At 42.9% G+C, this 72,089-nt stretch overlaps 1 pseudogene; it reads left to right on the top strand.

Annotated features, from left to right (window-relative positions):
• Positions 1-24,065: 24,065 nt before the first annotated feature.
• Positions 24,066-47,849, top strand: LOC149284410 (cytochrome P450 2D15-like; annotated as a pseudogene).
• Positions 47,850-72,089: the final 24,240 nt, after the last annotated feature.

Raw genomic sequence — 72,089 nt, 5'->3', positions numbered from 1 at the left:
TCCGGTTACATGCTTGTCTTTTTTAGGAATCGAAATTGATTCTTCCACCATGGTATTCCGTCTTCCTCAGGCTAAGTTGATGTCTTTGTCTCAGCAGCTTGATAGGGTTCGGTGTTCCAAGAAGGTTCAGCTCAAGCAGGTTCAGTCTTTGTTAGGGCTGTTGGCTTTTGCTTGTCGGGTTATGCCGATGGGGCGTGCTTTCTCTAGAAGATTGTCTTTAGCTACGGCTGGCGTTCGAGTTCCCTCTCATTTTGTTAGAATCACGAGATCCATTCGCGCTGATCTTGAAGTCTGGGTGACCTTTCTCAAAAGTACAATGGTCATACCTGCTGGCAGCAGGCCGAATGTTCTAATGTTGACCTTGAGTTGTTTACAGATTCGTCTGGCTCGGTAGGGATGGGTGCATATTTTCATGGTGAATGGTGTTCTCAGCCCTGGCCTGTTGATTGGTTGGGGTCTGACTTGTGTCGCAATCTAGTATTCCTGGAGCTCTTCCCAATCGTTGTTTCAGTGGAGCTATGGGGTCCAATACTGACTGGTAAGCGGGTTGTCTTTCGTACCGACAATATGGGTGTTGTTCATGTCATTAATCGTTCAACCTCTCATTCCCCTCCTGTCTTGGCCTTGTTGAGGCACTTAGTCCTGCGTTGCTTGGAGTTTAACATCTGGGTTCGGGCACGACATGTTCCCGGGGAGGCAAATGTCATTGCTGACGCATTATCTCGCCTACAGTTTCAGCGCTTCAGGGAGGCCGCGCCGGAGGCTGCAGCTACGGGTCTGCCTTTTCCACACTCTTTATGGAGCCTCGCATCGCCAACCTAGTGTCGTTGCTCCGGAATTCGTTATCATCGAGTACATGGAGAGCCTACATTCGGGTGTGGAGGGCCTGGCTTTCTCTGGCTGAAGTCGAGGGTGATCTTAGGTCTGAGGATTTCCGGAGTCGGGTAACATTGTTGTATTTGTCAGGCTTAAGGGATAGTGGTGCTTCTGGGTCCACAGCGGAGCGGAATATGACAGCCCTGTCCTTTCTGTTTAAGTTGATGGGCTGGCAGGAGCTGGGTTCTAAATTTGTTGCTTCCAAAATTGTTAAGGGTTGGAAGAAGCATATGGTACCTGATAGGAGGCGCCCGGTTTCCTTTGCTCTGTTGCATCGCATTCTGGATGTCCTGTCTCAAATCTGTTTTGACAGGTATGAAACACTTCTGTTTCGCGTGGCTTTCTCCTTATCCTTTTATGGTGCATTTCGTGTTGGTGAGGTTGTGGCTCCTAGGGCCGGTTCCGTTTCCCCTCTTACTGCTCAGGATATTGTTTTTCAGCCCGGGTTGGTTCAGGTGTTTATCCGGCGGTCCAAGACTGACCAGGTTGGTCGTGGTGCTACGGTCAGTATTCGTGCTACCGATTTGGACTGGTGCCCTGTTAGACTTATTCGTTCTTTTTCTTCTGTTCGTCCGTCTGGATGGGTCTCCTTTCTAATTCATGCATCTGGCTCGTCCTTGACGAGATTTCAGTTTTCTAAAGTTTTTCGTTCCTGCTTACTTCGTTGTGGTGTGTGCCCACTTGACTTCTCCCCTCACTCTTTTAGGATTGGGGCCGCCACTGAGGCCGCTAGGGCCGGGGTCCCTGCATCTGACATTCAACGCTTGGGTCGTTGGAAATCCAAGAGGTTTCGCTTATACATTCGTCCTCAGCTATTATAATTGTTCTTTCAGGGTCATCGCCTCCACTGGTCTGGATACTGGGTCACTCCTTTATCTACTGGGCGTCTCGTCGGGCGGAGCGGCGGGTATATGGCAGGAACTTGGGTTTTCCGTACGACAAGGTCAGAATTCGTTGGCGTGGTATTCGTGGCCTGCGCTGGTTTCAGATGTATCCGGAGTTTTGTTCATTAAGTAGGTTTGTCCCATCTTCTATTATTTTGGTCATACACGCGGGGGGCAATGATTTAGGCTCAGTTCGTACTATCGATCTCATTTACCGTATCAAAGGGGATCTTTCACGCTGTTTTGCCCTTTTTAAACGTGTTATTTTAATCTGGTCAGAAGTTGTTCCTCGACCGGTTTGGTCACTTGGTGCGGGTGCTAGATCCTTGGAAAAATGTCGCAGAAAACTGAATGTTGCCGTGTCTCGCTTTGTTACCTCCCTGGGCGGTGTGGCTATATGTCATCGTGAGTTAGAGGGCGATAACAAGGATTTAGTTCGGCATGATGGGGTACATTTAAATGACATTGGCCTCGATATTTTTAATCTGGGTTTGCAGTCCGGAATCGAAAAGGCGCTGGCCTTGGTGGGGGCGCAGCCATAGCTCAGGCAAGCCTGAGTTGGCTGCGGTGGCGGGAAGTCTCGGCCAGCACCTTTTATGTGGAATATCCAGTGGATGGAGAAGGCTTGGGGAGACGAGTTCTGTGGAGGCTGACGGTACCCAGAACGAGAGCTCTTGGTAAAGTGTTGGGTTATCTGCCTGTCGGTAACACGACAGCTGGCAGGATGGTTATGTTTATGTATGGTTATGATGTGCTGGTTCATGACGTTAATAAAGCTGTGGCAACGCCCTTACCCACAATTGTTGTGTTGTGTAATTTTGGGTGGGATGGGGGTTGTTTTGTGCCATATTAGGCCCTGTGGTCTTGGTTTAAGCAGTCAAGATTAGACTTTGCTCCAACATAAAAGAGAAAATGTTCTCTTGGGGGAGGGAAGAGGCAAGCCAGCCCAGAGTTTCTCCATCCCAACAAATTTGCCCTTTTAAGTGAGCACGTTGGGGAGGCAGACTCAGAGGTAGGCTATCTGGAAAAGGCTGTTCTCTCTAACAGCCGGGAGAGCAGCTCATCCAATGTGCAGGGGATCCGAAAGGAAGGAAAGCCCAGGCAGGTTGTGGTGGTAGGTGTTTCAATAATTAGGAAAACAGACAGGGTAATCTGTAGCTCTGATCGCATCAACCGAATGGTTTGCTGTGCCCGGGTTCGGCATGTTGCGGAATTGCATAGATTATTGGGAGGGGCTGGTGAGGATCCAGCTGTCTTGGTGCACATTAGCACCAATGACATAGTAAGAGGAAGATGGAGTGTTCTTAAAGGTAATTTTAGGGATTTAGGGAGTAAGATTAAAAAAAGGACCTCCAAGGTAGTATTCTCGGAGATACTACCTGTGCCATGCGCTACACCAGAAAGGCAGCGGGAGATTAGGCAGCTAAATGCATGGCTGAAGTCTTGGTGGAAGAAGGAGGGCTTTGGGTTTTTAGAGCACTTGGCTGATTTTGCTTTGGGGTACAATCTCTATAGTCGTGATGGATTGCACCTAAATGCTTGGGGAGAGAATGGCTAGACGGTTGGAGGAGATTTTAAACTAGGAATGGGGGGGGGGAGGGAATAAATACCGGGCTAGACAATATAGAAAGGGAAGGGATTTACTTAGTAACCAGGTGGGTGGATAATAGTGAGAAGCATATATTTTGCCCCCCAAAGCAAGGACAGAAAGCGATTGCAGCATCAGTGTTAAATGACAAACTAAAGGTCATGTCTACAAATGCTCGCAGTTTAGGGAATAAGATCCATGAACTTGTAACAGTTGTGGCAACTGAGAATGTTGATATAGTGGCTGTTACTGAAACATGGTATAATGAGAAAAATTACTGGGACATATCAATACCGGGGTACTCCTTATATAGAAAAGACAGAAAGGGCAAGAAAGGGGGAGGGGTGGCCCTATATGTGAAAAATAACATAAAATCTAACTTAATACAAGTTGGTGAGGAGAACTTAGAGTCGGTTTGGTTTACAGTACAATTTGGCAAAAGTAAAGTAACTCGCGTAGGTGTGATTTATAGACCCGCAGGACAAGTAGAAGAACTAGATAATCTACTAGTGGAGGAAATAGCTAAAATGACAGTGAAGGGGGATGTTATAATCATGGGTGACTTCAATCTCCCTGATGTGAACTGGAAAACGAAAGTAGCTTGTTGTACCCGGAGTGCGGATATTCTGAACTCCCTACTGGGATTATCTTTAAAACAAGTAGTTGAGGAACCAACTCGTAACGAGGCCATATTGGATATAGTGTTCACAAATGGAGATTTGTTAACAGATATTTCTGTAGGTGAAAGTTTGGGATCTAGTGACCATCACTCTGTGTAGTTTAATATACGAACAGTGACTGAGTCACATCACACAAAAACGAAAGTTTTAGATTTTAGAAAAGCGGACTTTTCTAAAATGAGAATATGTATAAAGGAGTCATTATCAGACTGGGACAATCTAAATGGCGTTCAGGAGAAATGGGATTATGTAAAAGCAGTATTATTGAAGATAACAGAAAATTGTATAAGGCTGGTCAGTAAGAGTAAAAAATTAAAGAAACCGCTGTGGTACTCTGCAGAAGTGTCCAAAATCGTAAAAGACAAGAAGTTAGCCTTTAGTAGATACAAAAATACCCAAAGTGAGGAAGATAGACAGATCTATAAAATTAGGCAGAAAGAGGCAAAGAAAGTTATAAGATCTGCGAAATCACATGCAGAAGAGCGAATTGCCCTGTCAGTAAAAGATGGAGATAAAACATTTTTTAGATATATAAATGAGAAAAGGAAAGTTAAACAAGGATTAGTTAGACTAAAAACAAAGGGAATGTGTGTAGAAGAGGATAAAGGTGTAGCTGGCTGCCTCAATTAATATTTCTGTTCAGTTTTTACAAATGAAAATGAGGGAATGGGACCTCAGTTGGGAAAAAAGACTGAATCATTTGAAATATGTGAGTTTATCGAGGCGGAGGTTCTACTTCAGTTGTCTAAGGTAAAGACAAATACGTTGATGGGGCGTGATGGGATACACCCCAAGTTATTAAAAGAGCTTGGGGGTGTACTAGCAAAACCGTTAACTGATATATTTAACGAATCATTGGTAACGGGAGTCGTCCCTGGGGATTGGAAAGTAGTGAATGTTGTGCCCATTCACAAAAAAGGCAGTAGGGAGGAGTCGGGCAACTACAGGCCAGTAAGTCTTACATCTATAGTGGGTAAATTAATGGAAACTATGTTAAAGGAAAGGATTGTTGAACATCTGAAGTCACATGGGTTTCAAGATCAAAAACAACATGGGTTTTCCTCAGGAAGATCTTGCCAAACTAATCTTATTGATTTTTTTGATTGGGTGACTAAAGTAATTGATCAAGGTGGTGCAGTAGACATTGCATATCTGGATTTCAGTAAGGCCTTTGACACTGTCCCACATAGAAGACTTATAAATAAACTGCAATCTCTGGGTTTAGATCCCAATGTTGTTGAATGGATTAGGGAGTGGCTGAGTGACAGACAACAGAGGGTTGTAGTCAATGGCGTATATTCAGAACAGGGTCTTGTTACCAGTGGGATACCTCAGGGGTCTGTACTTGGACCCATTCGCTTTAATATTTTTATTAGTGATATAGCAGATGGTCTTGATGGAAAGGTATGTTTATTTGCTGACGACACAAAAATTTGCAACAGGGTTGATGTTCCTGGAGGAAGAAGCAAACGATCTAGGTAAACTGGAAAAATGGTCAGAGCTGTGGCAATTGGCATTTAATGTGGATAAATGCAAAGTAATGCACCTGGGGCATAAAAACTCAAGGGCAGAGTATAGAATATTTCATACTGTCCTAACCTCAACGTGTGAGGAAAGTGATTTAGGGGTAATTATTTCTGAGGATTTAAAGGTAGGTAGACAATGCAGTAGAGCAGCAGGTAATGCGAGCAGAATGCTTGGTTGTATAGCGAGAGGTATTAGCAGTAGAAAGAGGGAAGTGCTCATGCCGTTGCACAGATCACTGGTGAGACCTCACTTGGAGTATTGTGTACAGTACTGTAGACCGTATCTCCAGAAGGATATAGATATGTTGGAGCAAGTTCAGAGAAGGGCTACTTAAATGGTTTATGGCTTACAAGATAAACCTTACCAGGACAGGTTAAAGGATCTTAACCTATATAGCCTGGAAGAAAGACGTTGTCACGGTCTGCCCAGGCTGCGGAGCTGCATATCTGTCCTGCTTTAGTTTCTCTGCTTTGTTTTGATCCATTCCTGGATTTCCTTTTGCTTTGTTCTATTTTCCATTCCTTGCTTCTGCTCCGACTATTTGCTTCAGCTCTGCTTCCTTTATTAGGTTTGCCCCACCTGTGTTCTGTTTGTCTCAGTCTGCAGTCTGCAGTCTAAGGTATGTCTCTGTGCTGTGTTTGGTTTACATGTGTGGTTTGTTTTGTATCTTGTCAGCAGGGATTAGCGTTAGGACCCACCGTCATTGGAGTACTTTGGCGTAGTGGTGGGCTAAGCATACTATGGCCATATCATGTGACGAAATCTCCAATAGTTATCTTGTAGTCCTAGGCTAGTTTCTGTAGTCATGTTTGTGTGTCTTTATGTACCTTTGCCCTTCTTCCTTGAATCATCTGAGGATTCCGGTTCCTCTCTCCTCTCCCCATGTCCCTGTTAATATGTCCTATCCTTGCTTATAGGAGAAGCGTCCGAGGGTTCCGGCTCCTCACTCCTTCCCCTGTGTTCCTTGCCTTCTTCCCTGTCCTTTGTTGTGCCCTGTACTATGTATGTCTTGTCTAGTTATGTTTATTCCTCGTCTAGTGCCTGTTTATATTTTGCTCTATTCATATCTTGTTTCTAGCCACTTCTCATGTATATTCTATATCATGTTTCTTGCCTGGTCTCCCTTTCCTTTGCTGTGTTATGTGTCTGCTACATTAACCCTTTGCTTAGCCTTCATTCTCCCAGCCTGCAGCATCCTGCTCGTGATCAGTGTGATATGCTTCATGCCTGCTCCTGGGTGCCTGCAGGATTCGTTTTATTCTGGACTACATCTGCTGCCATATCAGGGCGCTGGTGTTTGGCTGCACTTCCTAGGTGCTCAACGCCTGGGTGAGTGTGGTCACCCTGCCCCAGACTCCACTGCTGCATCGAGACTCTTGCAAACAACCATCGGGCGCGCTGGGTCCTTCTGCCATCAGCTTGGACCCAGTCCGTGACACATGACCGCAGGTAAATGGTCAGGAGTTCGCGGAGTGGAGTTTGCAGCGTCAGCCCTTCCAGTGGGCCTCCGTATCCGTCTGCCCTTCCAGTGGGCCTCCGTGCCTGTCTGCAGCATTCCAGCCCGGCCAGAGGGCTATCTATCAAACACCCCACCAAACGGGGTTTTCTGTAGTGTGCACCCCATCAAAAGGGGCTTCCTGCTAAGCTTGCCCCTTCCGGTGGGCTTCCTGATGTGTGAGCCCTTTCCATAGGGCTTCCTACCGAGCGTGCCCTTTCCGTAGGGTTTCCTGATGTGTGAGCCCTTTCCATAGGGCTTCCTACCGAGCGTGCCCTTTCCGTAGGGTTTCCTGATGTGTGAGCCCTTTCCATAGGGCTTCCTACCGAGCGTGCCCTTTCCGTAGGGTTTCCTGATGTGTGAGCCCTTTCCGTAGGGCTTCCTACCGAGCGTGCCCTTTCCAGAGGGTTTCCTGCCAAGCTTGCCCCTTCCGGTGGGCTTCCTGTCATGTTCCTGAGTTGCGGCCAGCGACCCACTATGGACTCCCAGTATGAGTGCCTGCATCCGGGCTACCCTGGTTGAGTATTCTCCAAGTGGGCAACCTGCCGTGTACCCTGAAAGAGGGTTTCCTGAGTTGCGGCCAGCGACCCACTATGGACTCCCAGTATGAGTGCCTGCATCTGGGCTACCCTGGTTGAGTATTCTCCAAGTGGGCAACCTGCCGTGTACCCTGAAAGAGGGTTTCCTGAGTTGCGGCCAGCGACCCACTATGGACTCCCAGTATGAATGCCTGTATCCGGGCTACCCTGGTTGAGTATTCTCCAAGTGGGCAACCTGCCGTGTGCCCTGCAAGTGGGTAACCTGTTGTCTGAACCTGAACCCGTGCCTGAACCGTGCCTGTGCTTGAACCTGTACCAGTCGTGTCTGCCCAGCAAGTGGGTTACCTGCTGTCTGCCCAGCAAGTGGGTTTCCTGCCGTGTCTGCCTTGTCAAGTGGCTTATCTACCTTGCCTTCGTCTGGCCCTAAATGTCAGCTAGAGACTACTTCCTCAATCTCGTACAGTCATTCTGATTCCTGTTTTTGGAGGAGATTTGTCTACTAGCGGCAGTGCTGGTCATCGAAGGACTCCTACGTTTTTCGGACTTTGTATGCTGGTTCCTGGGTTGACTTGTTTCCTCCGTTCTCCCGTCAGAGGGCGGGCCTTCCTTCTATTGCTGTTTCTGTTCGCGTCCGGAGGCCGCTCTTTTCGGAGGGGGATACTGTCACGGTCTGCCCAGGCTGCGGAGCTGCATATCTGTCCTGCTTTAGTTTCTCTGCTTTGTTTTGATCCATTCCTGGATTTCCTTTTGCTTTGTTCTATTTTCCATTCCTTGCTTCTGCTCCGACTCTTTGCTTCAGCTCTGCTTCCTTTATTAGGTTTGCCCCACCTGTGTTCTGTTTGTCTCAGTCTGCAGTCTGCAGTCTAAGGTATGTCTCTGTGCTGTGTTTGGTTTACATGTGTGGTTTGTTTTGTATCTTGTCAGCAGGGATTAGCGTTAGGACCCACCGTCATTGGAGTACTTTGGCGTAGTGGTGGGCTAAGCATACTATGGCCATATCATGTGACGAAATCTCCAATAGTTATCTTGTAGTCCTAGGCTAGTTTCTGTAGTCATGTTTGTGTGTCTTTATGTACCTTTGCCCTTCTTCCTTGAATCATCTGAGGATTCCGGTTCCTCTCTCCTCTCCCCATGTCCCTGTTAATATGTCCTATCCTTGCTTATAGGAGAAGCGTCCGAGGGTTCCGGCTCCTCACTCCTTCCCCTGTGTTCCTTGCCTTCTTCCCTGTCCTTTGTTGTGCCCTGTACTATGTATGTCTTGTCTAGTTATGTTTATTCCTCGTCTAGTGCCTGTTTATATTTTGCTCTATTCATATCTTGTTTCTAGCCACTTCTCATGTATATTCTATATCATGTTTCTTGCCTGGTCTCCCTTTCCTTTGCTGTGTTATGTGTCTGCTACATTAACCCTTTGCTTAGCCTTCATTCTCCCAGCCTGCAGCATCCTGCTCGTGATCAGTGTGATATGCTTCATGCCTGCTCCTGGGTGCCTGCAGGATTCGTTTTATTCTGGACTACATCTGCTGCCATATCAGGGCACTGGTGTTTGGCTGCACTTCCTAGGTGCTCAACGCCTGGGTGAGTGTGGTCACCCTGCACCAGGCCCTGCCCCAGACTCCACTGCTGCATCGAGACTCTTGCAAACAACCATCGGGCGCGCTGGGTCCTTCTGCCATCAGCTTGGACCCAGTCCGTGACAGACGTGACAGGGGGGATATGATAGAAAAATTAAAATACTTTAATACTTAAAGGGAATCAACAAGGTAAAGGAAGATAGTTTATTTAAAAGGAAAAATACTACCACAACAAGAGGACATAGCCATAAGCTAGAGGGGCAAAGGTTTAATGGTAACATCAGAAAATATTACTTTACGGAAAGGGTAGTGGACGCATGGAATAGCCTTCTAGCAGATGGTAGATATAAATACAGTAAAGGCATTTAAGCAAGCATGGGATAAGCATAAGGCCAAGCTAAATATAGGATAAGGGCAGGTACTAAAGGAAAGTACTCAGAGGTTGGGCAGACTGGATGGGCCTACTGGTTCTTATCTGCCGTCACTTTCTATGTTTCTATGTTCAGGAAATATTTCATGGTCTAAATTGCTTGCCGGGCCATGATATAGACCCATACCTGTCCTAGTACCACCAGGAAAATATGGAATTCCTATTGCACAATGAGTGGTGGGCATCAGTGGGCGGTCCCGGAGACTACAATGGCATTCCCACTGATGCTGGGGGTGTAATTCCTGCTGACGCCGGGGGCGTTCCAGCTGCTGTAAGTGGGCCTTCCCACTGACATCAGAGGGTGTTCCTGCTGACATTGCGTGTTAGGGCCACGCTCCTGCGACCCAGACAATTCGGGTGTCCACCTGGAGAACAAGAGTTTCTCCAGGAGTTCTCCAGGTGAAACCTGGAGACTTCCCAGAAGCTGCCTGCAGCTGTATTTGTGTGGCCGAATGCTAATTTTCTATGCTCACGTAGCGTGCGGTCCGGCATATCTGAGTGTTCTGTTGGTGCTCTTGGGCAGTGGCCCATCATGCATTTTCCCATTATGGCAGACGGCCAGTCCAGACCTGCAAGTAAATGTAAGCTTGTAAGGGATCTAACAACTAGGCCTCAAGTCACAATCCTTGAACCTTTGTTGCTCTTTTAAGCTTGAGCAAGGCCCTCTTTACCTTTTGCTTCTGCATACCTCCCAACATTTCAAAATGTAAAAAAAAGGGACACTTTTTTTTTCTGTTGCAGGAACTCACCAATACAAGAAATTGCACTTTACAATGTGGCGCTTGCATCGCCTCTTAAAACAGTCCTGCATATTAAAAATAACCAACACATTGAATAGAATTCCCATGAGGTTCAGCCAGACATACTACTTTTATGATGCTGGCTGAGCATCATAGGAAGTGCAGTTAACAGTAGATAAAGCTTTAGATGTTAGCTGTGAATTACAATTCCCATGATCCTAAGCTAGCCAGATGTCCACCATGACTAGGTATCGTAGGAGTTGTAATTCACTAACTAACACATGTCACATCATCATGTACACTTCACATGAGGCTCAGCCAGACATACTGCTTCCATGATGCTGGCTGAGCAACATGAGAAGTGCAGTCAACAGTAAAGCTGCAGATGCTAGCTGTGAACTACAATTCCCATGATTCTCAGCCAGCTAATTGTCCACCATAATGCAGGCTGAGTATCATTGGAAGAGTAGTCAACAGCAGCAGAGATTTTTTTTTAGTTAAAAAAGGCTAATGTTAGCCTCCCTCCCAGGAGCCTTACACACTGCCTTTACACACACCTGCCCATAAACACACATATACACATACACTGCCTTTACACACACCTGCCCATAAACACACATATACACATACACTGCCTTTACACACACCTGCCCTTACACAAACATATGCACATACACTGCCCTTACACACACCTGCTCGTAAGCACACATATGCTGCCCTTACACACACCTGCCTTTACACACACATATACCGTATTTGCTCGATTATAAGAAGACCCTGATTTTAAAATCAGTTTTTATTAAATATGAAAAAATAGTTTACGTGTGAATTAAAATTTACTAGTAAAACTTTTTTAGATAATAAAATCTAGTTTGAGAAATATTATGTTTGGGGTTTTTGTACCTTTAAAATAAAGCTTTTTATTATGTCAGTAAAATAGGAAGGTGTTTAGAGAAATGCCATTGTTATAATGAGATACAATGACACACATTAATGTAAAATTTAAGTTTTTTATTCTGCTGTTTGTTTTTAACACCTAGTTTGTTCATTAAATTATTTTAAATAAACAAAACATTTGCATATTTTTTTTTTATCCAATTAATCGAAAAAATAATTGGCCAACTAATCGATTATGAAAATAATTGTTCGTTGCAGCCCTAGTCAGGTGTCCCAATACTTCCTGTACTTACGAGCCTTTGGCACTTATTGGGGAATCCTGAGCCTCTGCAATAAATTGAGGGATTGCGGTATCTGAGCCTTTGCATTGCTCCCATCTGCCTAGAAACCTACAATGCATGTTATGTTCTCTAATTAGGACCTTGCTCTACCACACAATAACAACAATTGAACTTACAGTGCAACAAGGGAATTGTACCCTCATGCATACCTCCCAGATTTCTCAATCCTGTCACGAATGCATCCTACTCCAAGCATGCGCGTGACTTGGTTCTGGTGGTAAGAGGGTTAAAATTTATATTGTATATGGCAGCATTTTCAAAATAAAGCCTTAAATTGTTGTCTCCCCCCCTCCCAAAGATTAGACAAGGAGGTGGCCATTTCTTCATTCGCTTTCTAACGTTCTGTAGCAGAACACAAATTCAATTTTGCACGTCACACATACAAAAACAACACTCTAGCATCGAAGAACTTGGAGAGGGTCCCACACTTACAAATGGCAGTTTTGCACTGCTGCACTGAAGGGGTTATACAATTACCATTGGGTAGCCAGCCGCACCTGCATGCTTTTCCTCTCCCACGAAAAGGGATTTGTCACATGACATCACAGTCCTCCATAGATCTGTTTGCCTTTCCCTCTCCTGTGGGGCCCCATCTTGACTATCGCACACACACAATGCTGAAGTTAGCTTCTTATTCAGTGATAGAAGTTAGCTCCATCCCATGTACCAAAGTGGCCCCAGCAATGCAGCTGATCAGACACACATCTCATGACTGAGATATTACATACAGGTGACTTATATAGCTACTGAAGAATGAAATGAATTCTGCACAAACATCACATGGATGTTTCAAAAGTCTTAGGCTTGTGAAGTACAAGCAATTCTCGCAGAACATTAAGCAACTTTTAACTCAGAACTTGTTAAAACCTACAAATCTGGGTCATGAACCTCGAAAAAATAGGGAAAAGGTGTTGCGCTTGTATCTAAAGACAAAGAGTCGTGTCTGAACATGTCTATGATTGGTAGATATGTATGGTATCAGAAGCCAAGCATATGCAGCTGTACAATGTTTTCATGGGAATATTGTGATTATTGTGCAGTGTCGTGTCATATGATGGTGCTACATAAAACAATAAATAATAATAATATTTTACAAAGCATTTGGATCTGGATGTATGAGAAACCTGGAAATAAATCCATGAAATAAATAAATGGATCATCTGATGCTTATGTACACATTGAGCTATTGTTTTTTGCTTATTTCATATTCAATGCATATAAGCGTTACTATTTCAGAGTTATGAAGTGGTGCTTAGGGGACATACTAAAACGAATGACAAAATGGAATGCCCATAGACTTTAATGGGGAGGAATGCCCATAGACTATAATGGGGAGGAATGCCCATAGACTATAATGGGGAGGAATGCCCATAGACTATAATGGAAGGGAAAAGAATAATTGATTTTGAAATAAAAGCTTAAGAAATAGCATTTAGATCTTTGGCACACATACTCCCCTAGCACACACATGTGATCTAAAACTCAGATTACGTTGGATTATAGCTGTTTTCTATGGAACGACAGGTGAATGACAGTATTGATGGAATGCCCATAGGATATAATGGGAGAAAAATCAAACCTTTTTTTCAGACAAAACCCTCTGAAAAATCATATAGATCTTTGGCACATATACTCTCCTAGTACAGATACATGATCTAAAACTCATATTAAGTGGGATTATAGCTGCTTTCTATGGAATGACAGCTGAATGACAGTATTGATGAAATGCCCATAGGATATAATGGGAGAAAAATCAAACCTGTTTTTCCGACAAAACCCTCTGAAATATCATATAGATCTTTGGCACATATACTCCCCTAGTACAGAGACAGGATCTAAAACTCATTTTATGTGGGATTATATCTGTTTTCTATGGAATGACAGGTGAATGACAGTTTTGAGTGAATGCCCATAGGATATAATGGGAGAAAAATCAAACCTGTTTTTCAGACAAAACCCTCTGAAATATCATATAGATCTTTGTCATGTATACTCCCCTAGTACAGTTATAGGTTCCAAACCTCATATTAAGTGGAATTATAGCTGTATTCTATGGAATGACAGGTGAATGACGGTATTGATGGAATGCCCATAGGATATAATGGGAGAAAAATCAAACCTGTTTTTCAGACAAAACCCTCTGAAATATCATATAGATCTTTGGCACACATACTCCTCTAGCACAGGTATAGGTTCTAAACCTCATATTAAGTGGAATTATAGCTGTGTTCTATGGAATGACAGGTGAATGACAGTTTTGAGGGAATGCCCATAGGATATAATGGGAGAAAAATCAAACCTGTTTTTCAGACAAAACCCTCTGAAATATCATATAGATCTTTGGCACACATACTCTCCTAGTACAGAGACAGGATCCAAAACTCATATTATGTGGGATTACAGCTGTTTTCTATGGAATGACAGGTGAATGACAGTTTTGAGTGAATGCCCATAGGATATAATGGGAGAAAAATCAAACTTGTTTTTTAGAGAAAACCCTCTGACATATCATATAGATCTTTGGCACATATACTCCCCTAGTACAGAGACAGGATCTAAAACTCATATTATGTGGGATTATAGCTGTTCTCCGTGGAATGACAGGTGAATGACGGTATTGATGGAATGCCCATATGATATAATGGGAGAAAAATCAAACCTGTTTTTCAGACAAAACCCTCAGACATATCATATAGATCTTTGTCATGTATACTCCCCTAGTACAGTTATATGTTCTAAACCTCATATTAAGTGGAATTATAGCTGTGTTCTATGGAATGACAGGTGAATGGCAGTATTGATGGAATGCCCATAGGATATAATGGGAGAAAAATCAAACCTGTTTTTCAGACAAAACCCTCTGAAATATCATATAGATCTTTGGCACATATACTCTCCTAGTACAGAGACAGGATCTAAAACTCATATTATGTGGGATTATAGCTGTTCTCCGTGGAATGACAGGTGAATGACGGTATTGATGGAATGCCCATAGGATATAATGGGAGAAAAATCAAACCTGTTTTTCAGACAAAACCCTCAGACATATCATATAGATCTTTGTCATGTATACTCCCCTAGTATAGTTATAGGTTCTAAACCTCATATTAAGTGGAATTATAGCTGTTTTCTATGGAATGACAGGTGAATGACAGTATTGATGGAATGCCCATAGGATATAATGGGAGAAAAATCAAACCTTTTTTTCAGACAAAACCCTCTAAAAATCATATAGATCTTTGGCACATATACTCTCCTAGTACAGATACATGATCTAAAACTCATATTAAGTGGAATTATAGCTGTTTTCTATGGAATGACAGCTGAATGACAGTATTGATGGAATGCCCATAGGATATAATGGGAGAAAAATCAAACCTGTTTTTCCGACAAAACCCTCTGAAATATCATATAGATCTTTGGCACATATACTCCCCTAGTACAGAGACAGGATCTAAAACTCATTTTATGTGGGATTATATCAGTTTTCTATGGAATGACAGGTGAATGACAGTTTTGAGTGAATGCCCATAGGATATAATGGGAGAAAAATCAAACCTGTTTTTCAGACAAAACCCTCTGAAATATCATATAGATCTTTGTCATGTATACTCCCCTAGTACAGTTATAGGTTCCAAACCTCATATTAAGTGGAATTATAGCTGTATTCTATGGAATGACAGGTGAATGACGGTATTGATGGAATGCCCATAGGATATAATCGGAGAAAAATCAAACCTGTTTTTCAGACAAAACCCTCTGAAATATCATATAGATCTTTGGCACACATACTCCTCTAGCACAGGTATAGGTTCTAAACCTCATATTAAGTGGAATTATAGCTGTGTTCTATGGAATGACAGGTGAATGACAGTTTTGAGGGAATGCCCGTAGGATATAATGGGAGAAAAATCAAACCTGTTTTTCAGACAAAACCCTCTGAAATATCATATAGATCTTTGGCACATATACTCCCCTAGTACAGAGACAGGATCTAAAACTCATATTATGTGGGATTACAGCTGTTTTCTATGGAATGACAGGTGAATGACAGTTTTGAGTGAATGCCCATAAGATATAATGGGAGAAAAATCAAACTTGTTTTTTAGAGAAAACCCTCTGACATATCATATAGATCTTTGGCACATATACTCCCCTAGTACAGAGACAGGATCTAAAACTCATATTATGTGGGATTATAGCTGTTCTCCGTGGAATGACAGGTGAATGACGGTATTGATGGAATGCCCTTAGGATATAATGGGAGAAAAATCAAACCTGTTTTTCAGACAAAACCCTCAGACATATCATATAGATCTTTGTCATGTATACTCCCCTAGTATAGTTGTAGGTCCTAAACCTCATATTAAGTGGAATTATAGCTGTGTTCTATGGAATGACAGGTGAATGACAGTATTGATGGAATGCCCATAGGATATAATGGGAGAAAAATCAAACCTGTTTTTCAGACAAAACCCTCTGAAATATCATATAGATCTTTGGCACACATACTCCTCTAGTACAGGTATAGGTTCTAAACCTCATATTAAGTGGAATTATAGCTGTGTTCTATGGAATGACAGGTGAATGGCAGTATTGATGGAATGCCCATAGGATATAATGGGAGAAAAATCAAACCTGTTTTTCAGACAAAACCCTCTGAAATATCATATAGATCTTTGGCACATATACTCTCCTAGTACAGAGACAGGATCTAAAACTCATATTATGTGGGATTACAGCTGTTTTCTATGGAATGACAGGTGAATGACAGTTTTGAGTGAATGCCCATAGGATATAATAGGAGAAAAATCAAACTTGTTTTTTAGAGAAAACCCTCTGACATATCATATAGATCTTTGGCACATATACTCCCCTAGTACAGAGACAGGATCTAAAACTCATATTATGTGGGATTATAGCTGTTCTCCATGGAATGACAGGTGAATGACGGTATTGATGGAATGCCCATAGGATATAATGGGAGAAAAATCAAACCTGTTTTTCAGACAAAACGCTCAGACATATCATATAGATCTTTGTCATGTATACTCCCCTAGTATAGTTATAGGTTCTAAACCTCATATTAAGTGGAATTATAGCTGTGTTCTATGGAATGACAGGTGAATGACAGTATTGATGGAATGCCCATAGGATATAATGGGAGAAAAATCAAACCTGTTTTTCAGACAAAACCCTCTGAAATATCATATATATATTTGGTCTTTGGCACACATACTCCTCTAGTACAGGTATAGGTTCTAAACCTCATATTAAGTGGAATTATAGCTGTGTTCTATGGAATGACAGGTGAATGACAGTATTGATGGAATGCCCATAGGATATAATGGGAGAAAAATCAAACCTGTTTTTCAGACAAAACCCTCTGAAATATCATATATATATTTGGCACATATACTCCCCTTGTACAGAGACAGGGTCTAAAACTCATATTATGTGGGATTATAGCTGTTCTCTATGGAATGACAGGTGAATGATGGTATTGAGGGACATATCATATAGATTTTTGTCATTTTGAACACTGGTGACACTTGTAATATGTTGGTCACCAGAATGAGGAATCTGCACACACACCAAAGGAACTCTGGTGCTTAACTGTGCCAGGAAGGGCCAGCTCCCCAGTAGATCAAAATAAATAAAGGCTCCAGGCACTCAAGGGTTAAAGCTCAGGCAGATTTATTAAAGAAAGACAGCAACAATGTTTCAACCTTACAATGAGGTCTTTATCAAGTTGATAAAACTCTTATTTTGTTGAATTGAGTCCTCACACAAGTATGCCTTCCACTCTTCTTTGATAAAACGTAAGTTTGCCAGTTGGTAACAAGCAGCTGCAATAGACAATAATATGTCACAATTTTCTTTTGCTCTTTCTTTTTCCTTCATGGAATCTATGACTATCACCTCCCTGGTATTAAAGAGGACTACACCAAGGCACCAGTGCTGTCCGGAGCCCCAGGAATCCGTGTTAAAAGGAACCAACAAAATGTCTTTGTTTAAGGCGACATTTTCCCCCAAGAAGCTGTAGAAAATGTCTGCTCTTCCTCCCACCAAACTTTGGTAAATGTAGGTGGGGCACATCAAAATCTTTTCTGTAAGGTTTCTCTGGCAGATGTAGTTGCTTATGGTTTCTTCAATAGCTTCATCACAAAGCCATAGTCCGGGATCCAGTGTTTTCAAAATCTGTTCTTTTACTGTTTCTAGCAATTTGTTATCTGAATCTGTTGGTGGCAGGTTCCAGGGGGTTAAGTCATCCCATGCAACAAGTTCATTCATTTCATGCCCATCCTTCTTTGGCGTTGAGTGTTTAGGCAGTTGGCCCAAGGATTTGATGGAAATATCAAACTCAATTATGGCTATATGACTATGTGGCCAGTATAACTGAGCTGCAAAAGCAAATTCTGCATTTCTCACCACTAACTAAAGTTAACCATCTCATACTTACAGGCAATAGGAAGCAACTTCAAATAAAGTAAACATTGCCCTAGTAAATTAGATAAATGGTTTAAATATTATAATGAGGCTTAAAGTGATATTTATTAATTAAAATAAACTGAGATAGTGGGTTCTATCCAATTATGTGAGATAAATCAGTTATTGTTTTTTTGACTAAATAGGTTGTATTTCTGTCTATGGTATTCAATGAGCTGAGATAGATTAATTTAAGCCTCTGAATAGAGCTGGATATTTCAATATGCTGATTTAGACATGTGTTAAACTGGACCAAACTAGGCTTATTCGGCTGTTAAAACATTTCCAAATTAGCCCAGCATAATACATAATTAAATTGGTAAGATTTATTTAAGGCTATGATTAACCCGTTAAAGACCAGGTTTTTAAATTTTTTTTTTTTACAATGCTTTCCAAAAAAATATCAGATACATTTCCATCTTTATTCAACTATGATTTCCTGCCAACTCAGTCCATCCCTACAAATTATACATTGTGTTTTAAGAAGACAAGTAGGATCTTCATTTGAAAAAAATATTTTATACATAAACCATTATTTAATATGAAAAAAAATTCTAAAAATAGGAAAAATTCAATTTTTCACAGTTTATTCTATTACAAAATATACATAGCCAGTGCAAAGTAAGAAAAACATTTATTTAGGTATTTGCCTTGATTTTGGAAACACCTCATATGGCTGGTATTTATTTTGGTAGTTACTGGGCTAAACTGGGTTACTGGGATATATATAATATTTAACCCACAAAAGTGGCCAGAAAAAGCTATACTGCTCTATAAAGGTATACAGTGCCCTCCACAAACATAGGCACCCTTGGTTTAAAATGAGCTAAAAATGCTGTGAAAATTTGTCTTTATTGTTTAACCCTTTCATCTTTTCTTCAAACAATACACAGAAATGCTCTGCTATCATGGATATCAAACAATTGCAAACACAATAATAAATAAAAATGAAATATATGTGGGGCAGAATTATCAGCACCCTTTTAGTTAATACTTTGTGCTTACCTCCCTTTGCCAAGATAACAGCTCTAAGTCTTCTATAATGCCCGATGAGGTTGGAGAATACATGGCGAGGGATCTCAGATTCCTCCATACAAAATCTCTCCCCATCTTTTAAATTTCAAGGTCGACGCTGGTGGACTGTCCACATGTTTTCTATGGAGTTCAAATCAGGGGACAGCGATGGCCATAGTAGGACCTGGATTTTATCAGCCCCAAAACATTAAAAAAGCTACCACCATATTTAACCGTGGGCATGTGGTCCTTTTCCATATGGCTACCTCTCTGTGTGCGCTAAACCCACTACTGGTGTTTATTGGCAAGAAAACTCTTCTTTGGTTTCACATGACCATAGAACCCGATCCTATCTGAAGTTGTAGTAGTGTCCGGCGAACTGAAGCCAGTTGAGTTTGTTTTTGGATGAGAGTAGAAACTTTTTTCTTCAAACCTTCCAAACAACTTGTGGTGATGTAGGTGACGTTGGATTGTAGTTTTGAAGATTTTCTGACCCCAAGACGCAACTTATTTCTGCAATTCTTCAGCTGTGATCCTTGGAGATTTTTTTGCGACTAGAACCATCCTCTTCACAGTGCTTTGAGACAATATAGACACACATACTCTTCCTTCCAGGTTTCTTAATTCATAACATTTCCAGTTGACTGGAACTCCTTAATTATTTCACTGGTGGTAGAAGTTTTCAGTGCTTTTGCCATTTTCTTAAAGCCACTTATAGAAAATGACGGCAGATAACAACCATTCGCCTCATCCAGTCTGCCCAACATCTTAAAACTCTCAGTACCTGGCCTTATCTTATATCTAGCTTAACCTTATGCCTATCCTATGCTTTCTTAAACACCTTCTCTGTATTAACATCTACCACTTCTGATGGAAGGCTCTTTCATGAAGTCACTACCCTTACAGTTAAGAAATATTTTCTGATGTTTCTCCTTTTAAATAAACTCCCTTTAAGTATTTAAAAACTTAAATCATATCCTCTGAAATAAATACCCCTTAATTCCTTTTCCTCACACTTTGAGGTTAGGACCGTATCAAATATTATATACTCTGTCCTTGGGTTGTTTTGCACTGGTGCATTACTTTGTATTTATCAATGCCACAGTTCTGACCATTTTTTCAGTTTATCTAAATCATTTGCCATTTGGCTTATCCCTCCCCATTATGATCAATGACAGGGAATTTGGCCTATGTGTTACCTAATATTTATACCCCTGTGAAACAGGAAGTCATGGTTGAACAACTTCCTATTCCAAGTCACCCAGATATACTAAAAAATGGAAACTATCAATGGAAACATACGTCAAGACAAATTTTCACAGCATTTTTTGCTCATATTTACAAAGTGTGTCAATATTAGTGAAGGGCACTGAATACCTTTATACAGCAGTATAGCTTTTTCTATACTTTTGGGGCCAAACTATAATATATATATATATATATATATATATATATATATATATATATATATATATATATATATATATGTGTGTTTGAAAACAGTGATGCACATCTTTCATATTTTGCCCAGTAACTACCAAAATAAATATAAATACCAGGCATAGGAGGTGTTTCCAAAATCAAGGTAAATACCTAAATAAAGTTAGATTTTTTTATTCTACTTACTTTACACTGGCTATGTATATTTTTTAATAGAAGCAACTGTGAAAAGAATGGTATTTTCTTCGCATTTTTTAGAATTTGTTTTCAATATTAAATGGTTTGTGTATATAAGATGCTACTTGTCCTCTAAAAACTCAATATATAATTTGTGGGGATGCACTGAATGAGTTGGTAGGAAATTATAGATGAATAAAGATGGAAATTTATCTGGTAGTTTTTTGGGAAGCATTGTAAAATAGACGCTGGGGTTAATAACATCCTTTAAAGAAATCTTACCAAATTAATGATGTATTATGCTGGGCTAATTTGGAAATGTTTTAACAGCCGAATAAGTCTAGTTTGGTCCAGCTTAACACGTGTCTAAATCAGTATATTGAAATATCCAGCTCTATTCAGAGGCTTAAATTAATCTATCTCAGCTCATTGAATACCATAGACGGAAATACAACCTATTTAGTCAAAAAAACAATAACTGATTTATCTCACATAATTGGATAGAACCCACTATCTCAGTTTATTTTAATTAATAAATATCACTTTAAGCCTCATTATAACATTTAAACCATTTATCTAATTTATTAGGGCAATGTTTACTTTATTCGAAGTTGCTTCCTATTGCCTGTAAGTATGAGATGGTTTACATTAGTTAGTGGTGAGAAATGCAGAATTTGCTTTTGCAGCTCAGTTATACTGGCCACAGTCATATAGCCATAATTGAGTTTGATATTTCCATCAAATCCTTGGGCCAACTGCCTAAACACTCAACGCCAAAGAAGGATGGGCATGAAATGAATGAACTTGTTGCATGGGATGACTTAACCCCCTGGAACCTGCCACCAACAGATTCAGATAACAAATTGCTAGAAACAGTAAAAGAACAGATTTTGAAAACACTGGATCCCGGACAATGGCTTTGTGATGAAGCTATTGAAGAAACCATAAGCAACTTCATCTGCCAGAGAAACCTTACAGAAAAGATTTTGATGTGCCCCACCTACATTTACCAAAGTTTGGTGGGAGGAAGAGCAGACATTTTCTACAGCTACTTGGGGGAAAATGTCGCCTTAAACAAAGACATTTTGTAGGTTCCTTTTAACACGGATTCCTGGGGCTCCGGACAGCACTGGTGCCTTGGTGTAGTCCTCTTTAATACCAGGGAGGTGATAGTCATAGATTCCATGAAGGAAAAAGAAAGAGCAAAAGAAAATTGTGACATATTATTGTCTATTGCAGCTGCTTGTTACCAACTGGCAAACTTACGTTTTATCAAAGAAGAGTGGAAGGCATACCTGTGTGAGGACTCAATTCAACAAAATAACAGTTTTATCAACTTGATAAAGACCTCATTGTAAGGTTGAAACATTGTTGCTGTCTTCCTTTAATAAATCTGTCTGAGCTTTAACCCTTGAGTGCCTGGAGCCTTTATTTATTTTGATCTACTGGGGAGATGGCCCTTCCTGGCACAGTTAAGCACCAGAGTTCCTTTGGTGTGTGTGCAGATTCCTCATTCTGGTGACCAACATATTACAAGTGTCACCAGTGTTCAAAATGACAAAAATCTATATGATATGTCAGATGGATTTCTCTGAAAAACAGGTTTGATTTCCCTCCCATTATATCCTATGGGCATTCCCTCAATACTGTCATTCACCTGTCATTCCATAGAAAACAGCTATAATCCCACATAGTATGAGTTTTAGACCCTGTGTCTGTACTAGTGGAGTATATGTGCCAAATATATATATGATATTTCAGAGGATTTTGTCTGAAAAACAGGTTTGATTTTTCTCCCATTATATCCTATGGGCATTCACTCAATACTGTCATTCCCCTGTCATTCCATAGAAAACAGCTAAAATCCCACATAATCTGAGTTTTATATCATGTGTGTGTACTAGGAGAATATACATGGCAAAGATCTATATGAAATGTCAGAGGGTTTTCTCTAAAAACCAATTTATTTTTTCTCCCATTATATCCTATGGGCATTCCCTCAAAACTGTCATTCACCTGTCATTCCATAGAAAACAGCTATAATTCCACTTAATATGAGGTTTGGAACCTATAACTGTACTAGGGGAGTATACATGACAAAGATCTATATGATATGTCTGAGGGTTTTGTCTGAAAAACAGTTTGATTTTTCTCCCATTATATCCTATGGGCATTCCATCAATACCGTCATTCACCTGTCATTCCATAGAAAACAGCTATAATTCCACTTAATATGAGGTTTGGAACCTATAACTGTACTAGGGGAGTATACATGACAAAGATCTATATGATATTTCAGAGGGTTTTCTCTAAAAAACAAGTTTGATTTTTCTCCCTTTATTTCCTATGGGCATTCCCTCAAAACTGTAATTCATCTGTCATTCCATAGAAAACAGCTATAATTCCACTTAATATGAGGTTTGGAACCTATAACTGTACTAGGGCAGTATGCATGACAAAGATCTATATGATATTTCAGAGGGTTTTCTCTAAAAAACAAGTTTGATTTTTCTCCCATTATATCCTATGGGCATTCCATCAATACTGTCATTCACCTGTCATTCCATAGAAAACAGCTATAATCCCACATAATGTTTGTTTTAGACCATGTATCTGTACTAGGAGAGTATATGTGCCAAAGATCTATATGATATGTCTGAGGGTTTTGTCTGAAAAACAGGTTTGATTTTTCTCCCATTATATCCTATGGGCATTCCATCAAAACTGTCATTCACCTGTCATTCCATAGAACACAGCTATAATTCCACTTAATATGAGGTTTGGAACCTATAACTGTACTAGGGGAGTATACATGACAAAGATCTATATGATATGTCAGAGGGTTTTCTATAAAAAACAAGTTTAATTTTTCTTCCATTATATCCTATGGGCATTCACTCAAAACTGTCATTCACCTGTCATTCCATAGAAAACAGCTATAATCCCACATAATCTGAGTTTTAGATCACATGTGTGTGCTAGGGGAGTATGTGTGCCAAAGATCTAAATGATATGTCTTAAACTTTTATTTCAAAATCAATATTCTTTTCCCTTCCATTATAGTCTATGGGCATTCCTCCCCATTATAGTCTATGGGCATTCCTCCCCATTAAAGTCTATGGGCATTCCATTTTGTCATTCGTTTTAGTATGTCCCGTGCTTAGTCTTTTTTTCAGTAAAACACTCTGTACAGTTACCGTAAGTGAAAATAGGAGTTGGCTTGCTGGGTGCGCTGTCAGTGCCAGAGATTTCAGCACAGCAATATAGTGAAACAAACAGACAACACACAAACTAAGAGTGGACGTCGAGGGTAGCAGTTTAGCTCAAGTAACTTTAGAGATTTATGAAAGTTAGTGGCATAAAAATAAACCAGGATGAGTCTGCTGCCTCAGCTTCAGTCATTCTTTCCTGTGACATTATGTAACATCATTGTTCTGTTCATTATTTTTACCTCCTCCCTTCTGCTGCTGGACTTCATGAAACGGAGAAAAAGCTGGCCCAGTTTTCCACCAGGGCCCCCTTCTATACCCTTCCTGGGCAATATGATGGATGTAGACTTTAAAAATCCACACATCTCTATGAGCCAGGTAGGTCACAATCAAGTAGTTTTTGTTTGCCCCCTTGTTTGCCTCTCCCCGCAGTGTTTTCCTCTAACTTTCTTCTGAACTAACCCAAACACTTGTATTGTATAAAAAAAAGATCTCATCCATCTTCAGCCCTCCCACTGCTCCCATGGCTAGCCCTAGAGTTAAACTGTCCCAAATTTCCTGTATTTTTTTTTACAAAGCATGCATAAAGCAACACACCACTGACTCATATTTTGCACCACTTAAAATTAGGGGGTAGCAGAGGCATTATTAACCCCTTAAGGGCCAGTGACATGCCATGCACAGCACACAAAAACAGTCACCATGTCATGGCATTAAACAAGCTTGGAAAGCAATGTAAGATCGCTCGATAGGCATTCATAAAAACAAATGGTTTGATGGAGTAAACTGGATTGGCCGGATTAAAAAATGTCCAAAAAATGTCAGACTGTCCAAAACGAAAAAAAGTGCAATTCCCAAATGTGGCCTTTTAGCCCCAAACAACCAGACAAACCCATGAATAAGTGGTATCACTGTACTCAGGAGATGTTGTGGAACACATATTGGGGTGTTGTTTGGACGTTACATAAAGCACAATGTGTGTACAAACTTTGACAAAGGCTGGCGGTAGAATTAGTGCATGTAAAGAGTTAAAACACCAGATTTAAAATACCCTGGAGTGTCTAGTTTTCAGAAATATAGCGTTTGATGGGAATTGGCCAGCTTCTAAAATGTCCCAAATAGGACATTGTGGCAGAAGGACCAGATGTCAAGGTTCCAAGTAAAAAATGCGCATTTCCCAAATTTTACCTCCCAAATAACCTGACAAATACTTGGTATTACTGTATTATGTTGCTGAACATATATTGGGGTGTTGTTTGACAGTGACTTACACCAGGAACTTTATATCCATACCTGATGTCCAATTTGTGTGAATAAAAATACAAAAAATTACTACCACAAACTTTGGTAAAGGCTGGTGGTAGAATCTCGTGCTTGTAAAGGGTTAAAATATCAACATTTAAAATACTTTGGGGTGTCTAGTTTTCAAAAAAATATGATTAATGGGATAAATTGAATTAGTAGGCTTCAAAGATGGCCCATTAGGACATGGGGGTAGTAGGACCAGATGTTAAAGCTCCAAGTTGAAAAAATGTGCACTTCCCAGATGTGGCGTTTTACCTCCCAAACAACCCGACAAACCCATGCTTAGGGAGTATCACTCATGGCCGGCCTTAGGTGTTCAGGCGCCCTGTGCAGACTACATCTCTGGTGCCCCCCTCAACAAAAAAGATATTTAGAGATTATTTATGTGGAAGTGCAAACAAGCATAATAATATATAACTGGAAACACTGGTAAAAATAATGTACCTTAAATATAGGACAGCTAACAGTGCAGTCTTTGTAACAAAAAAAATGTTTCCTTTAAATATTGAAAAAATTGGACCCTAAGCAATTATTTCCTTTGCACCCCCTCCACGCACCCTAGCATGCAATCACTCCCTCTGCTCCCACACCAAAAAAATATATATTTTCCACACTCACTGCAGATTAGGGGAAGACTGTGAGAGTCAGTACAGTCTTCCCTCCTTCTGACTCCGTGACTTTAAAAGGTCCTCTCCCCTGTAATCATCCTCAGAGTCCTTTTGTCCCCTTATTCACTAAGCCACACACCTCTCTGTAGTTCAGGTATAGATCAAATAAACAACACATGTAAAAAACACTTGCGTGCATAGCATTCCAGGTATAGTCCAACAGATTAATATACAAACCCATTTTTGCAGGTATAGATCAACTGGGGATTACATGCAAACGCAGCACTGAAGGTATAGATCAAATAAACAACACATGGAAACAGCACTGCAGGTGTAGATCAACTAAATAAAATCTACAAACCCTGTATTTTCAGGTATACATAAATAATGTATGGAAACATAGCACAGCAGATATAGATCAGCAGAATAACACACAAAGCCGGCTTTGCAGGTATAGATCAATTGGAATTCACATAAAAACTCAGCATTAAAGGTATAAATAAAAAATTACAGGCATAGATCACAGGTTGCACACCCCAAAGCCAGCCCTGGTGTCCACATAGAACTTGACCAGCACCCAGATTACACACACAAATTACAGCCCAGCGTGAGCCACCTTTGTCCCCAAACAGCACAGCGTGAGCCACCTTTGTCCCCAAACACCCTGCCTGTGCCATCTTTGTCCCATAAACACCCTGCTTGAGCCACCTTTGTTCCATAAACACCCTGCCTGTGCCATCTCTGTCCCATAAACACCCTGACCATGTCATCTTGGTCCCCAAAGCTCAAACACCCTGCTTGTGCCATCTTTGTCCCATAAACACCCTGACCGTGTCATCTTGGCCCCCAAAGCTCAAACACCCTGCTTGTGCCATCTTTGTTCCATAAACACCCTGCTTGTGCCATCTTTGTTCCATAAACACCCTGCTTGTGCCATCATTGCCTTTCCCCATATCATTTGTACATCTATCATACACACAAAACACTTACACAGTCACTCATTCAATCTGTCACTTACACAATTCCGTCACACAATTATGTATTCTTCCATTCATTCACACAAATCATTTACACATATTCATTAATGCACTCTCACCATCCACCATTCACATTAATTCATTAATTCTCTCTCATTCACACAATTTATCAACACATTAATTTATTAATTCTCTCTTATTAACACAATTTATCCACCCATTAATTTATACTCTCATGCAATTCATCCACACATTAATTCATTCATTATCTTCCTCATTCCCACAATTCATACAGACATTAATTCATTTATAATCTCACGCTTTCACACAATACATCCACACATTAATTCATTTATTCTCTCACACATTCACAAAATTCATCCACACATTAATTAATGAATTCTCTTACTCATTCTCACTCTTTCTTTTAAGATTCTTACAAGCTCCCTTTCACCACCCTATTTTGTTTTAAAGTCATGACTGGCACAACTGCCAAAATCCAAGACTAGGGCAGCAAAGCAATAGTCACTGAATCTTTCTAGGTTAAAAACATTTGCACCAGGATTTCAATACTGTAGTGTAAGTGTTATGCTATAGATTATACACTCACTGGCCACTTTATTAGGTACACCTTGCTAGTACCTGGTTGGACCCCCTTTTGCTTTCAGAACTGCCTTCATTCTTCATGGCAGTACAAGGTACTGGAAACATTCCTCAGAGATTTTGGTCCATATAGACATTTCTGCAGATTTGTTGGCTGCACATCCATGATGGAATCTCTTGTTCCACCACATCCCAAAGGTGCTCTATTGGATTGAGATATTGTGACTGTGGAGGCCATTGGAGTACAGTGAACTAATTGTCATGTTCAAGAAACCAGTTTGAGATGATGTGAGCTTTGTAACATGGTACTGGAAGTAGCCATCAGGCGATGGTCATAAAGGGATGGACATGGTCAGCAACAATACTTAGGTAGGCTGTCATTTTTAAACAATGCTCAATTGGTACAAAGGGGCCCAAAGTGTGCCAAGAAAATGTCCCCCACACCATTACATCACCCACCACCAGCCTGAACTGTTCATACAAGGCAGGATGGAGCCATGCTTTCATGTTGTTTATGTCTGACCCTGCCACCTGAATGCTGCAGCTAGTCTTCCATTGTCCAATTTTGGTGAGCCAGTGCGAATTGTTACCTCAGTTTCCTGTTGTTAGCTGACATGAGTGGCACCTGGTGTGGTCTTCTGCTACTGAAGCCCATCTGCTTCAAGGTTCAATGTGTTGTGCACACATAAATGGTATTCTGCATACCTTGGCTGTAACGAGTGGTTATTTGAGTTACTGTCGCCTTTATGTCATCTTCAACCAGTCTGCCCATTCTCTTCTGACCTCGACATGAACAAGGCATTTTCGTCCACACAACTGCTGCTCACTGGACATTTTCTGTTTTTCAGACCATTCTCTGTAAACCTGAGAGATGGTTGTGCATGAAACTCCCAGTAGATCAGCAGTTTCTGAAATACTCAGATCAGCCAGTCTGGCACCAAAAACCATGCCATGTTCAAAGTCACTTAACTTCCCTTTCTTCCCCATTCTGGTGCTCGGTTTGAACTTCAGCATGTTGTGTTGACCACGTCTACATGCCTAAACGCATTGAGTTTCTGCCATGTGACTGGCTGAGTAGCTATTTGTGTTAACACGCAATTGAACAGGTGTATCTGATAAAGTGGCCAGTGAGTGTTAGTTCTATAAATTGTTGTATTCATAATCCATAGTAAGCAGAAATATCTTATGAATGTTGTTTTATTTTGCTTCATCAGTTATGAATATATGGGACAAAAAGTAAAAGTAGAAAGTATTTATTTTGGAAAAGTCAAGACATATTCAATCATCATGAGAATATTGGCAATCAACAATAGTTTATAGTTGAACTGTATTCTCTTTTACAGTGTGCATGGGAAATGGTGGAGTAATACAGGCTTCTTCAGTTAGGTTTGGCTTCATTTCCTTGAGTACCTTCCTAGAAAGTTGCACATGGTCCACTGGTTTGCTTATTGGGCTGAGGTTTATGCATGCTGGTTGTAGGTACTGCTGTAATTGATTTCAATTATAACGTAATATTTTTCTAATAGGAAGATCTGTTCTAAATATAAGCTTGAGCAAGTTAAAGGGTAACTTTCACCATACTTTCAGTAATTTAATGTTACTAAATACAAATAATACTTAAACCATAGTTTCAATGAATGCACCTAATTGAAATATTTAACATGCCTCATAGAATTCACATACATAACAAGCAAATGCTGCCATCTCTATATTTCCCTTTAGTCACCATACATTTTGTATGATCAATGTACACTTTCAGTTAATGAGGTGGTCCCAAATGTGCAGTATGCATGACTACAATTCTAAAATTACAATGACAAACTGCTACCTAATGCAGAATAATATAAAAGACAACCAGCAGAACAATGATAATGAAATAGCATGATATGTGATACCAAGAATATTTGCCTAATACAGTCATAAGAGTGAATGTCTTACATGTGACCTCTTGATGCTGACAAACATTTGGTTGTGTTTCTTAACAGCTGAGTAAAAATTTTGGGAATGTCTATAGTCTCCAATTCTTTTGGAAGAATGTGGTGGTGCTTAATGGCTTTGAAGTCATGAAGGAGGTTCTAATCAACAAGTCTGAGGATATAGGGGATCGTCCTAGATTTCCTATATACGAGAAGTTTGGGTCTACCCCCAACAGCCAAGGTATCATTTTGCTAAAACTGATTAAAACATAATGGAATGATTACAATTCATTGAATATTACACACTAAAGTCAAATATGTGTCTGATTCTGTAAATTTTTATGGAATTAGTTAACATGCAATAAGGAAATAATTGGCAATAAGGTACCCTTCAGATACATAGAAAAAAATTATCAGCACAATCATTTAAGTTTACAAAATACATCTAGGTTTGGTGCTAGTACGATATGGTACATCCTGGAAGGAGCAAAGAAGATTCACACTATCAACCCTTAGGAATTTTAGCATGGGAAATAAATCATTGGAGCAAAAGATAACAAAGGAAGTTGGATTTTTATGTTCCGGATTCCAAGCTGTACAAGATAAGTGACACATGACAGACATTTGGTCAGTGTGGGAGCTATGTTTTATAACATGTCCTAATAAGTCTACCATACATCTCCAGTTGCCTCACAATTTTGAAATGCCCTACACCCCAATTCTTGTCTGCTCAGACTTTACCTGCTTGCAGTAGGGATTCCTGGAACCCCTCTTTTTTGTACGGGAATCATCAGAATATAAACAATAGACTTGTATGTCTTTTGTAATAGTGCTACTATATATGGTGCCTACACAACTCCATTACACTGAATCAATAAACTACTTATTTTGTTTATATGTGTGTTCAAGTAGAGCTGGTATTAAGTAGGTGCATTGCGCTTTGCTATTTTTCTATTATAGCAAAATAAAACCATACATGCATCACCTTGCACTATAAGCATCTACAAGCATAGTTACAAATGTCCAGGATGCATGCCTGTATACTCCACCATTGCATTTCTCTATTGTGGCTAGGCCACATATTCTCATACATATTTTACAAAGATTGCAGAACAATTTGGGCACCTAAGGTTTAGCCCTTATGCTTTTACAGAAACAATACTCTGTGGTACACAGAAAATGTTTCAGCTCTTGTTCCAGAAATATCTTTTTAGTGTAGGTCCCTCATAAAGCATAATGATGTCAGTGAGTTAAAATAACGAATCCCCTGCCAATTCCATCTTTTCTTTTATTGCAGATCCCATGTGCAGCCACTGGCCGAATACACATGGTCTTCCTCCGCGGAAGATTGGGATAAAATCATCCATTTGGTCCATAAAAGGGCTATAGCAAGTAGAATACAGGAGGCCTCCTACAAACTTCTAGTCAGGTGGTACCGTGTTCCGCATGACTTGCACCGCTTTCTGCCACAGGTCCCTGACCTCTGCTGGAGGTGCCTGGCAGGGCCTGGTACGTTCCTGCATATATGGTGGGAGTGCACTCTCGTCACGCCTTACTGGGCCATAATCGAATGGGTTGTGCGGGAGATTGGGGACCCGGGCTATATTTTAACCCCGGAAGCTGCTATACTACACCACACTGATCTCTCCCTCGTCCAATACAAGAACTCCGTAACGTTTCACATATTAAGTGCCGCAAAGGCGGTCATCCCTCGCTTCTGGAAGCAACAATGCACCCCTCCCATCCAGGCATGGCTTTATAGAATGCAGTACATCTCCTATATGGAGGAATTGGTTTGGGCTTCTAGGGGCAGGACCCCCCAGTATGAGCGCAGATGGTTTTGGTGGAAGAGATTGATCTCCTCCCCTGAGTTCTCTAGTATCTTAGGCCTCTTTTCTTGAGCGATGGGGCTTCTCATGCCTCGCGTGGATCCGGTATCTTGTCTCGCCTTCCTGACTATTGGCTCCACTCACACCACACATTGGTTTCTCTCATCACACTTCATTATGTTTGTAGTCATGTAATTGGCGGTTAGGTGGTATGCATCTTATTTTATTTTATTTGTTTTGTTTCATTTGTTTTCTTTTGTTTTAAATTTTATGCTCAATGGTCTTTTATTCCTGTGATTGTACAACTTGTCATCCTGCCATTGTGATACATTCCACTACGGAGCTTCAATTATGGGCGGATTGTGTACACTAGTCCTCTTATTGGGAACGGTGTTTTTCTTTCCTTTATGCTGTTTCATCCTTATACTATGTGATTTGTGTACACTGTATCTTATGTTCCTGCAGGCTTTGCAATACCTGCTCACAGCATAATATGTCATCTAGATGTCCTGCTTGTACTAATGTTTACCTGGCTAACTTTGTACATTTATTACTTGCTCTAAATGTATGTGGAACTTGTTATCAACTGTACCATCAATAAACAGAGTTAGTTTAAAAAGAATACACATGGTCTTATGCTGCTAAGTTATTTACAGTTGCTGGCCTTAAAGTGCCAGGACCAATCCATAGCCCCTAAACAAAATGATTGTTTCCACTGATTGGGTTCCGCGCACTTGAATTTAAAGAGATATTCGATCGCTGTGTTAGTTGATCTAACACCAGTGCTTATGAACAGAAAATAGCTGGAGGGGGGCAAAGGGGGAAATGCAAATAGAGGAATTCTGCCAAATTTCCCATGCATTTGCAAGCAAGAACATCATGCAAATCATGAAAATTTGAAGGGACCATTAAGATACATTATTTATTAAAGTGCATTTGTTTTACCTGTAAAATGCGTGAAGATCTCTGAGCAAAGTAGGAACCTACTTCATTTATTTATTATGATTTTACTTCATTTGTTTATTTTGTATTCAGAAATGTAATTGATACAGAAATCAAAATAAATTATGAATATTGATTGGGCTCAGAGTTCTATTAATAAAACTAACATATATTACTATTTCACAAAAAATAAAATACAGTTGACTGCAGGAAAGTCAAGTGGATACGATTCAACCTGTGAGTTGCTTGCAAATGTGAGTTGGAACCAAGTTGGACCCCCTATTATGAAAGGAGGGTCTTTGCGTCAGTCTAGTCGGCCAAGTAGGCCAAGCTCTCGCTTATCATTTGGGGAAGCATTGCTTGAAGGATCATCAAGTAAAGGAAAGGCACCAAAAGCAGGCAGTAGTAGTGCGGCTAGGCCCACAAGCTCTATGATTTTTTCGGAAAGCCTAAAGCACCAGAAGCACGTTCAAAGTTAAAGAGTAGCACAACTAGTACTTCTACTAGCCCAGTGAGTAAAAAGAAGTGCCTTTTACCCCAAGCAGCATCTTCCCCATCCACAAGCAGCATGCAAAGTACCAAGCAGAGCCAAATTAGCAGCAAGACTCAGAGGGGTCCCAAACCAAAGCGATCTCATTCTTTTGTAGGGAAAACCACCACCACCTCTACCGCCTCTACCACCACTAGTGCTGCGCCTACTGTTCCCACCGGTACCGTCACGCCATGTCCTCCTAGTACCTCTAGCAAGTCACCAAGTCCTTACAATATTTTTGTAAAGACAGTTAGAGAGAGGGCTACACATAGTGGAACTCCACCTAGCGAGGTAGCAGAGGAGCCTGAGACTGAGAGGCCAAGTACAGAGTCTGTTCTTCCTGCTCGCACTACTACTAGTCACGAGTCTCACGTCTTAGCTCCAGCCTAGCAGGAATTCCATTCGATCTGGCTAATGAAGAACTAGACTATGAGCCAGAGGAAGTAGAGGAGATGAGTGGTCAGGAATCAGATTCCTCAGGGAGCAGTGTCCAAATGACTAGTGCACAATTTTCCCCTGAGCCTCCACCTTCTCCGCTACGATCATCACCATCACCACCACCAGCAGCAGCAAAACCTAGCAAATCTAAAGTTAAAGCAATTAGCAGTCCCACTATGGTCAGTACTGTTACCACCAGTCCCACCACCACTAGTTCTGCCTCTGTTCATCCACCCCGAGCAGTAGGAGCAGCACCCAAGGTACACTCCAAGGCTATGCGCGCCCCAATTTGGGAGCACTTTGAAAATGTTGAAGAAGGGCGCTATGGAAAGTGCAAACATTGTGGGAAGCTAATAAGCAGAGGGAAAGTGTCTGGCCATTTTACCAGTGCTAGCATGAAGCATCACCTCAGCACTCAACACAACGCTGTGCTATTGGGGAAAGATGCAGAAGTAAAACTTAGTGCAGGCAGCATAGCTGGTGGCCATGGAAAAACCCCAACAGCTGCTTCTGAGCCAATAGCAGCAGCAGCAGCTAGTGCTGGCAGCCAGAGACCAAGGCAGGTTGGAGCACTGCATGTCCAGCCCACCCTGGAACAATTTGTGGCATTCCAATCCAAAAGGTCAATGCCCAAACAGCAGGCCAATAAAGTAACGCGACTTATTGGTCAGTTCATTGCTGTTGGAGGGGCATCCTTCTCTATGATCGAAGGGGAGCCTTTCAAACAATTGATGGCGGCTGTGGCTCCACAATATACAGTTCCATCATGTTCCACTTTCAGCAGGAACATTGTCCCCTCATTGTATCGTTCCTGTGTTGCAGCAGTGATAGAGGAGCTTTCCAAGGCTGCTGGTCAGTCTGTTCATTTCACAACAGATTTGTGGAGTGCACCTAGTGGGCAGCATGCCTTTCTTTCTTTGACAGCACACTGGTGGCATCCCGGTGTGCCCAAGGAAGCTGCTGCAGCAGGCTACCGATCATTCCTTCTCCATGCAGAAGTGATGGATGAAAAGCACACTTCCCAAAATATTCTGCATGCGATGAGGAAAATGTTTAGCCTTTGGGTGGGAGCAGAGGCAGACACCAATGTTGAAGTAGGTTTTGTGGTAACTGACGGAGGTGCCAATATGGTGAAAGCGCTGCGAGATGGTCATATTGTTGGTGTGCGCTGTGCAGCCCACATCATCCATCTTGTAGTGAAGGCAGCAATGTCAGAAGGAACTAATGTGGCAGCAGTAGTTCTGTCCCGCTGCAGAAAGATTGCTGGGCACTTTCACCATAGTGTTAAGGCTAGCCAACTTTTGAGGGAAGAGCAAGAGAGATCAGGTCTTCCCGTACACTGCCTACGTCAGGATGTCAGTACATGGTGGAACTTCACGTTAGACATGCTGGAGAGGATTTTGGAGCAGCAGAGGGCAATCCATAATCTTGCCTCAGAGCACAATATTGGGATTACATCTCCATTGAATAGGGAGGATTGGACAGTGATCGCCCAGCTAGTGGCAGTCCTTAAACCATTCAGGGACGCCACAGAAAATTTAAGCTCAAACACTGCCAGTCTGGCCCAGGTAATCCCAGTGTTCTCCCATCTAGGCAGCAAGATGGATGTGTTCCTTGAAAACCGTGAGGCTGTTCAAGGTGGCACTCTACATCCTGACGTAGCAGCCATAGTCAGGAAGCTGAAGGATCTGCTAAAAGTACACCTTCGCAAACGCATGGAAGAGAGTTCCGAAATGATGCTAGCGTGCCTTTGCGATCCAAGAATTAAGGGAAAGCTAGCTTTGAAATTCAATGTTCTCAGTAGCTACCGGGAGCAATTGGTCAACAAGGTGCGTGACTGGCAGCGTAAAATGGGAATGCTGTCCGAGGAGGGAGATGTGCAGGAGGAGGAAGAGATTATGTGGTCTGCTACTCCTAGCAGCAGCATCAGCAGCAGTGCCACAAGCATCACAACAACACAGCTGAGTGGAGCAGCTGCGTTTTGGGAAGAGGCACTTGGGAGTATAGTTGGACCATCTGACAGAGCTAGCAGCAGAAAGGAGACTAGTGCTGCTGAAATGGTCAAACTTTACCTCTGTTAGGGCCTAGTGTCTGAGTTCTGGAAGTCCGCTCCCAAACGCCAAGGACTAAAAGTGTTTGGATACTTTGCCCTGGGGTGAAACAGGTGAGCGGGTTGCCAATTGCCCACTCATTCGCCTTTCCCAATGCTGCTGCTGCTGCTGGTGGTGGTGCCAGCGTCTCTTCTTTGCCAGTTCCCTTCCTGGCTAGTGTCATGCCTCAAATGTCCCTAATGGTAAGGGCAGTTTCTCCCCCCTGGCTGCGTCTGTTTGCGGTGTGGCAAGGCCTGCTACCTCCGCCGGTGTAGCCAGCTTACGCTAGGGCCTTGTGTCTGAGCTCTGGAAGTCCGCTGCCAAACGTCTAGGACTGACAGTTGTTTGGATGCTTTGCCCTGGGGTGAAACAGGTGAGTGGGTCGCCAATTGCCCACTCATTCGCCTTTTCCATTTTTCAATGCTGCTGGTAGTGGTGGTGGTGACAGCGTCTCTTCTTTGCCAGTTCGCTTCCTGGGTAGAGTCATGCCCAAAATGTCCCTAATGGTAAGGGTAGTTTCTCCCCCCTGGCTGCGTCTGTTTGCGGTGTGACAACGCCTGCTACCTCCGCCGGAGTAGCCAGCTTATGCTAGGGCCTAGTGTCTGAGCTCTGGAAGTCCGCTGCCAAACGTCTAGGACTGACAGTTGTTTGGATGCTTTGCCCTGGGGTGAAACAGGTGAGTGGGTCGCCAATTGCCCACTCATTCGCCTTTTCCATTTCCATTTCCATTTCATTTTTTTCCGTCTGATACACAACCTACCAAACATAACACACACAATAACACATATAACACAGTGACATAACACATAACACACATAACACATATAACACAGTGACATAACACATAACACACACATGTACAATTCACAAATCACAAGGACCTTTCCTCCTGTTATTTGCCCTGGCCTTCACTTCTACACTCACTAGCATTAACGCTATAACTCACACGTCACCCTATAACATTTTTCCATCCACATAGCTGCCAACAGACCCAACTTTTTCAGGGACAGTCCTGCTTTTTTCTTGTCCCATCAAATTTAGCTAAACTAGGTATGCTAGTGCACATAGGTATAGCTGGGTAGAGTAGCACTACAACATTAAATAAATATAATAAAGTAAATAATAATAAATATAACTTTAAAATAAAATTCAATAAACCCATTAAAATTAAAATTAAATTATTATTTAGACATAATACATCTTTAACCAAAACAGTGCACTGCTAATAATCTTAAAAATAACTGTACATTAACCCTAAGCTATTTTTTAGTTCTTGTCCAACATTTTTCCATTCGCATACCTGCCAACACACCCAACAATTTTGTGGACAGTCCTGCTTTTTTCCAGTCCTGTCCAGTAAACGTTGGGTTGTTGCAAAGTATGCCATTATAAATGCAAATGTTAGGCATGTATTACAAGTGGTCCACAATCAATTTAAAATAATCCCTATTCTTTTATGAAACATCTATGGATGTGTGACTGTGTATGACAAAAAGGTGGCCAAGTTCCTTGGAGCATTTGTCTAGGTCATTTTGTGTACAGTACACCTCGGTACGTGTGTGCAACTCGCCTGCCATCAACGAATGAGGTGCATTCTGCAGTTCTGCAATTCATTTGTTGATGCCAGACCAACCCCCTTCCGGCGACCAATAGAGTCGCACACACGTACCTTCACGGCGCGAACGCATCTGCTGCTGCTGCTGCTCCGATGTGTTCTTAACCCCGTATTAACCCCTGCTACGCAGCCGGGAGAAACGAGCACGAAGAATGGCCACGAATATTCGCCTGAAAGGAAGACAGGAACGGGCGAATATTCGCGGAATACGAAGTTTTTTTTTTCTCCGAAGACGAGTATGAAGACGAACACGAAGAGCCCCCTGGTGCCCAAGTCTAGTTAAAATATAGGGTTGGCGGGCTCCTGCTCTTCTTTGCACAGGGAGAAGCTGGATATTTATCCTTAGACTCAACGCTAGGAGCCTATTGGCAACAGCATCCGCCACAGAAAAGAATGTAGCACCTGGCTTTCAAGCTATAGCAATAATTTTAAAAAGGACGTACGCTTCCTAGTAGTTAAGCTTTGAAGACTGGAATTGCTCTTGCAATGCATAAAATAACAATGATAATGTGAATTTTGTCTTCTAGGTTTTAAATGAAATTCCATTTCTAACAAATATTCCTTGGCTTATTAACTATGTTCCAAAATTTGAATATGATATTATGAAGTTTTTAAGGGAAATGGTTTCAGAGCATTGTAGACAGGGGCGTGCTGGGCCGGGGGGCAGGGAGGCAATTGCCCCCCAGGCCGCCCTGAATCCGGGCCGGCGGGCTGGCCGGGTGGCCGGCAGACGAACATTCATGGAAGCTGCAAAGTTAAAAACTAAGCGGCTGCCACCGGGACTGTCCGCTGTGCCGGTAGCGTACCTGGCGGGGGGCGGTCCGCCTGGAGTGCCGCTCACTGAGGGGTGCCGGCACGCCTCCAAAAACGATGCGCGCGGCAACTGTGGCTGTGCGTCGGGACTTGATGTCAAATCCCGGCGCACAACACTGAAGCCACGCCCACCGTCTTCCGCGCTCTCTGCACCGGAAGGACGGGACACAGAAGAGGAAGAAGAAGAGGAAGAATGAAGAGGAGGAGGAAAAGTGACAGTGCCAGAGGAAAGGTAGGAAAATATTAGTAAGTGTGTGATGGGTGTTATGCTATAGTTTATGATGAATGTTTGTGAATGAGGGTTTGAGATTGCATGGAAGTGTGGGGGGATAGCATGGCATAGGGAGGCTGTCTAGTCATGATAGGAGTGTGATTGCTGTTATCAATTTTTTTTTTGTCCAACTGTGGTACGTTAACAACACTTTTATTAAAAGTAAATTACATACCAAAATTGGATAGAAAAATTCAATAACAGTATTAATAGATATATATGATTGCAAACAGCAATCACACGCCTATCATGCTAAGTCAGCCAGTACATGCTAGAACCTGGGCATGATAGGATTGTGATTGCTGTTAATTATATATATATATGTATATATATATATATATGTATATATATTAATATTGTTATTGATTTATTTTTTTTGTCTAATTTTGGTGTGTTACTTTTAATAAAGTATTAAAAGTTTTTCATTTCGGTGCATCCCTACTATGTACTAAGCCAGTCACTGAAGTGTTAGGCCTACACCACATCAATGTTTGGCTTAGTATAAAGTGATAGGGGTTGTACAGTATTGTCAGTGTCTGGCTCAAAGTATAGGCACACATTGACGGTGGTACAGCGTAATCCCTAAGTATACAATGATAGCAGTTATGCTGTACCACCGTCAATGTGTGCCTCAGTATATAATGATAACAATTTTGCTGTACCCCTGTCAATGTTTGCCTAACCATAGAAACTATGCAGTTTTAAAGTGTGTGTGTGTGCACGCCGGCCAATTTAATTTCATTACGCACCGGTGGAGTGACTGCCGCACGACGGCCGCCTTTCAATGTCGCTCGCAGCCGCTTTGGTGGCGCAATGGGCCACTTGACTAGACTTGCCCCCCAGGCCTTAGGCTGCCAGCCCTCCCCTGATTGTAGAACTTGGTATCCTAATGACATCAGGGATTTTATTGATGCTTATCTTCTGGAACTGGAAAAGGTAAGCAATGTAATGATTAATAATGGAAACTGTTTGTCCATTTGGACTCAAAGTCCAAATGAGTTACATGGGATTATGTTTTAAGATTTCAAAATTAAAGTTCAACTTCCATATTTGGACTTGCATATAGTAACAGTCAATGTACATCTGCTTGACATTGAGTCAAATTGATGTGAGTTTGCGAAAAACAAACAACGTATTGTTTTATTAACCCCCAAGTTGCTTGGAAGGTATGAATGCAAATTGCAATACCCCAGAGGAGATGAGGTGTCATGTAACCACCCCATAAACAGTCTCTCATCCCATACCATGTGGTTAGGTTGGAACATAATAAAAAAACCTCTAAGGGGTGACATAAAGTCCACCTATTTCCCACCACATGCAGGGCCGGCCCTACCATGGAGCAGACTGGGGCAATTGCCCCAGGCGGCACTTTTGAAGAGGCGGCACTTTGCCGCCCCAAGCGCCGTTTTTTTCGCATCCTATGCGGCTATCGGTTTTAAAACAGCTGTAAAACCGCCTCCGTTTAATTATTGGAAAGCGGTCGGCTTGTCTGCATGCCGATCAGTTCGGCTCTTCGTCCCGCCCCCTTGAAGATGCTCAAGGGGGCGGGCTCACGCAGAACAGTTGCTTGTCACCGCGTGACAAGGAGAAGATCTCGAGGGAGAAAAGCACGTCAGTGGAAGAAAGCCAGCAGAAAAAGTAAGTATTTTAAAAAAATAAAATAATTGAGGTGATAGACGGAGGGATGGAGTCATGGAGAGACATATTCATGCCCTTAGAGCAGGGGCGTCCAACATGCGGCCCGCGAGACCTGGAGGTGCGGCCCGCATAAGATCGGCAGCCAGGGCAACCGATCTTACGCGGCCCGCACCTCAAATGCAGGTAAGGGGGTGGGGAGGATGTTTGAATGAGTATGCGTGATTGAGGGAATGAATCTGTGAATGAATGAGTATATGAATGAATGAGTGTGCGTGTGTGTGATAGCATGGATGTGTAAGTGCTGGAACCTAGGCATGATGGGACTGTGATTGCTGTTAGCAATCACACTCCTATCATGCCAAGTCAGCCAGTACATGCTGAAACCTAGCTAGCTGCCCCCCTTGTGTATTGATGCTGCCAGCAGTATGGGGTCTACACATCACTTACAGCCACCCTGTACCAGCATGTACTGGCTGACTTGGCATGATAGGAGTGTGATTGCTAACAGCAATCACAGTTCCATCATGCCTAGGTTCCAGCATTTACTGGTTGGATGTGTAAGTGCTGGAACCTAGGCATGATGGAACTGTGATTGCTGATAGCAATCACACTCCTATCATGCCAAGTCAGCCAGTACATTCTGAAACCTAGCTAGCTGTGTGTATTGTGTATTGATGCTGCCAGCAGTATGGGGTCTGCACATCACTTACAGCCACCCTGTACCAGCATGTACTGGCTGACTTGGCATGATAGGAGTGTGATTGCTAACAGCAAGCACAGTCCTATCGTGCCAAGTCATATTGCTATTTTTTTTTGTTTTTATTATTATTTTATTATTATTTTTAAAGGTGGGGGGTCATTTTCGGTTTTGGCTAAGTGAACCGTGAATGTTTTGGTCCAGAATTTTCATTTTGGTGCATCCCTAGAATAAATAGAACTATTTCATTTTTTATTATCCTGAATCCTGAATTTGTAGTCACAAAACTTTCTAGGCCCAGAAATCAGTCAGAAGAAAAGTAAAGGTTTTGTGTTATTTACTTTATTTTAATCTGCATATTTTATTAAAGGCCATATTTTCTCACAGTGAAAAATTAGTGCGGCCCGCGCACATATACAATTCTGATGAAGTGGCCCACTGCAGAAAAAACTTGGACGCCCCTGCCCTAGAGGGACATAAGTACACAACAGGGTGATTAGGACAATCTATACACAAAGGGGAGGGGGGTAATACACATGGGTATGGGGGGCATTACAATTAACCAGTACAAAAGGGGGGTCAAAACACAAGGGTGGGGGGCTGGCTGGGGGCATCAAATAAATCAATAGACAGGGGTGTGTTGGGGCACAGATATACAAAGGTGGCTAACACACAACAAGCAGCAATGTGGAAAGCATTTTTTTATGCTCTTAGTAGCTTATCCCATCCTGATGTGGCTGAGCCTGTCCTGGTGTGTGTGTTTGGGGGTCGGTGTGGCAGAGCCTGTCCTGGTGTGTGTGTGTGTGTGGGTGTCAGTATGGCAGAGTCTGTCCTGGTGTGTTTGTCTGGGTGTCAGTGTGGCAGAGCCTGTCCTGGTGTGTTTGTCTGGGTGTCAGTGTGGCAGAGCCTGTCCTGGTGTGTGTTTGGCTGTCGGTAAGGCAGAGCCTATCCTGGTGTGTGTGTTTGGGTGTCGGTGAGGCAGAGCCTGTCCTGGTGTGTGTGTTTGGGTGTTGGTGGCATAGCCTGTCCTGGTGTGTTTGTCTGGGTGTCAGTGTGGCAGAGCATGTCCTGGTTTGTGTGTTTGCGTGTCGGTGTGGCAGAGCCTGTCCTGGTGTGTGTTTGTTTATCTGTTTCCTGGCACTTTACTTACTGTAGGGATAAATAGACTTTGTAATTTTTATTTATCCAGAGATAAAACGCCTTACTGAATTTCTAGTCACTTCAAAGGACAAAACTCCAGAAATCAGTGTGAGGAAAAGTGAAGGTATCATGTTATTTACTCTATTTCAATCTCAATATATTATGAAAAAGGAAACTTAAATTGGTTCTTCGGAGTTTGCGAAACACAATTGCTGATTTAATTATAGAGGGGGCTGTACACCACACATACAGGGGGGGGACTATAAAGGGGACTATACACCACACATACGGGGGGGGCAGCACTTCACACTTCGCCCCAGGCAGCACAATGTCTTGGGCCGGCCCTGACCACATGTCTTGGTATGCAAGGCAGTTTAACCCATTTGAGTCCTTAAATCACTTTTGCTACAGAATGTAGGGGTTTAAAGGAAGTAAAAATATATTAAAATAAAAACCTACCTGTGAAGTACATTGCTGGGCCAGACACAGCTCCCCCCTGGACTATGCAGTTTTGTGGGCACTTGCCCATATTCAACCATGGTTCCTCTTGTAGGGAAGTATGGGGGGGGGGTCACTTGTCATTACAGGTTTAAATGTACACAGACAATCTGCTCACACCATTGGAGGCTTTTTCCGTGGTCATTGTTTCCCTGCACCTTAAATTAATTATTTTGAAAATTGTGTAACAGTATGAAAGAAGGGCTGTTGTGTAGCTGATTAGCTAATACACAGCAGGTAGTCAAACAAAGCCATCAAGGTGTCAAGTGCTAGTGACAACTCTGGCATGGTCAAACGTTCTTTTGTTATATCTTGTTAATCTTGTGTGATGTAATTCAATTATGTACTGATATGATTGAGCCCTTTTGTTCTGTTGTTTAAAACCTGGTTGTTGTCTTGATATTTATCTGTATAAATATGCTGTGTTCTGCTCAATAAAATGTTCATTTTTGCCGTACTCAATTGAAGGTAGTTGTGTCTACGTATTGGGTACATTTGGCAGGGTTCCAAGGTGTGCATGCTAACGGGTGCTGGAAGTGATTTCGGGGACAACGGGAGGATATATCTGGGTGATCTCTGGGAGTGACTACAGCGCTCTTGGTGAAGCCATTACACTACTAAAAAAACAGCTTTATACTTGACATAGATGGCATGTGGCATTGTCATATAAAATCGACGAAAGTTCGCCACTTCCAGTGTCAGCCCAGCTGGTGGAGAAGAGGAACTTTTCCCCAGAAGTCATTCAGATGTTCAGACTGACGGCCTGGCTGTTGCAAGGGTGATCCTTCAAGACAGTGGACTTTCCCATTACATGGCTGATATTCTCCTTAATTTGGTTCAAAGGTCCACCTCTAAAATGTATTTTTGTGTTTGGAATAAATTCCTCTCCTGGTGCTATAACATAGGTTTGGATTGCTTTTCACCATCTATGAGTTCCATCCTAGAATTGTTGCAAGACGTTTTTTCGGCGGGTTTTGATGTCTCAACCCTAAAAAGGCAAGTATCGGCCCTGACTTTTCTCCTGTCAGATTTGGTCTCACGTGTTCTTATCTGGTGTTTCTTTAAAGCAGTCACCATTCAGCTACCCCCCCAGACAGTCTTATTTTCCTTCCTTGGATTTGACCTTGGTCCTCCAAGCTCTTTATTCGAACCTCTGGAAGAAGTCTCTCTTAAGTTTTTATCACTTAAAACAGCATTTTTAGTGGCTATTACTTCAGCAAGGAGAGTGGGTGAATTACAGGTTCTGTCCTCGGCTTCTGAATTTACCATTTTTCATCAAGATAAGGTTGTCTTATATGTCAAGTCCTCATTTCTGCCTAAGGTCCTCTCTAAATCCAACATCAACCAGCCATTAATTTCACCGACATCTCCAGAAGAAACTCTATGGCACAGATTGGATGTCTGAAGAGCTCTACGACTCTATATAGAGCGCACCGCTCCTTTCCGCAAAGCGGATCAATTATTCGGAAACATTTTTGGTAGGTCATCAGGTCACGCAGCTTCCAAGCATACTATATCAAAATGGCTTACAGAGACTATTCGACTGCCTTACTCTCTCAACGGGCAAGTTCTCTCATCCCATATTACAGCTCATTCCACAAGAGCTTTGTCAGTGTCATGGGCTGAAAAGGCTTCCGCATCTCCTGAAGATATATTATAGGCAGCTACCTGGTCTTCCTTCAATACATTTGTCCAGCATTACCGAGTAGACATCTCCTCCTCTGCAGCAGATTTCGGGCGCAAGGTGCTCCAGTCAGTGTCCTCTTAATTATTCCCTACCCAAAAGGGATCTTGCTACATCCCAGAAATGCCTTATACCCCTATATGCCACTCTGGCATATATGGGGTTAAAAGGCATATCATGGGAAAGAGTGGCATATCATGGGACAGAGTGGCATATAGGGGGCTATAAGGCATTTCTGGAGGTAGAGTGGCATATAGGGGATTAAAAGGCATTTCTAAAAGCAGAGTGGCATATAGGGGGTTAATAGCCTATGCCCCCCCATAAAACACTCCCCCCCCGACTCCCTGGTGTCTGGTGGGGGCAGCGGGTGGAGGCCTTCATTCATGAAATTAAAGGGGCTGGCGTGCAAGCACCGTGCCGCCCAGTGGCCATGCCTCAGCACCTAGTCCCACGTCTTAAAACAATCAGGACTGTCCCACCTAAATCGGGGCACTTGGGGGGCATGTGTTAGCATACAAGGCTTTGTGACTTCAGCCCATTATGGTTAGTTGTGGTAACTTTGATGCAACCACTCAACTTTTTTGTGACTAAGCAAAATAAGAAACCTGTTTCAGTTTCCTTAATAGTAACATGTTGGCATGAGAGCCCATTATCCAATTTTCCTCATCCCAATACTAAAAGGCAGAAGTAAAGAAGCAACCTTTTACGTTTTATATCTAACAATAATTACTTAACAGTATAATCATCACGTGTAAAAACATAGTTATTACAGGATTCAAAGCAGCACTTTGAAAGCAATCCTCGCAAATAAAAATAGTATATTAGGGAACAATGCATTTTGAATCCATAGGATGATCAGTATGCTAAAATGAAACTTGTTTTTGCAGGTAAAAGAAAAAAAACTGATAGCAGCTTTAATGAGAATAACCTGCTATTCACAACATATGACTTATTTAACGCTGGGACAGAAACCACATCAATCACTCTGAGATGGGCCATGTTATTCATGATGTTACATCCAGAAGTCCAATGTGGGTATTGTTTAGTATATAGTAGCTACATAAGATTTGTTTTTAAATATTGTTGGCTATGTTAGAGTATTTTTCTCCTGGTGGTAATATGTGAAGCAGGAACACAATCACTAGCTGGCATTTAAGTATTAACAATACACACGCTAAAACAGTTCTAAATGAAAGCCATCTGGTTGCTAAACCCCATCTGTTTAATTCACCTACCCATGAGTTGCAAATGAGTTGAAGTGAGATTAACTCTTAGAGTGATGACCACCAAAACAATATTTTTTATTACCAAGCTAAGCACAGGAGGCCAGCTAGAATGTATATATCAACTACCGTACATGGAGAATACTGCCTCGTTTCCCTTCACTAAAAAAAATATTGCAAAACAAAAAAGAAGAATCTAATGTAATTTCATACTGCATACTCTATTAGATATGTCTACATATATTAAGTGAGATAAAGTCAAATACTGCCTATAGAGCAAGTCATTAAATATGCATAGCAATATCCATATATTTATCACAGTGAATGAATACCATATTCTTACTCAGTTAAGGTCCATAATGAAATTGACCATGTAATTGGAAGAGGCAGACAGCCAACAATGGTAGACATGTTAGAAATGCCATACACCAATGCAGTGATCCATGAAATCCAACGATGTCATGTGGGGATATTGTACTTTTGGCTTTGCCACATATGACTTACAGAGACACCGAGATACAAGGATATTTCATTCCCAAGGTAAACTATCTATTTAAAATATCAAAATGTGTTACAGAATTTCCACATACATCAAAATATGTAGTTCTCATATGTAGTTATTACATTTGAATAACTACAATATTTTAAAAAACAATGTTTACCCTTGATTTTTTGTCTTAGTTATATTCATGTCATTTTATATTATGTGACCTCATTATTTATAGATGTTATCTTTGTGTTAATGCAAATGTGTTCATAGAAAGTAGAGGCTTCTAACTGGATTTATTAACCTGAAGTGGTCAAGTTAAAGTTGCAACTGCTAGATATTTGTTAGACTTAAATATCAACATTTCTCTGTGACCAAAGATCAGTCGAAACCACAAGACTTAAATAGATAGATTTATTTTGCAAAGCTTATGTATACACAGGCCCGGATTGGTCTTCGGGCACACTGGGCGGCCCAGGGCCGGATTGACGTAGGGGCTGATGGAGCTGTAGCTCCAGGCCCCTACCTTAAAAAAGGCTCAGTCAGGGCCAGACTGACTGGGCCTATGCGGCCTCTACGGCCGCATTAACGCAGGGCAAAAGGGGTTTTTTTTTTACTTTATTTAACATCCTCCATGTTAAATAAAGTTAAAAAAAAAAAAAACACACAAAAAAACGATGTTTTAATTTAAGTCCTGGGCAGGGGCGCCAAGCTGTCGCTCGTGAAGTTTTCAGCAACCGCCCGGCGCCCCTCACTCTCTGTGACTCCGTCACGGTGCCGGCGTTTCATTCTGAGTGCCGGGATATGATGTCATATTTCGGCACTCAGCTGTGAAGCGCGCACCGCGGCAGAGTGGGAAGACGGACGCTTCGCGCCCCCACCTTAGGACTTATGGAGGAGGGGGGGGTGCAGTGAGAAGGGGCAGAGGGGGGAGGCAGTGAGAAATGGGGAGAGGGGATAGATAGTGAAAAAGGGGGAGAGGGGATAGCTAGTGAGAGGGTGTACATATTGAGAAGTGGGGAAGGGGGTGCATAGTGAGAAATGGGAGAAGGCAGTGAGAAGGGGGAGAGGGGGTACATACTGGTAAGGGGGAACAAAGTGAGAAGGGGCAGCTAAGAAGGGGAAGGGTAGATGGGGAGAGGGGGTAGTGTGAATGCGTACGAGAATGAATTAGTGTGGATGAATTGTGTGAATGCGTACGAGAATGAATGAATGAATGTGTACGAGAATGAATGAATTAATGTGTGGATGAATTGCTTGAATGATTTGTGAGACTGCATTAATGAATACGTGTAAATGATTCGTAAGAATCAGTGAGTAACTGTGTAAGTGTTTATGTCTGTCACAAATGTTTAAGTGATTTGGGGAAATGTCTTACACTGGGCTGTTAAGGGACAAAGTTGGCTCAGGCTGGGCTGTAATATGTGTGTAATCTGGGTGCTGATAAGGTTCTATGTGGGCAATGTGGACGCCAGGGCTGGCTTTGGGGTGTGCAACCTGTGATCTATGCTGTAATTTAGGGGGTTATCTATACCTGATGTGATTCATTTATTATATATTTATGTAATGCTAATTTATTACAGTGACAAAAGCATGCTGAAATATAACTAATAGACAACAAGAAATGGTATATTAAATTTGTCAGAATTTGGTTTAACAAAAAATAAATAAATAAATAAATAAAAATGGGCTGCTCAGTCTTAAATGCCCGGGCCTATTTTTTGTCCCAGTCCGGACCTGTGTATACATACAGAACCAATCGTTGATAGATGATAATGACAAGCTAATGTAACCTGAGTGCTGTATAGGGAGTTGTGAGGTATAGAGGGATAGAGAAAGTAGGCATCGAGAGGATAGAGATAATCTCCATGTCATCTAATGAGTTTTAATAGTCATTTTCTATATTGCTCAGTGTGAAGTAATTACCATCTATAGCAAGGGCATATCTATAAATTTCACCATTAGATTATATCATACAAATCGACCAAAGAACATCCCCTAATAGTTCTATTAAGACACATGTTCCTATCATTCATGTTTCACTTACACCTAATGTAAATGTATATTTAGAATAAAAAAAACAACCAACTCACATAATCATTCCACAATATCATCAAATGTTTTTTTTATTGTTATTTATAAGTCAATTAAGATATTTTAAATATATTCTGTAAATGATGACATTAGCATTCATAGGGTACCACCATAATTACCAATTTATCATCAGTCCTTAAGGATGAGAAGGTCTGGAAAAAAACAATGGAATTCTACCCCGAGCATTTCCTGGATGACAATGACAAGTTTGTGAAAAAGGAAGCCTTCATGGCATTTTCTGCAGGTAATAGAAGACAGAGGATAAAAAAATAATAATAAATGATCAAAAAAGATGTAATACAGACTAGACTTTTGTGTTCGGATTCATACGAATTTTAATCTATGAAATGTGTCACTACTTCTTCTCTTGACTCTTCTTGTTCTCCTGTCTGCTTTTCCCCATGTCTCCTTTCCTCGTCCACTTCCCATGACCCGGGCTTACTTCCGCCTTCAGGGACACCCTCTGCCTGTGACTCCACTCTTTTGCCGAAGTACTTCAATAAGCCAGAGAAAGAGAGCTCCATCATTTTTACAGAAGTGTACCGGTAGACCTGGTTCACAGTGAAGTGTATGAAGAAGGAAGACAGAATAACAAGAATAGTCAAGAAAAGAAGCTGCAGAGCTGTGGGAAAGGAGGCAGGGACACAAAAGTGGTCAGCGGAGAAGGTAGGGAGACATTGAGAAAGCGCATGAATGAAAGTGTGAGACAACGTGAATTAGAGTTGAAAGTGTGGGAGAGCATGAGATAGAGAATAAGGGTAAGTAACAACAAATTTCATTTCTGAATGGAAAAAGCACTCTAAATTTCATCCAAACCAAAATGGCAGTTAATGAAATTTGTTGTGCGAAAACGAATTCAAAAAATTTGAACAAGTCTAATACTTACATTACAAACAAACCACTGTCTATATTTGTAGAAAACAAGGGCCAAATTAAAAAACGCTCTATTGTCACAAACACCCCACTCCACTTCAATAATTGCTCATGAGTATTTTTATCATTTAACAAATGCAAAGAGAGTGAACAGAAGAAAAGTCAAAATCAAATCAGTGCTTGGTGTGATCACAGTTTGCCTTCAAAACAGCATTACTTCTTCTAGGTACACTTGCAAAAAGTCAGTGATTTTGCAGGCACATAATAAGGTGTATGATTAAATAAGTATACCAAACACATGCTAATGATCATCAATTTAATATGTAGGTTGAAACAAAATAATTTACAGAAACAGCTGTGTAGGACAAATAAAACTGGTGAAGGAACAACCAAACTAACAAGATGAGTTTGCTGAAGACAGTTTAATGTCAAAAATCATACACCATGGCAAGACTGAGCACAGCAACAAGACCCAAGGTAGTTATACTGCATCAACTGAAAAACGAAAAACTAAAAACACCCAAAAAACACGTGTAAGGTGATGGTAAAAGAATAGGAACCAAAAATTACTTCTCTAATGTATCACTGCCGCAGCCCAACCAGAACGCTCCTCTCGGCGTTCAAACACGTAACCAGCAAAATTCGGGGCGCATGTGTACACAGAAAAAAGAAATAATCTTATAGTGTAATATTGTCAAGAACAAGAAGCTATGTAAAAGAATTCTATTTTTACTCACCACGATTGCGGATTATCATAGCGGATGACATCAATTGATATTTATTTCTCCTGAGGAAGCCCAGTGAGCGGCGAAACGCGTTGAGAAGTTTTTTAATCTGCATGTTCCTGATCCACTACAATGGACATTTAGTTTGAATAGCGACTTGAATTCAACCATCCTGTAAGTGCTTTTTTTAACTTGCGCATATACTATTAAGGAAGATACTGCACCATATGGTTGTTTTCTTTATTTTATGCTCTTAGAGATTTTAAAGAATAAAGAACAGTCTTCATACCTCAGACGAGCCTGTTGTGCTGGCACTGTTTGTGAGTGCATTTCACACCTTTTACATAGCTTCTTGTTCTTGACAATATTACACTATAAGATTATTTCTTTTTTCTATGTACACATGCGCCCCGAATTTTGCTGGTTAGTTATACTGCATCAGCAAGGTTTCTCCCGGGCAGCCATTTTAAGGCAGATTTCCAGATGTGTCCAAAGCTCTTTTAACCCCATTCGTGACTATGGCTGATTTTATTTTGTGTACACTTCGTGACAATGGTTGTTTTAATATATCTTCGGTGCTCGTGTTTAGCTGTAATTTTCTTTTTTCCCCGTTTACTGAACCCACACAAGTTGTTTTTTTTCAGGACAAGAAGGGTTTTCTGTAGATGCCATTATTTTGATTGCATCATATCATTTACAAAAAAAAGTATAAAATACGGTGAAAAGTGAGGAAAAAAATTGGGGCATGCATATTGTTTAATGTTGAACTTTGACATTTGGTGATCCACTGCCCATGCCCTATTTGGTACATCTTTGAGCCTGGCCAATTCAGTGTGCACACAATACACACATTTTACCACCAGCCTTTGCCAAAGTTTACTGTAGTATTTTTTTGTGTGTATTTTTCTCACACACCTTGTACTTTAGGTATAAATTTACAGCTCCTGGTATATGTCATTGTCCCCCAACAAAAAAGCCACAGGCTTTTCACTCCATGTCCTCTTAGCAGAACATTGGGGTGTTGGCTGTCCAAAAGTTGTTCTGGGATGTGACTGATAAATTAAGCCAGAGCAGTGACACTTTAGGCAAGGTCATTCCCCTACTCAACTACCTTATACAAAACAAATGCATGAGTTCCTGGAACAAAATGACACACCATGTCACACTGAATACATGACGGCCACCCTCTGAGACCCAAGGGTTAAGAGCAAGTTGGTCCTTAAATGATTTTAAAACTTGGAGAGACATGCTTGAAAGAAATCATGTCAGTCACACAAAGCTTGTGGCCAATGACTTGGATCCTTCACCTACACATCTTCTTTCAGCATGCATAGCTGCAACTTGCCCAGTCATTACAAAAACAATGTTCCTTTGGGTATCATTTACATTTATTTTTTCAGGGGGAAAATTTAGTCCGGTACCAAGTGGCTGAACATGTCTCTCTGCCAGAGTCTGCCCAGGCACAATGCCCTCCTGCTGCTCCTCTGTCCTTCCTTACTCTGGGGGATCATTTTTTCAAATATTGAGGAAATTCAGTCCTGTACCAAGTGGCTGGATGCATCTGTCAGTGCCTGCCCAGACCCTTTTTACCCACTCAGATGCGTACCTAGAGTATTTGGCACACACACTTTAAAACTACATAGCTTCTATCGTTATATACTGGCGCAGGCACTGAAGGTGGTACAGCATTACTGTTATCATTATATACTGAGGCAGACATTAACGGTGGTACAGCATAACACTTATCACTATATACTGAGGCACACATTGACGGTGGTACAGCGTAATCCCTATCACTATACATTGAGCCAGACATTGACAATAGTGCAGCATAACTCCTATATACTAAGCCAAACATTGACATTGTAGGCCTACCACTTCATTGTCTGGCTTAGTAGTAGGGATGCACCGAAACGAATTCTGGACTGAAACTGAAAATGCAGCATTTACCTGGCCGAAACGGAATATGACCCCCCCACCATAAAAAAAATCTAACACTTTTATTTAAAGTAAGTAACACACCAAAATAGGACAAAAAGTTAAATAACAATATTAATTATATATATATATATATATATATAGTGACAAACCCTATGGCATGAGGGCCATACATGTCACTTTTAGGGGTCCTAAGCACAGTCCTCTAGGGCAATCAGAGTCAGGAACAGCAGCTTTGAACAAAACAGTGCTTTATTTTAACCGCTTAAGCCCCAAAAACCAAATCCTAAAAAGAAAACCTAGCTCCCAATTGGCGCCCTCTCTAACTGAACTATGCTGGTCCAGACTGACCAGCCTAATCACCCACTAACTCAACCTCCCAGCCAGACCCAGCTACGCCAGGCTCTGGAAAACCTCCACCAGACAGGACACAAAATGTCCAGGCAGGTATTGCCTCACTTGGCTCAGGGATGGTCTTCTTGTTCAGGGCCTCTCCTTGCCCTGGGAGCGCAGGGAACTTCCTCTTCCCCCAACAGTCTCCCTGAGTATCAGACTCCAGGGGTTTTTAATGCCCAGCACCCGCAATCACACTCCTATCATGTCCAGGTTCTAGCATGTACTGGTTTCCTGGGCATGATAGGAGTGTGATTGCTGTCAGCAAAAATATATATATCAATATTGTTATTATTATTATTGTTCACATGTGAACTTAGCACTGGAGGCATAGAATCAGACATACAAATCCCGTATTTGCAAGTATACAATAATAATGTATGGAAACATAGCATTGCAGGTATAGATCAACTGGAAATCATATAAAAACTCAGCAATAAAGGTAGAGATAAAACTACAGGCATAGATGATAGGTTGCACAACCCAAAGCCAGCCCTGGCATCCACACTGCCCACATAGAACCTGACCAGCACCCAGACTACACACATAGGACCTGCCATCCCCAAACAGCCTACCATGAGTCAACTTTGTCCCCAAACAGCCCGGCCTGTGTCATCTTGGTCCCCAAACATCCTGCTTGTGCCATCTTTGCCTTTCCACAAATCAACTATACATCTATCATACACACAAACACTTTTACAGTCACTCACTAATTCACACTTTCATTCACATAATTAATTCACACAATCATTTATTCTCCCACTCATTCACACAAATTTTCCACACATTCATTCATTCTCTCACTCATTCTCATAGTTCATTAATGCATTCTCACAAACTCATTAATTATTCCCCTTATTCTCACAATGCATCCACACATTCATTTATTCTCTCACTCATTCTCACTGTTTATTTATTCCAATATGCTTACTACCCTCTTTCTCACTATCTACATTTCCCCCTTCTCAGTCCCTTCTGCCCTATCTATCCCCTTCTCACTCCCTTCTGCCCTATCTACCCGCTTCTGCCCCATTTACCCCTTCTCACTCCCTTCTGCCCTATCTACCCCTTCTCACTCCCTTCTGCCCTATCTACCCCTTCTCACTCCCTTCTCCCTTATCTACCCCTTCTCACTCCCTTCTCCCTATCTACCCCCTATCCCTCCGTCTCACTCCCTTCTCCCTATCTACCCCCTCCTAACTATCTACCCTCTCCCCCCTTTGAAGTTCACTTACCTCTCAGGAGTCCTGCGGCAGGGGTGCAAGGCCTCTGTCTCCCAGCTCTGCCACTGTATGGAACAGTATAGAGTGATGGGAGTTATGATGTACTTTAGAGCATAATTATATAATGAAAGACATTGGAAATGGTACAGCATAACACCCATCACTCTCACACACTTACCAATCCACACTTACCAATCCACTCTCACTGAAATTGAATGCTTTCCTACCTTTCCTCTTTTCTCCTTACAGCAGTCAGCTCCTTTTCCTCCTCTTCGCTCCTCTTCTTCAGTTCTTCTGTCTTCTTTCGGTTCAGAGGGCACAGATGGCGGTGGGCGCGGCTTCGTTGTTGTGTGCTGGGATCTGACAACAAACCCCGGCGCACAGCAGCAGTTGCCGCGCGGATCGCAAAGGGAGCGGTATCGGAGGTCTTTAACAGACCTCCGGCTCCCTTGAGTGATTTTAAGACGGGTTCAAGGGAGATCCTTGAACCGGCTTAAAATCACTCAAGGGAGCCAGGGGTCTGTTAAAGACCTCCGATACCGCTCCCTTGAGAGCCTGCTCCTCCAGCGGCGGACCGCCCCCCCCGCCCCCTGCTAGGTACGCTACTGTACCCACTGCGTCTGCGCCGCCATCTCCTACTTTAATCTGGATGATCAGTTCTTAAAATGTTTTGTATATTGTGGAAATTCAGTCCTGTACCAAGTGTCTGCATGTGCCTATCTGCCAGTGCCTGTCCAAGCCACATGCCTTATTACCACTCTCTTATTTTCTTTTTTTAAATATTGAGGGAAATTGCAGGATGTGTCTGTCTCACAGTGTATGCCCTGTGCAATTCTCTGCTTCTGTTGCTGTTGTGGCTCCCTCCTTTCTTTCTCTGGGGAGTCAAATCTATTAACTATTTTTCTTATTTTGGAGGAAATTTAGTGTCCTGTACCATGTGGCTGGATGTGTGTATCTGCCAGTGTCTACCCAATGCCATACTACTACTGCTGCTGCCTTATCATCTTCCACAGTCTGAGGGATCAGTTTATCAAAATGGTCCAATTTTTGGAGAACTTTGGCCCCATAGCATGCTGCTGGATGTGTTTATCCTCCGATGCAGTGCTGCTGCTGCTGCTGGTGGTCCTGCAGTGCAAAATCGTGTCTGGATCTCTTCCTAAACCCTGCGATGGGGCTGCTAGATGTAAAGGGGACTACAGAAAGTGTCAGTGACCTGCCCTTGAGGAATTTTGTTTCCAAATAAAAAAAAGGCCCAGGTTTTCATCTGCACCCAACGGTCATAAAAATAAATTTGTTGTCCAAAAACAAACGCGGCAAAAACAAAAAGAAAATTCCATCAGATAAAGGTAACTTTTCATATGTGTGAGGGGTATGACTTCAATTTTAGGATCTGTTACTAATCAAAAATAAAAATATTAAAGAGAATAGGTCTAAGTACCAATGATACCAAATCCCCTTAACAGTTGGCGCCTCAATTTTTTGTTTTAAAGTTAATCCCAGTAGGGAATTTTGAATATCTGTACTCCTGGCACAACCAGTTACTTTGATTTTCCAGTTAACATAAAAAATTAATTTTAGGAATTTTTTTCACATTTTTATTTTTTTTTTTTAAACTGGATGGTTTCCTGATGGTGACATCAGTGTGGAATTAATTTTCCATGATACCACATTTTGTTTCTTTTTTTGTATTATTATTTTGGATTTATTATACTAATCACATTGTGATTAGTAAATTAGGCTCCATTGACTTTTATGGTTGAATGCTGTAGCTATATTTAACCTGGAGGGGAATTTAGAGTTCTCAGGAACTTGTGAACTTGTTTTTTTTATGATTATCTCCATCTTGCAAAATAGAAATCCATAACAAGGTCTGTAGCATTTGGCTGTGGGGCGATGGGTCTGGGGAATAACATCTTGGAAACACTGGGTATTGGTGTCAGGGACATAGACTGTGGTAGAATTGAATAAATAGTCCAATTTTTTTTATTTATTTTTTTATTTTTATGAGGGCTACACAAGTTTTTGTTTTCATTCTTTTCTTTCCCTCTGTAAGAGTGATTTATACTTTGTATTTTGATTAGGAAGAAAAGCGTGTTTTGTTGTGGTGTTATGTGGGGAATATCACTGGTGATTTCTGTTCATTTAATGAAGGCTATGCCTGAACAACTTTAGTTAACCATATGTAAGAATTTTACCATATTTGCTCGATTATAAGAGGACACTGATTATAAAATGACCCTCCAAAGTTTGAATATTAATTTAGAAAAAAAGAAAAAAGCCTGAATATAAGACTACCCTATAGGAAAAAAATACTAGTAAATATTAATTAACATCTAAACTGTTTCATATTTAGTAAAAACTATGATTAAGAAAAATGCATTTTTAGTACATCTGACCCCAGTTATACACATCTGCCCCAGATATGCCACTCTGCCCCCCTCAGACTTACCAATGCATCCCCAGACTTGCCCCCCATGCTCAAACTCCCTGGTGTCTAGTGGGAGCAGCGGGTGGACATCTGCGTGATGCGCGTAGACAACTTCTGCTGCTGCCCGGCACTTCCGCCGGGCTTCTATGACAGAGAGCTAGAAGGTCATGTCACACTGGCGCTGCATCATAGAAACAGCGGTGGAAGTTGTAACCCCTGCAAGTCAATATAAAATTGCAGTCCCAATAATCTCCCTAATATGGGGGTCCAGCATATGTTACAGATGACAATTTCTACCCTATATTTCAGTAACAAAAAGTCTGAAAACAACTGCCGCATATTTTAGGCAAATGGTTAATAAGCACAAAAGATATCCACAAGCCTTGTTTGGGACAATGTTGTCTTTTTCTATCTCAGATGGCATTTTAATACTTACTGTAGATATATATGACTTACGTTAATGCTTTATGAGTAAGACTAGACAAAAATGGTGTAATGTCTTTCTTTTCACATATAAAGTATTTTCACAATTCTTAATTGAGAAATTGGAATCAGGCAATATGCATAAATTTGTAAATATAAAACATAACACAACAATGTTTCCCTACCATCAGCAACATAATTCTATCTTTTACACATCAAATGCATGTCATCGTAAAGCCTACTAGCCTGGCAAATTTAGATGCAAAGAATCATAAAGACAGATGTGAGGGTTTATTTTTAACATTCTAGAGATATCTAAACTTCTACAAAGTGCACTGCAAACAGATGCGCTGAAACGGCTGTCAGACTTACAAGTTGGAGGGTGTTCATCAGATGAATTTCAGCCCTTCACATTTTGATACACTGTTCAAAGAGTAATAATATGTTGCAAATTCATATGAAGGGAGATATTCTTTGCTTTTTTGTGGAGGCATACACATCACCTTATTCTTACTTTTTTGTGTTTTGGCATGGCATGGAACCAAAGAGGAACGTGCTAGCCACAGTAAGGCGGAAGGGGCAACTGACATTTTTACAACAAAGCCTGACAACCCCCCCTTCTTCGGAGTCCTTATATATTATAGAATATATGATTGAATATATACTTTCCTTTAACTATAATAACAATTGGCAATGATGGCACGTGGGCTTTTGCACAGCATCCTTGCAAAAGGCGCCGCAATGTATTGCTTCATAAGCTGGAATTTGATACATGGTCCTTTATCTGGAGATACTACCAACAGCTGCAGTGCCTGAAGTGAAATACAGAGGAAAGGAATCCGAAAACGGTTCTATGCACAATGTTTGAGTCCATGTACGGTCAACTAACAAGTCGAGTCCTACAGAGATTTAAGCAAATGGGGACGTTGCGTGATGCAATTACCGTATTTGCTCGATTATAAGACGACCCTGATTATAAGACGACCCCCCAAAATCTGAATATTAACTTAGGAAAAAAGAAAAAGCCTGAATATAAGACGACCCTAAAGGAAAAAAGTTTTACCAGTAAATGTTAATTCATGTAAACTATTTTTTTTAATAAAAGCTATGATTGAGAAAAATATTTTTTTTGTTTTTATTTCTTGTATTTTCCAGCCTGTCCCCCAGTTACGCACATCTGCCCCCAGGCTTGCCACACCAATATGGCACTGTGGCCCATGATATGCCTTTTAACCCTCTATATGCCACTGTGCCCCATGGTATGCCTTTTGACCCCCTAAATGCCACTCTGCCTCCAGAAATGCCTTATACCCCTATATCCCATTCTGGCATTTAGGGGGTTAAAATGCATATTATGGGGCAGAGTGGCATATAGGGAGGTATAAGGCATTTCAGGAGGCAGAGTGGCATTAAGGGAGTTAAAAGGCATTGTATAGAGCACTCTGCCTCCAGAAATGCCTTATACCCCTATATGCCACTCTGGCATTTAGGGGGTTAAAAGGCATATTATGGGGCAGAGTGGCATATAGGGAGGTATAAGGCATTTAAGGAGGCAGAGTGCTCTATTAAATGCCCCCTTAACGCCACTCCAGAAATGCCCTATGCCCCCATTTAACTAACACACACACACTCTCTCCCCCCCCTCCCCTCCCCTCTCCTCTCTCCTCTCTCCCCTCTCTCCCCTCTCAGCCCTCTCTTACCGGTGCTTCCAGCCGGGGCAGCGGGTTGACGTCGCCTTCTGCTGCAGCCGGAAGGAGGTGGAGTTGGCAGCGGGGGTTTGTATGCGTCCGTCGCGTATACTTTCCCCGGCTGTCAGAGATCAGAGATCGGGGAAGGTCTACGCGACGGACGCAGACAACCCCCGCTGCTAGCCACACCTCCTTCCGGCTGCAGCGGACGTTGTCTACGCGGATCGCGTAGACGTCAACCCGCTGCCCCGGCAATACAGCAGGAAGCACCGGTAAGTGTGTATGATGGGGGGGGGGTGAGACAGGAGGATCCAGGTCCCCTGCAGCGGTGCGGGGGATCTGGATCTTAGTCTCCTAATCAGACTCTATTTGAGGTCTGATTAGAAGACGACCCCGATTAGAAGACGAGGGGTATTTTTCAGAGCATTTGCTCTGAAAAAAACCTCGTCTTATAATCGAGCAAATACGGTAAATAATATTCAAAATTATTACAACAGGAAATGTATGTTAAAATGATTGGTTCCATTTGTATAAGAAGATAACACTACCCTGTCCTATTACCTATATATAAACATTGATGACCTATAACTCAATTTAACCTCTTTTTAACAAAAATGCTTGCTGGTTGTTCAACTACTTATTTTTCATTTAGTGTACCCACATGTACAGGAACCAGGGGGTCTACAGGGACAACCCTGACCATCACTGTCACAGTCTTCATAGCAAAATCTCAATAAAATAGCAAAGTCACAATAACAGAGTTTGGCATCTCTTACACCACAATAATTATATATTGGCTATAAATGACTAAGGCTGCTTAGGCCTATAGAAATACCACACACACACACCAAACAGCAACTGAATCATGGCATACAGATGTGGGTAAGGGTGTTGGCCACAGCTTTATGTAACCCTAAGTACAAATCAGCAAATTCACATATATCTACGAGCTTCAGGGAGATTCATTTTTCATGAGCTCTAATCCTCAGCTACCCTAATCAATTTTGGACCTGCAACAATGTTGAGTACAGGCCCGGACTGGCCTTTTTAACTTTATTTAACATGGAGGATGTTAAATAAAGTTGAAAAAAAACCCCGATGTTTTAATTTAAACCCTGATGAGCGGCACCCGGTGCGGACCGCCCCCTAGAGTGTGACGCCCTGTGCGGTCGCAAGCCCCTAAGGCCGGCCTTGGTGGGGGCTTCCCGGCCCCTTAGAGCAGGACCGGCCTTTGGGGTGTGCGACCGCACAGGGCGTCACACTCTAGGGGGCGGTCCGCACCGGGTGCCGCTCATCAGGGGGTGCCAACTTGCGGCACCCGGCACCCCTCCAGAGACGGACAGTAATGTCCGCCGCTGGAGGAGCAGGCTCGCAAGGGAGCGGTATCGGAGGTCTTTAACAGACCTCCGGTTCCCTTGAGTGATTTTAAGCCGGGTTGATACCGCTCCCTTGTGATCCGCGCGGCAACAGCTGCTGTGCGCCGGGGTTTGTTGTTAGATCCCGGCGCACAACACTGAAGCCGCGCCCACCGCTGTCCGTGCCCTCTGAACCGGAAGAAGACAGAGAAGACAGAAGAACTGAAGAAGAGGAGCGAAGAGGAGGAAAAGGAGCTGTAAGGAGAAAAGAGGAAAGGTAGGAAAATATTCAGTGAGAGTGGATTAGTATATATGTGTGGATTGGTATATATGTGTGTGGATTGGTATATATGTGTGGATTGGTATATATGTGTGGATTGGTATATATATGTGTGGATTGGTATATATATGTGTGGATTGGTATATATGTGTGTGGATTGGTATATATGTGTGTGGATTGGTATATATGTGTGTGGATTGGTATATATGTGTGTGGATTGGTATATATATGTGTGTGGATTGGTATATATATGTGTGTGGATTGGTATATACGTGTGTGGATTGGTATATAGGTGTGGATTGGTATATAGGTGTGGATTGGTATATAGGTGTGGATTGGTATATAGGTGTGGATTGGTATATATGTGTGGATTGGTATATATGTGTGGATTGGTAAGTGTGTGAGAGTGATGGGTGTTATGCTGTACCATTTCCAATGTCTTTTTCATGATCTAATTATGCTCTAAAAGTACATCATAACTCCCATCACTCTATACTGTTCCATACAGTGGCAGAGCTGGGAGGCAGAGGCCTTGCACCCTCACCGCAGGACTCCTGAAAGGTAAGTGAACTTCAAAGAGGGAGAGGGTAGATAGTTAGGAGGGGGTAGATAGGGAGAAGGGCGTGAGACGGGGGAAAGGGGGTAGATAGGGGGAAAGGGGGTAGATAGGGGAGAAGGGAGTGCGAAGGGGTAGATGGGGCAGAAGGGAGTGAGAAGGGGTAGATAGGGCAATCATACTCCTATCATGCCAAGTCTGCGAGTACATCCTGGAATCTGGGTATGCCTGGGCATGATAGGAATGTGATTGCTGTTAACAATCATATATATATACATATAATATTGTTTTTTAATTGTTTTGTCCTATTTTGGTGTGTTACTTACTTTAAATAAAAGTGTTTTTTTTATGGTGTGGGGAGGTCATATTCGGTTTCGGACAGGTAAATGCTGCATTTTCGGTTTCAGTCCAGAATTCGTTTCGGTGCATCCCTACTACTAAGCCAGACAATAAAGTGGTAGGCCTACACCACAACAATGTTTGGCGTAGTATATAGTGATTGGGGTTATGCTGCACTATTGTCAATGTCTGGCTCAATGTATAGTGATAGGGATTACGCTGTACCACTGTCAATGTGTGCCTCAGTATATAGTGATAGGTGTTATGCTGTACCACCGTCATTGTCTGCCTCAGTATATAGTGGTAGGTGTTATGCTGTACCACCGTCAATTTCTGCCTCGGTATATAGTGATAAGTATTATGCTGTACCACCGTCAATGTCTGCCTCAGTATATAATGATAACAGTGAGAAGAGGCAGAGGTGGTAGATAGTGATACAGGGGGATAGATAGTGAGAAAGGGGAGTTTTGTTACAAGTTTTTATTCCTTTCTTTTTTTGGGATGGGGGGGCACCAGAGGAGTAGTCCGCACAGGGCGCCAGAACACCTAAGGCCGGCTCTGCCTTAGAGTGGCGGACCCGGTTGCAGTGGGCTTAAGGGGCTCTGCCTTAATGCGGCCATATAGGCCCAGTCAGTCCGGTCCTGACTGGGCCTATTTTAAGGTAGGAGCCTGGAGCTGCAGCTCCATCAGCCCCTAAGTCAATCCTGCCCTGCCACAGGCGCGGTCGCAGTTGCTGCTTGCTCTGGCAACAAGGTAAATACTCTATTTAGGTGAGGGAAGGGGCTGCAGTGAGAAGGGGCAAAGGGGGGTTAGGTAGTGAGAAAGGGGGAGAGGGGATAGATAGAGGCGGTACATATTGAGAAGTGGGGAAGGGGGTTACATAGTGAAAAGAGGGAACATAGTGAGAAGGGGCAGATAAGATGATGAGAGGGGGTAGTGTGAATGCGTATGAGAATGAATGAATAAATGTGTGGATGAATTGTGTGAATGCGTATGACAATTAATGAATTCATGTGTGGATGAATTGCTTGAATGATTTGTGAGACTGCATTAATGAATGTGTTAATGATTTGTGTGAATGATTAAATGCAAAGATGGTACATGAAGGGTGGGCTTTAACAATAAATAAATAAATAAATAAATAAATATGGGCTGCTCAGGCTTAAATGCCCGGGCCTATTTTTTGTCCCAGTCCGGGCCTGGTTGAGTATGAAGCACTGGCCAGGAACATTCCAATGTAATTAGGAGAAAACAAAAACAACACAGGGCAGCTCCAAAATAAAAAGGTACATTACTCCTCTTGAGGCCTTATATACCAAATGCAACAAAGCTGCAAAGAACCACTGGCGGGGTGGCACATTTTGTCTTTGTGGGGCCAGCAAAGCCAAATGGCCTCCTGGTCCTTGTACCCCATGTACATAGACACATACACACTCACTCACATGCTACAGAATGCAGTGCTGAGTAATGTGCTGTTCTGACACCAAGTTGTAATACTTTTTTTGGCACATTTGAATTTTACACGTGTTTACTGTGCTTAATATGACATATTTTCTTCCTATGATGGCCCAAATATATTCTAGTAAACCCTTATTCATGTAAACCTTTCCCAATCACTATATTTTCAACAACTGTTTAGCTTTGTTGCAGCTATATATATATACTGTGTACACTATATGGACAAAAGTATTGGGACTCCTGCCCGTTACAACAGGAACTTTGATGATATCACATTTGTGAGGTCAGGCACTGATGTTGGATGAGAAGGCCTGGCTCACAATCTCTGTTCCAGTTCATCCCAAAGGTGTTTGATGGGGTTAAGGTCAGGATGTTGACAAATTATTATTTCAAAAATAAAACTAGTAAAAATCTATTAAAAACCCTGAATGATCTACTAGAAGCCCAGGGCAAGGTCGCTAGTAACGAGTATAAAGCTACCCTCATTGAGGCGCTGATAGAGGATGACTGGACCAGAAATAGCCGTTTCTGGCACCTCAGAATGGGTGACTTCGAGTGACAATGCATGCTGTAAGGCATTGAATCGGTAGACTGGGTGTCAAGCTGACTGGATGGGCTGCGGATGTGTATCAGGCCTTTCCATAACGCGGACTGTGCTATTTACGAGAGGGTGAAGGAGCAGCTGCTAGCCTGATACGCCATCACCTCCAGGGCTTGTATAGGTACTCAGAGTGGGCCAGGGGTGTATTCAGGGATGCCAAGCCACAACGGTGGAGAATGTGCCCCAGCTGTTCCTGCTGGAGCAATTTTACAACTGTGTTTCGGAGGAGATTCGGAATTGGGTACGGGTTCACCGTCCCCTTACCCTTAAGAAAGCCACAAGCCTAGGGGACGAATACCAGGATGCATGGCGAGCCACCTTGGCAGCCCCGCATCCTCTGCCTTGTGCACCACCAGAAACTCGACACCCCTGGCTCCTAAGAGGGGAGCACCCCCATTAAAATCTGGCAGCAAGCACCGGACCCGGATGCCATGAGTGACATCAAATCAGGCACATTAGAGACCACTGCCTGCTAAACCCAGGTCACTCCCTCGTTACCCATGAAACTTACCCACCAGCCCACTGCCTGCACCGAGACTCGGATGGGAACATGGCTGGGCAGCCCCCCCAGCTGCAATGGGACCTAACTGAGGAAGACTGGGCATTTTGTATGAGTCGGACCCTGTTCAAGCGGCTGCCAGAGACAATCTCCAGCATCACCGCCAGACAGTCTGGATTGACAGGGATGCTGCCCAAGGATTGAAGGACTCAGGCCACTCTTATGTTGGTCCAGCCACATATTAAATCACCCACCAAACACACTGGATGATCTGTGGGTGCAAAGGTGGCAGTTGGTCATGTGTTTAGGACCGCAATGCTTTGTGTGCATCTGGACTGGGGAGGCGGTGCATTGGAGGTGGGCCTTATGGGACCTTACTGCGGAGGTACTGCTAGCCAACGATTTAGGACAGCTCGCTTCCACTTTTACCCCAGTTCTGGAGGATGAAACCCTAGCGGTTACTACACCCTTCTAGGCCACACTTAGATGGGACCCAGGTAAGCCTGATGCCTCATGAGAATGACAAGACCCTGACTTCCCGGACTTTGGGTGGGGGGTACATCAGAACAAGTCTTTGGCTCCATACTGACAGAATGCAGGGATGGAGAATGAAGGTATAGAGGATGTAAGGTCTAAGTGGGTCCAGGACAGGCTGTACTGGGTTACTGAGGGTGCGAGGAAGAGGGCAGCCCAAATTCCCTGTAGACAGCTGGTAGTACTGTGGAAGTATCGTATCAAACTGCTAATTACTGGATGCAATATTCCTATGGCTGGACATCTGGGTACACGGCAGATCTTGCACCGCCTGACCCAGAATTTCTTCTGGCCGGGTCTTTCAGGGGATGTGCGAGACTACTGCCAGACTTGCAAAGTTTGCCAGAAGATATAGAATAAAGGAGATCAGGAAAATGCTATGCTTATACCATTACCTGTAGTTGGAGAACCTTTAAGCAGGATTGCCTAAGATCTCATAGGGCCCCTAGCTGAGCCTAGCCCCATTGGAAAGAAATACATTCTGACTGTGGTGGATGGTGGAGGAGGCTCTACTTTGGATATTCTCAGCCAAACTGACCCAGCAGTTGTAGAAGGTGTGGGGCAATAAACCCCTGTAAAGCTCCCTGTACCATACGCAGACCAATGGGCTCTGAATGGTATAATGGCACCCTGGAGCAGCTGCTTCGAAAGTTTGCCGTCAACCATTAGGACTCAGAATGCCACCTACCCCATTTCTTCTTTGCCTATTGGGAAGATCCCAAGAGGCTATTGGTTACTCCGCCTTTGAATTGCTCTATGAGAGGCGGGTGAGGGGGGCCCTAGATCTGCTGAGGGAACACTGGGAGGGTGCTTTAGCTATGGAAGACCCTTCCATGTGAGCCTATATATTAGGGTTCCGGAATCGACTTCAGAGGTTAATTGACTTAATTGCAGTTACATAGTTACATAGTTGCTTAGGCTGAAAATAGACATGCATCCATCAAGGTCAGCCTTTCCTATATCTGTTAATTTGTTGCTGTTGATCCAAAAGAAGGCAAAAAACCCCAGTTTGGCTCTTTCCAATATTGCACTAGGGAAAAAAAGAAATGTCGGTGCACTAAGCTAGTCACAGGCTCAAATAATACAAATGTATAATACGAGGCCTACCAAACAGGTGTAAGCATGCTGCAAAAAAAACAGTGTCTTGGCTGTACAATGTATACAAAAAACAAACAACAATTTTGCACTAACCAGGGAAAATATTCCTTCTTGACCCCAAAATGGCAGTCAGATTTCTCCTTGGATCAATAATCTGTTTCCGCATAAATAAAGATTATATCCCCGAATATTATGTTTTTCCAAGTATCCATCCAGTTGCTATTTAAACGTCTGTACAGACTCCGATAAAACTACCTCTGCAGGCAGAGAATTCCACATCCTTATTGTCCTAACTGTAAAAAACCTGTTCCTCTGCTTTAGACTAAATCTCCTTTCTTCTAGTCTAAACGCATGACCACGTGTCCTATGAATAGTCCTGTTTATGAACAGATTTCACACAATGGTGTGTATTGGCCCCGAATATATTTATATAATGCTATCATATCCCCTCTGAGGCGCTGTTTTTCTAAACTAAACAGATTTAAATTTGTTTACCTTCCTTCATAACCATAGTGCTCCATTCTTTTTATTAATTTTGTAGCCCACCTCTGCACCCTTTCTAGTGCTATGATATCCTTCTTTAGAATAGGTGCCCAAAATTGCACAGCATATTCAAGGTGAAGCCTTACAATTGATTTATACAGAGGCAAAATTATATTTTTATCCCGTGAATTAATGCCCCTTTTTATACACGACAATACCTTACTGGCCTTAGCAACTGCTGACTGACATTGCACATTGTTGCCTAGTTTGTTGTATATAACAATTCCCAAATCTTTCTTATTTGTCGTTATCCCTAATTCACTACTGTTTAGGGTTTAGGTTGCTTGTGCATTCCCTACCCTGAAGTGCATAACTTTACATTTATCTACATTGAATTTCATCTGCCATTTGTGTGCCCAGTCCCCCAGTCTATCTAGATCCCTCTGCAGCACTGTAATATCCTGCTCGCACTGTATTACTTTACCTAGTTTAGTGTCATCTGCAAACACAGAAACATGACTTTCAAAGCCTACTGCCAGGTCATTTATAGATATGTTGAATAAAATTGGTCCCAGAACAGAACCCTGAGGGACACCACTTACCACTTTTGACCAGCTTGAAAATTTACCATTTATAACAACTCTCTGTACTTTATCTCTAAGCCAATGTTCTACCCCAGTACAAGAATTTGCATCTAGACCAATTTCCTTCAGTTTGAATACTAATTTATTGGGTGGAACCATGTCAAACACCTTGGCAAAATCCAAGTAGATTACATCCACTGCAACACCCTTATCTACACTTCTACTTACTTCTTCGTAGAATGCAATTAAATTAGTTTGACAGGACCTATGTTTCATAAAACCATGCTGATTTTTGCTAATACTGTTCTTCCCAATGAATTCCTGAATATTATCCCTTAATAAGCCTTCAAATACTTTCCCAACCACAGACATTAAGCTCACAGGTCTATAATTTCCGGGCACAGAGTTTGAACCCTTTTTGAATATAGGACCCACATCTGCCTTCCTCCAATCCTCTGGTACAATTCTTGAAAGAAAAGAATCCTGAAAGATTAGAAACAGAGGTTCACTTATTTCCTGACTCAGCTCCTTAAGTACTTGTGGGTGAATACCGCCAGGCCCCGGAGCTTTGTTAACATTAACTTTCTTTAGTTGCTGCAGCACCTTTTCCTGAGCCATCCAATCACAGTTTGACTGCAATTTTTTTTCAGTTGTGTGAGGGGCAAACTAATAGGATTAGTGGAACAGAGAACCAAAGACCCAGAGAGGGTCCATTCGGTCTGAGGTGTGCCATGACCGACGTACCAGGTAGGCCTATAGAGGGCCACCCCGTAAATAGAAATGAAAGAAAGGATAGAGGAGAAAAGAGGAAATAAAAGGAAGGAAATTAATAGGGGGGGCAAGGGAGGGCAACGTTAGGAGCTGTAACGTAGCTGTGGAAGGGAGAGGTGTTGGTTAAATAACCATAGCCCCTCCCACAACTACAGGCTAATATACATCAGCCTTCACATTTGTGTGAGGGGCAAACGAATAGGATTAGTGGAACAGAGAACCAAAGACCCAGAGAGGGTCCATTCGGTCTGAGGTGTGCCATGACCGACGTACCAGGTAGTAGACTTGGGCACCAGGGGGCTCTTCGTGTTCGTCTTCGTGCTCGTCTTCGGGGAAAAAAAAATCTTCGTATTCCGCGAATATTCGCCCGTTCCTGTCTTCTCTTCGGGCGAATATTCGCGGACATTCTTCGTGCTCGTTTAATCTTCGTTTTCCTCCTAGTTGCCTAGCAGGGGTTAATACGGGGTTAATAACACATCACAGCAGCAGCAGCTGCCGTGAAGGTACGTGTGTGCAGCTCTATTGGTCGTTTCGGCAGGGGGCTGGTCTGGCATCAACGAGTGAATTGCAGAACTGCAGAATGCACTTCATTCGTTGATGGCAGGCGAGCCCCCTGCCGAAACGACCAATAGAGTTGCACACACATACCGAGGTGTACTGTCCATAGATGTTTAATAAAAGAATAGGGAATATTTTACATTTTTAAACTGATTTTGGACCACTTTACATGCCTAACATTTGCTACCTATTTACAATGGCATACTTTGCAACAACCCAACTTACTTATTGGACAGGACTGGAAAATAGCAGGACTGTCCACCAAAATCTTGGGTGTGTTGGCAGGTATGCTGATGGAAAAATGTTGGACAAGAACTAAAAAATAGCTTAGGGTTAATGTACGGTTATGTTTAAGATTAGTAGCAGTGCACTGGTTTGGTTAAAGATGGATTATGTCTAAATAATAATAATTTAATTTTAATGTTTTTTTTTTTTAAAAAAATAGGGGTTTATTTAAATGTATTTTAAAGTTAGATTTATTATTTAGTACTTGATTATATTTATTAAATGTTTATAGTAGCGTTACCTACCGAGCTATAACTACCTATGTGTATTTGCATTTTGCATACCTAGTTTAGCTAAATTAGATGGGACAGGACTGGAAAAAAGCAGGACTGTCCCTGAAAAAGTTGGGTCTGTTGGCAGGTATGTGGATGGAAAAATGTTATAGGGTGAAGTGTGAGTTATAGTGTTAATGTAATGCTATTAGTGAGTGAAGGCCAGGGCAAATAACAAGGAAAAGGTCCTTGTGTTTTGTGCATTGTAAGTGTGTGTGTATGTGTGTTATGTGTGATGTCACTGTGTGTTATATGTGTTATATGTGTTATTGTGTGTGTTATGTTTGGTTGGTTGTGTATCAGAAGGAAAATAATGAAATGGAAAAGGAAATGGGAAAGGCAAATGAGTGGGCAATTGGCGACCTGCTCACCTGTTTCACCCCAGGGCAAAGCACCCAAACACTGTCAGTCTTAGACGTTTGGCAGCAGACTTCCAGAGCTCAGACACAAGGCCCTAGCGTAAGCTGGCCACTCCGGCGGAGGTAGCAGGCGTTGCCACACCGCAGACAGAGGCAGCCAGGGGGGAGAAACTGCCCTTACAATTAGGGACATTTTGGGCATGACTCTAGCCAGGAAGAGAACTGGCAGAGAAGAGATGCTGGCACCACCACCACCACCACCACCACCACCACCAGCAGCATTGAAAAATTGGAAAGGCGAATGAGAGGGCAATTGGCGACCCGCTCACCTGTTTCACCCCAGGGCAAAGCACCCAAACACTGTCAGTCTTAGACGTTTGGCAGCAGACTTCCAGAGCTCAGACACAAGGCCCTAGCGTAAGCTGGCCACTCCGGCGGAGGTAGCAGGCGTTGCCACACCGCAGACAGAGGCAGCCAGGGAGGAGAAACTGCCCTTACAATTAGGGACATTTTGGGCATGACTCTAGCCAGGAAGCGAACTGGCAGAGAAGAGATGCTGGCACCACCACCACCACCACCACCACCACCACCACCAGCAGCATTGAAAAATTGGAAAGGCGAATGAGAGGGCAATTGGCGACCCGCTCACCTGTTTCACCCCAGGGCAAAGCACCCAAACACTGTCAGTCTTAGACGTTTGGCAGCAGACTTCCAGAGCTCAGACACAAGGCCCTAGCGTAAGCTGGCCACTCCGGCGGAGGTAGCAGGCGTTGCCACACCGCAAACAGACGCAGCCAGAGGGGAGAAACTGCCCTTACCACTAGGGACATTTTGGGCATGACTCTAGCCAGGAAGCGAACTGGCAGAGAAGAGATGCTGGCACCACCACCACCACCAGCAGCAGCATTGAAAAATGGGAAAGGCGAATGAGTGGGCAATTGGCGACCCACTCACCTGTTTCACCCCAGGGCAAAGCACCCAAACACTGTCAGTCTTAAACGTTTGGCAGCAGACTTCCAGAGCTCAGACACAAGGCCCTAGCGTAAGCTGGCCACTCCGGCGGAGGTAGCAGGCGTTGCCACACCGCAGACAGAGGCAGCCAGGGGGGAGAAACTGCCCTTACCATTAGGGACATTTGATTCATGACACTAGCCAGGAAGCGAACTGGCATCGAAGAGACACTGGCACCACCACCAGCAGCAGCAGCAGAATTGGGAAAGGCGAATGAGTGGGCAATTGGCGACCCACTCACCTGTTTCACCCCAGGGCAAAGCACCCAAACACTGTCAGTCTTAGACGTTTGGCAGCAGACTTCCAGAGCTCAGACACAAGGCCCTAGCGTAAGCTGGCCACTCCGGCGGAGGTAGCAGGCGTTGCCACACCGCAAACAGACGCAGCCAGAGGGGAGAAACTGCCCTTACCACTAGGGACATTTTGGGCATGACTCTAGCCAGGAAGCGAACTGGCAGAGAAGAGATGCTGGCACCACCACCACCACCAGCAGCAGCATTGAAAAATGGGAAAGGCGAATGAGTGGGCAATTGGCGACCCACTCACCTGTTTCACCCCAGGGCAAAGCACCCAAACACTGTCAGTCTTAGACGTTTGGCAGCAGACTTCCAGAGCTCAGACACTAGGCCCTAGCGTAAGCTGGCCACTCCGGCGGAGGTAGCAGGCGTTGCCACACCGCAGACAGAGGCAGCCAGGGGGGAGAAACTGCCCTTACCATTAGGGACATTTGATTCATGACACTAGCCAGGAAGCGAACTGGCATCGAAGAGACACTGGCACCACCACCAGCAGCAGCAGCAGCAGAATTGGGAAAGGCGAATGAGTGGGCAATTGGCGACCCACTCACCTGTTTCACCCCAGAGCAAAGCATCCAAACACTGTCAGTCCTTGGCGTTTGGGAGCGGACTTCCAGAGCTCAGACACAAGGCCCTAGCGTAAGCTGGCTACATTGGCGGAGGTAGCAGGCGTTGCCACACCGCAGCAAGTGCAACCAGGGGGGAGAAACTGCCCTTACCATAAGGGACATTTGAGGCATGACACTAGCCAGGAAGCGAACTGGCAGAGAAGAGACACTGGCACCACCACCAGCAGCAGCAGCAGCAGCATTGGAAAAGGCGAATGAGTGGGCAATTGACGACCCGCTCACCTGTTTCACCCCAGGGCAAAGCATCCAAAAACTGTCAGTCCTTGGCGTTTGGGAGCGGACTTCCAGAACTCAGACACAAGGCCCTAGCGTAAGCTGGCTACACCGGCGGAGGTAGCAGGCGTTGCCACACCGCAACAAGTGCAACCAGGGGGGAGAAACTACCCTTACCATCAGGGACATTCGAGGCATGACACTAGCCAGGAAGCGAACTGGCATTGAAGAGAGACACTGGCACCACCACCAGCAGCAGCAGAATTGGGAAAGGCGAATGAGTGGGCAATTGACGACCCGCTCACCTGTTTCACCCCAGGGCAAAGCATCCAAGCACTGTCAGTCCTTGGCGTTTGGGAGCAGACCTACAGAACTCAGACACAAGGCCCTAGCGTAAGCTGGCTACACCGGCGGAGGTAGCAGGCGTTGCCACACCGCAGCAAGTGCAACCAGGGGGGAGAAACTACCCTTACCATCAGGGACATTCGAGGCATGACACTAGCCAGGAAGCGAACTGGCATTGAAGAGAGACACTGGCACCACCACCAGCAGCAGCAGAATTGGGAAAGGCGAATGAGTGGGCAATTGACGACCCGCTCACCTGTTTCACCCCAGGGCAAAGCATCCAAGCACTGTCAGTCCTTGGCGTTTGGGAGCAGACCTACAGAACTCAGACACAAGGCCCTAGCATAAGCTAGCTACACCGGCGGAGGTAGCAGGCGTTGCCACACCGCAGCAAGTGCAACCAGGGGGGAGAAACTACCCTTTCCATTAGGGACATCTGAGGCATGATTTCAGCCAGGAAGCGAACTGGCAAAAGATACTGGCACCACCACCAGCAGCAGCGTTGGAAACGGAAAAAGGTGAATGAGTGGGCAATTGACGACCCACTCACCTGTTTCACCCCAGGGCAAAGCATCCAAAGACTGTCAGTCCTAGGCGTTTGGGAGCGGACTTACAGAGCTCAGACACTAGGCCCTAGCGTAAATTGGCTACACCAGCGGAGGTAGCAGGCATTGCCACACCGCAGCAAGTGCAACCAGGGGGAGAAACTACCTTAAACATTAGAGAGAAAAAATTTAACTTTCCAAGCTAAGAGCTGGGTAACCCAATTTGGGCAGATTGAATTTAAGAAAGGCAATCTGCTCCATCAGATGAGGTGCCATGCGTGAGCGCTGTGGACTCAGTATGTTTCCAGTCATAGAAAACACGCGCTCACTTTGAACAGTGGTTGGCGGACATGATAGAAGCTGCTGCGCAACCCATGAGAGTGCAGGCCACACACTCTTCTTTTCATCCCAGTAGCTAAGAGGATCAACATTAGGAGCAGAAGGAACTTCACAGAGGTAAAGTTTGACCATTTCAGCAGCACTACTCTCCTTTCTGCTGCTAGCTCTGTCAGATGGTCCAACTATACTGCCAAGTGCCTCTTCCCAAAACGCAGCTGCTCCACTCAGCTGTGTTGTGCTGCTTGTGGCACTGCTGCTGATGCTGCTGCTAGGGGTAGCAGACCACATCATCTCTTCCTCCTCCTGCACCTCACCCTCCTCGGACAGCATTCCCATTTTACGCTGCCAGTCACGCACCTTGTTGACCAATTGCTCCCGGTAGCTACTGAGAACATTGAATTTCAAAGATAGCTTTCCCTTAATTCTTGGATCACAAAGGCACGCTAGCATCATTTCGGGACTCTCTTCCATTCGCTTGCGAAGGTGTACTTTTAGCAGATCCTTCAGCTTCCTGACTATGGCTGCTACGTCAGGATGTAGAGTGCCACCTTGAACAGCCTCACGGTTTCCAAGGAACACATCCATCTTGCTGCCTAGATGGGAGAACACTGGGATTACCTGGGCCAGACTGGCAGTGTTTGAGCTTAAATTTTCTGTGGCATCCCTGAATGGTTTAAGGACTGCCACTAGCTGGGCGATCACTGTCCAATCCTCCCTATTCAATGGAGAGGTAATCCCAATATTGTGCTCTGAGGCAAGATTATGGATTGCCCTCTGCTGCTCCAAAATCCTCTCTAGCATGTCTAACGTGGAGTTCCACCGTGTACTGACATCCTGACGTAGGCAGTGTACGGGAAGACCTGACCTCTCTTGCTCTTCCCTCAAAAGTTGGCTAGCCTTAACACTATGGTGAAAGTGCCCAGCGATCTTTCTGCAGCGGGACAGAACTACTGCTGCCACATTAGTTCCTTCTGACATTGCTGCCTTCACAACAACAATATGACCATCTCGCAGCGCTTTCACCATATTGGCACCTCCGTCAGTTACCACAAAACCAACTTCAACATTGGTGCCCGCCTCTGCTCCCACCCAAAGGCTAAACATTTTCCTAATCGCATGCAGAATATTTTGGGAAGTGTGCTTTTCATCCATCACTTCTGCATGGAGAAGGAATGATCGGTAGCCTGCTGCAGCAACTTCCTTAGACACACCGGGCTGCCACCAGTGTGCTGTCAAAGAAAGAAAGGCATGCTGGGCGCTAGGTGCACTCCACAAATCTGTAGTGAAATGAACACACTGACCAGCAGCCTTGGAAAGCTCCTCTTTCACTGCTGCAACACAGGACCGATACAGCGAGGGGACAATGTTCCTGCTGAAAGTGGAACGTGACGGAACTGTGTATTGTGGAGCCACAGCCGCCATCAATTGTTTGAAAGGCTCCCCTTCAATCATGGAGAAGGATGCCCCTCCAACAGCAATGAACTGACCAATAAGTCGCGTTACTTTATTGGCCTGCTGTTTGGGCATCGTTCTCTTGGAGTGGAATGCCCCAAATTCTTCCAGGGTGGGCTGGGCATGCAGTGCTCCAACCTGCCTTGGTCTCTGGCTGCCAGCACTAGTTGCTGCTGCTGCTGCTGCTGCTGCTATTGGCTCAGAAGAAGAAGCTGTTGGGGTTTTTCCACGGCCAC

This window comes from Sceloporus occidentalis, unplaced genomic scaffold (genome assembly GCF_023333645.1).
Source record: "Sceloporus occidentalis isolate IW3139 unplaced genomic scaffold, rSceOcc1.0.p SCAF_94, whole genome shotgun sequence".
NCBI lineage: Eukaryota > Metazoa > Chordata > Lepidosauria > Squamata > Phrynosomatidae > Sceloporus > Sceloporus occidentalis.
This window is presented reverse-complemented; position numbering and strand designations above follow the sequence as displayed.